Source organism: Syzygium oleosum, unplaced genomic scaffold, assembly GCF_021117445.2.
Source record: "Syzygium oleosum isolate NSW1041296 unplaced genomic scaffold, Sole_v2.1 Sole_v2.19, whole genome shotgun sequence".
NCBI lineage: Eukaryota > Viridiplantae > Streptophyta > Magnoliopsida > Myrtales > Myrtaceae > Syzygium > Syzygium oleosum.
In genome coordinates, this window is record NW_026607503.1 from 4,822,830 (window position 1) to 4,883,777 (window position 60,948).

Sequence of the window (60,948 nt, forward strand, 5' to 3'; positions counted from 1 at the left end):
GTAGAACTTGAAGAGGCTACTCAAAATTTCGATCCTTCTCGAGAACTTGGAGATGGAGGTTTTGGGACGGTTTATTACGGTAGGGGATGCACTGTTAGTCATTAATGTAATGAACCATGGGAACTACTAGCCCATTAATCAAAGTAGTAATGATTTGTTGCAGGTGAGCTTCGTGATGGGCGAGTAGTTGCAGTCAAGCGCCTTTACGAGAACAATTTGAGACGTGTTGAGCAGTTCATGAATGAAGTAGAGATCCTAACACGCCTGCACCACCAGAACCTAGTGAAGCTGTATGGATGCACCTCAAGACGGAGCCGGGAGCTGCTTCTTGTCTATGAATATATTCCTAATGGAACAGTGGCGGATCATCTCTATGGAACGCGAGCGAGTTCTAATTTGCTTCCTTGGCGTGTTAGGTTGAAAATAGCCATTGAGACTGCAGATGCACTCACTTACCTTCACGCATCCGATGTCATTCACCGTGATGTTAAGACTAATAACATTCTCCTAGAGAACAATTTCTGTGTAAAGGTGGCTGATTTTGGTCTTTCACGGTTATTCCCCACAGATGTCAGCCATATATCTACTGCTCCACAAGGAACTCCTGGTTATGTGGATCCAGAGTATTATCAGTGCTACCAACTTACAGACAAGAGTGATGTATATAGTTTCGGTGTTGTCTTATGTGAACTCTTATCATCAAAACCTGCAGTCGACACTAATAGGCATCGTCAAGACATTAATTTGGCCAACATGGCTGTCAACAGAATTCAAAATCGTACATTGCATGAACTGATTGATACTTCTTTGGGGTTTGAAACAGATTATGCAGTTAGGAGGATGATGACCTTCGTGGCAGAGTTAGCTTTTCGGTGTTTGCAGGACGAAAGAGATATGAGGCCAACTATGGAAGAAGTCTTGGACACTCTGAAAAGAATTGGGACTGCGCAGATAGAAGAGCAGAAAGCCGAGGTTATGGACGAAGTTCTAGACACCTTGAGAGGATTCCAGTATGAGAATGCAAGAGTGAAGAAAGCTGAGGTGATTGACATCAGGTCAGATGAAGTTGGGCTTCTAAAGAATATGCCTCCCTTGCTTTCCCCCGACTCGGTGGTCTCACCTAATTGGGGAAGCAACCCTACCACACCTAATTCCATTTAGCAATTGAGATTTCCTGTTCTGTTTATTTCATAAATCTTGAAGCAGGGAAAGTGATTTCATGTATGATGACCATAAGCTCTGTGGCCTTCTAGTCTGATGTTGTTTAAGCAGGTGGACAGGAGTTACTGAGAGCAATGTACATAGTAAAAGCGATCTGCAGTATTTATCTGTTTCTATGATATTTTGTGATGAATATACTTGCTGGCTGTTCTCTCTTGGAAATGTTAAGGAAACCAGCGCATGCAGTGCACTTATCATAAGTGGTAATCATCTGGTGTCACAGGAGCAATTCATTGCGAGATTGTCCAAAATGATGTCATTTTACAAGTTAATACTAGTGTTGGTGGATCTACCATGCAAGTATTTGGTGTTGCTGATGTATTAGGAAAAGTGTGATGGCGCAGTCTACACATGCGGAAGCCAAAACATCCTCCTTTGTTCAGTTTTCCGGTTGTTGTCGTTGTGTATGCATTTTAGACTGAAAAAGCAGAAGTAGCAGGAGAAAAAACTTCGTGGTTTCGTTCTGTATATCAACTTCAGTTGATATTCATTGGCAGGGCACATCTCTGGTCCCTCCCTCGTGGTATGGTAGCCGGGATTATAATTCGTCGTAAGCACGGATATTTTTCCAATTTAGTTGCAGCAAAGCCAGTAAAGTCTACTGTACACTAGCTGCTCGAACTTGGTTATATTCTGCTAATCCTATCAATCTGGAAAAATAGGATTGCCCAAGCAACATATGTTTGCCTCCCAAATTGTGACTTGGTCGCCGGAAGTGACTCAACTAAATTGGAATGTGGCTGCGGCAGAACATGATTCATAGGCTTCTTGTTTAGCTATACTTAGAGATGTATCGATTATTCGGTGATCGGTATTTTGTCCTCCGGAATCTCATCTAGGAATGTAACTACATCGGAAAACTTGCATTATCTTGCTAGGGAAACGATGTCGGTGTTCCTAGAACGAGTTTTCGTTTGATTCCCAGATGTTTATCAATAGGATGGATAATTTTGGTAAAACAACATTCATAACTTCTGATGTATGCTCTAAACTGTTATTAACCATACATTATATTTTTTGAATTCCACGTTTGCCTTTCTTGCTTTAGGGCCAATGAATGTGAAAGATGAACTGACCACCCTTTATATTTTGCTAAGAATTTAAGAGTTTAATATAAGGTATCATATCATCCACGAATTATAACAACCCCATTTATGAATAATAGTAAGTCTATTATCATATAAAATTTGTGGTTTGTTACATGACCAGTCTAAACTTATAAAATTTAATATTGATGACTTTTCTGGCAAACTTAGATATATATTTCAACACTCCCAGAATTATGCATATCAAACTTTTGAACCACATATATAGGGAAAAAACCACCAGAAACCCCAAACTTTGCCATCTGTGACACATTTACCCCGAACTTTTTTTTGTGACACCAAAAACCCCGAACTTTGCTTTTTGTGACACATTTACCCCAATATATTTAGTCCATGGGCATTTTCGTCTTTTTTGCTTTTTCTTTTTTTTTTTTCTTTTTTTTTCCTTTCCGGCGAGGGGGGCCCTCGCCGGCGTCGAGCGAGGGCGGCCCTCGCCGGCGTCGGCGAGGGTCGACCTCACCTGAGCCGGGCGAGGGCCGCCCTCGCCGCCTGTGCGAGGGTCGCCCTCGCCACGGGCGAGCGAGGGCGGCCTCGCCCGATCCGGCGAGGTCGACCTCGCGGCCGAGCGAGGGCGGCCCTCGCGATCCGGCGAGGGCGGCCCTCGCCGACGCCGGCGAGGGCGGCCCTCGCAGATCGGGCGAGGGCGACCTCGCTCGACGCCGGCGAGGGTCGCCTCGCCCGATCCGGGCGAGGGCCGCCGACGCCGGCGAGGGTCGACCTCGCCGGATCGGGCGAGGGCCGCCTCGCTCGCCCGAGCGAGGGCGGACCTCGCCGACGCCGGCGAGGGTCGCCTCGCTCGGGCGAGCGAGGGCGGCCTCGCCGGCTCAGCGAGGTCGACCTCGCCCGACGCCGGCGAGGGTCGACCTCGCCGAGCCGGGCGAGGGCCGCCCTCGCTCGCCCAGCGAGGGCGAACCTCGCCGACGCCGGCGAGGGCCGCCCTCGCCGGATCGGCGAGGGCCGCCCTCGCTCGGCGCCGGCGAGGGCCCCCTCGCCGGATCCAGCGATGGGCAGCCCTCGCCGGAAAGGAAAAAAAAAGAAAAAGCAAAAAAGACGAAAATGCCCATGGACTAAATACATTGGGGTAAATGTGTCACAAAAAGCAAAGTTCGGGATTTTTGGTGTCACAAAAAAAAGTTCGGGGTAAATGTGTCACAGATGGCAAAGTTTGGGGTTTTTGGTGGTTTTTTCCCATATTATAATTAAACAAATCTAACGGCCACTTCAACCTCAAGTTTCTCCAAAACAAAATTCAATGAAAAACATGGACAAATTTTAAACAATCTTATGACTACACATAATAATAAATGGACCACTGATCCAAAAAAAAAAAAGAATTATAGAAGGATGAAAGATAATCAAGCTAATTGGCCAGTAATCAATAAATTTCATATTGTTTAAAGGGCAAAAGCCACACAAAAAAAACCTTAAATTATGTTCACCGTGACACATTTACCATATAATTTTTTTTTACATGACACCAAAAATCTCAAACTTGTACATATGTGACACATTTACCCTCCTTCAAATTTCTATTAATGATAATTGTTAAAAATCTGCCTACGTAGACGCTAAAAAGCATTTGACAAAATCTTGACGAAGGGTAAATGTATCGCATAGGTACAAGTTTTAGGTTTTTTATCTCACAAGAAAAAATTTAGGGTAAATATGTGGGAATGGTCTAGGGTTTTTTATATCACAAAAAAAAATTCAAGGTAAATATGTCACAATGGACATAATTTGAGGTTTTTTGTGGCTTTTTCCCCTGTTTAAATTTACATTCACAAAAATTGCTAAGTACTCTACAAATCTCTCCTCTTTCGTTTTATAGACAATGAAAATCATATTTGAAAAATTGATCAAAAATCTATAAATACCATTTATGATTTATTAAATTCGTTTTTGTTTAACTATTTCCCTTCAATGCAATAAATTCCATGTAAATGACTTCTTGTCATTTGCTTTCATGCAAAATTATCTGACAACCACATAGTATTTTTTTTTTTTATGTCCTATCTTTAATTCTCCTCACTCTTTGACTTTTATTCTGCCTCTTGCAAGTCCGGGAGTGAACTCCGCATCTCTGATACTAGCGTCCCAACCCCTCCAATCCATTTACTAGCAGGACCGCATGCCTATTGACAACAACATAGTATTGACTAAACATTGATTAACGGGCGATTAGACCGTGGGCCGTCCACCTGCTTCCCCGGTCCAGCGTCCAGTCTTGAATGGAATTGTCTAAATACTTGCATTTCGGACCCACGGTAGCTTCTAACCTTTGGTGCTTCATTCCGGACATTTGCCAAATGATTTAGGATGTTTGAAATCTCTCTTCGTACATTCTAGACCAATTTCACTCGCTTCAGATATTTAAGGATCCAATTCATGTGGGAAAATTGTCCAACAAGTTTTAAATGTATTATACGGCGGCTAATTCAATCCTAAACTTTTTTCAATTTTGCTAATTTAGTCCTTATCTTTTGGACGATTTTACAATGTTATCCCTTCGACCAATTTTGACCAAAAATTGCTAACTGGCGATCCAGTCAACACCAACTTTTCAATATGGCACAATTGGCACTAACATTGTCAATTTTTTGCAATTTTTTTTCTTTTCCTTTTCTTTCTTTCTTTTTTCTTTCCATTTCTTTTCCTTTTCGCCTATGGCCAGTCTCAGCATAACCAGCAACCGACCATAGGCGAGGGCCGGGCTCGCCAATTTTGGGCAAAGGTGACCCTCCCCAGATCAGCCGAGTTCAATGCCGTTCTTTCACCGCAAGAACGCCTCCAATTTGGCAACGGCTCGCACACCAAGTGAGGACGACGGGGGTGGCGATAAGAAGGAGAGAGAAGCGAATTCGAAGAGGAAGCAAGGTCAAAGAGGGAGTGAGAGGCCGAGGAAGTGGACGAGTGTCGATAGATGCTGTTGGTTCGTGGGGTGCATATGCTCGATGTGGCGGTTCATGCTAATCCTATTTAACACGATGCTTGCTTCGTTCCCTCAATACATGACAACGGCAATCATCGGTGTATTGCCGGACCGGCCCCGAGGTCAAGGAAGGAGGGCTTGACGGCGAGGCATCCTGCGGTTTTGGTCACCCTCACCCAAATCTAGGCGAGCGTGGCCCTCACTAGTGGCCGATCATCAATCATCGTCAAAACCTGCCACTGGCAAAAGGAAAAGAAAAAGAAATGAAGGAAAAAAAAAGAAAATATTTAATATTTGCAAAAATCATCTGCGTCAGTGCGAGCCATCACCGACCATGCAACACAGAAGGCTAGCGCTGACTAGACTACCACATTAGCAATTTCCAGCCTAAATTTACCGGAATGACTCAATTAGAAAATCATCAAAAGGTTTAGAATTAAAAAGTTCAAGATAAAATTACCGTTGTATGAAAGGTTTAAGACTTTTTGGACTATTATCCCCGATTCAAGTCACTTTCAAAGCAACAGACGAAAACCTTAATCTCTCTATCGGCAACCCTCTCTCTCCCAAAAAACCCCCCCTTAATCTCTCTAGGCTTTGATTTCCCTTTTTTCCCTCTCACGATCTAATCTGGTAGTCTTTTTTTCATCTTGTTTGGTGTCTTTTTTTCGGTCGTTGTTGTTGCTTTTCTTCGCTCATCATAGTGAATAAATCAGCTTGCAGCTGAAGACTTCGTGAGAGCGTCGTCACCAGTCCAACCAATTGAGACATCCGAAAATTCCTACATTAATTAATAGTATGTATGAAATGTATGCAATAAATGTCACATGTGAAAATTCAAGTCAGATTCTAACGTGGTAATAGCATAAGGCTCGAATTATATTTTCTGCGTCCGTAGTTTTCCGAAAGTGATTCCATTAAGGTTAAATTAATGAATTTTTTTTTTGGATTTATTATCTAGAGTGGCGATGAAGCATGTAACGCCACGTTGGTTGTTAACAGAGACTGATACTCTTTGAGTTTACGTATCAGATGAGTGGTAGGTTGGAAATTTATTGAGTTGAGTCTATCCTAGCGTCCCATAATTTTTGTTGAACATTTTAATGGGTTCAAAATGTTTTTCTGTCTTATCAATGTTTAAATCGAATATTGATTTTCTTGTTTACATACTGATTTACTAGATATCTTAGCAAATTATCAAAATATCTACTTTGAAGGCGTAGAGCTAAGCCAAATGTCACCCTTTAATTTGTACCCCTCTATCTCATCCACCACCAAGTATTTTTAACCCAACTCATCATTACTTTCAACCCATGCTTATTTGATATTATCCTTTTGTAACTCATAAAATTCTTCCTAATATGTCCCTCTCTTGATAGTAAGAAGCCATTTCAAGTATCCAAGTTCTAAATACAAAGCTTCAACTCATTGTTGGAGAGAGAGAGAGAGAGAGTTTTTCATGTCACTTTCCCTTCTCTTTCAGTTTCCACTCCTTTGAAGCAAAGACCAACGTTCCACATTTGTGTATCACAAGCTTCTAAATCAATATTTCAAGTATTTACAAGGTGAATTTTTGGGCCTCCTCTTCATCTTATGAAATTGGTTTTGTTGTTTAACAAGTTGGGAGTTATTGATTTATGCTTTCGATTATCTTGCTATGAAATGCAGGACTTCATTGCCTTATTTTTTTTCAAATGTACAAGATTCGGATGAGCAAATTAAAAATATTAAGAACTCAATCAATCAAAGTTAAACGCTAATGACTCAATTGGCCAATGATTAAAATGCTTAATTTGACCAAGCTAAAATATTAAATACTCAATTGACAAACAGCCAAAATGGATAAAGAATGATTCTTCTCTTGTCCCCTGAATATACTATTATGACTTCTATTCTTTTTTTCCCCTTTTGCTTCATGTAAGCGACATGTTAGACTCCAGTTTGGCAATTACAAGGCCATTTTCTTGCAAATTCTTACTTTTATTTTCGATATTCGCCCCGTTATTTTTTAGGGGGGAAAAAATCTCTTGAAACTATGAAAAACCTCATACATAATTTTACATATAAATAATCATGTACTTTGGTATAAGTAACAAATACATACCTTTCAAGTGATTCGTGTTAAATAACGGTGAAATTGTGAAAGTCTCGAAATTATAAAAAGATAGAGATAAATAAAGATACAAAGGAACTGGATTTCACTCAAAATAAATCCATGCCGGCGTGTTTTTTCAAGTAGATTGATTGGGATATAATTGTAAGGCGATCATGGGGAAACATGATTCTAAGCGAATCGAAAATAGAACGGACGCATCACATCGAACGAAAACGTGGTATCAAGAGATTCGAACCATCTGCATGGACAGACCGAGTTAGATGCATTACGAGAAATTGATGAATTTCTCGTTGGGCAATAATCATCTTTTTTCTGGGACAGCATGATGCCATATTTCTGGACCAATTCCGCAAGTTTCTGCACGTTTTTCTTCTTGCTACAGTGCTGCTACAGCTACAGTGCCGAACAGTACATGAACAGCAATTTCCCGAAAAACTGAGCTAAATGTTTAGCGCCGAATTGACCGGACAGAAGAAGTTCATGACTGGATCGGCACGATTGCAATAAACTTTTTCCCGTGGCTTTCCCCGTCTGCGCAGGGCGAGCTCGATCGGTCAGAACCATCAGCATCGAACCGACCCAAAACCGGGCGATTCCCTGCAGAAACCAATGGAATCGCCCCCCCACAACCGAAAGCATTCAAGACGAGTGAGGAGGAAGCTAAACACAAGAGTTTCGACTTGGGGCATCTTCCTCTTGCATGTTAGCCAGGGAAGGCATCAAAAGGAATCGTTCCGGATCCAAAACGCACCGCTCTGGGCAATCGCCATCGGCGCAAGCATCTTCCTCGCGCGCGGGCCCCCAAGAGAAAAGGAGGAAAAAGAAAAAAGAAAAAAGGTATGGACATAAATTCCCGAAAATTCCCACGCCCCGCCACGTGTCACCGGAAAAAGCATGTGGAGAAACTCGCTAAAGGCTCCGCCCGTCCATTCCATTATCGCTTCGCTTTCTTCCCCTCCTCCTTCGTCGGAGCAAAACGCCGATCAGCTTCTGTACTGCGACGGCGGAGCATCTCCGAAGTGCCCATCGGAACGGCGCAGCTCGCTCTCTTGCAATTCGGGATCTCGCCCATCTCAGCCGGAGCGTCGATTCGGGTCGGGTTCGGATCTTTTTGGGCTTTCCGGAGCGAGGGGGCGGAGGGAGAGGGGGAAGGGGAGATGACGACGCTGCAGAAGTTCAAGCTGCTGGCGACGCAGTGCGCCGTCGTCGGGAGCCCGTCGCGCAGCCCCACCACGAGCCCGGTCGTCCACCTCCGCCGCCGCAGGACCCTCCGCATGCTCCTCAACCGGGCGGATCGCCGCCGGTTCCCCCGCCGCGAGGGCTCCCCGGAGCAGGACCCCGGTCGCCAGAGCCCCCCGGAGAACCCCGCCAGGTTCAGGGCCCGGCACAAGCTGCGGGACCTCTTCGTGTCGTCGTCCCCGCCGCCGCCGCCGCTCCCGCCGCTCGACGGCGCGGCGAGGCCGGAGAGGAGGCTCGAAGCGCGCGAGCGGTTGCTAGCCGAAGCGGGGACCGGGACCGGGACGGGCGGCGGCGGCGGGGGATTCGCGGCTCGGCGCGGCGGCGCGGGCGGCTCAATCAGGCCGTTGTCGGCGGCTTTCAGGTACAGATTGCTCAGGAGACCTTGGCGACCGGTGCTGGTAGCGATTCCCGAGTAGCAGCAATGTGATGTCAAAATTCAAAATTTTTCTCTCGATAAATAATATTAAAATTTAATTTTTCGAAGTATATTTTTGCTCCATTGTTTTTTCCTCGGCTCTTTCTTCATACATCTATGGTTATGGGCACTGGGCACCGTGTGTAAGCTTAGAAGAAAAGCTAGGGGCGCAGCTCCGGCGGCGCAACCGGTCGGAAACCGCCGAAGAGACGTCGGAGGGGAGCGTGACGTTCGCGAGCGCAGATCGCGCGCGGCGGCGCCAACGGAACGGGGAAAAAACCGCAATCGGCGCATTGAATTTGCTAACGGAAAGCAAAGTTAGGGACAGCTTTTAGTCAACTCCGACACTGTTCTTGCGTGTTGTTGTTGTTCTTGAGTGGGGTGGGGACAGGGGAAGAAGGGGGGGTGGGGGGGTCCCTCTTTGAAGGCGCCCATGGATCGTGCAAGACAGAAAGTCCAAGACAGGGACGGGGTTCGGATGATGATGGCTCCTTCATAAACAAATGTCTTGACGACGAAGATGACTACTGTCGCCCCGCCCTCATCTTGCAGCCCCTCCCATGCGCGACTGGGTTTCGATTAATTGGAGACTGCTTGGCTACTTTCACGTCTCCTCCACTGGATGCGCGGAATGATGTGGGTTTTGCTTAGCACTTAGGAGGGGACGACCCAGTTGCGAAATTGGGGGAGGCGAAGTCGTTTGCTTCAATGGGGGTTGTGCTGCGAAATTGTCTTTCTGGTTTGCAACTTAGTCTGAGAAGCTTCAATGCCGGTGGTCGAGCTCTGTGAATTATGGTCGAATGTACTCGAATGGGTCGGTCGAGTCAATGGAGGGACCAGCCGGGTTTTTTGACGGGGTCGAATTGACTCGAGAGGAGGGAGCGAAATCTCGCGACGAATGGGTGAACTTAGCTTGTGCATTTTGAATCGGTGCAGAGGGACGAGATGCAGGGGTCACATGAGAAAGATCTGTTGTGTAATGTGCTCTGCGGTTTGGTCCAGTCGTTCCAGGCATGATTAGTCATGAAGCAAAGTGGGCATCATGGCCCTGGATGTGCGGCGATTTAGGCAATGATTCTTGATCAAGGCATGGGACTGCGGTTGGTGATCACGCTTTCTTGAGACTTTGGAGTTGGGGGGTTAGTGTTCCTCGGAATGATTATCGCATGAGTGGTGCAAATTTCAGTGTTTTCGAGCATGCTTCTTCTTGTGCCAACAACATGTGAGAGAGGCTCTCTTGGCTGATTCATGACTGAGAAGAGTGGATAAGATGGGAGGACGACTGGTGAGAAAGCCCATTCGAGTTGTGTTGGGTCGAGGATTGAGCACTAGGCCGTCTGCAGATGTGGTTTTCCGGTTTCCTCAGTCCGCTTTCTTTGCCGGTTCCGAGGTTGAGAGTTGACACAGGCCGACTGTTGGTGCACTCGAAGGGTCGTTCGCAAGGACGCTTCTCCGTTTCTCCTCGCTCCATTGGGGTGTTTCCGAGATCCTAGATTACTGATCCAGTTGCACAAGGGTCAAGGGGTGTGTTTGTTTGAGTAAAAGAATTTTTCGCGAATTAGTTTTTCGAGACTTTCTCGCATTTGGTTCGTTGAAAATGATCGATTAACGGAAAATCATTTACTGCTAAAGAAAATATGAATGCTTCACTGTTAGAAGAATGAATTGCCTAATTTGAAAATGGGAAAAAAATTCTTGAAAAGTGATTTTCCATTTTCCTTTGTCATGGAGTTATCCTCGAAACAAACACACCCTTGGATACAGAAAAATATTCCAATTCAGCCTAGTCCAATTCGGTCCAGCTCTCGTTGGTTTACTAGGGTCTAGGTCCGGGATAATGACTACAAAATAAGCCTATGTTTAGAGGTGTCGAATGTCTGGGTAGAGTCGGGTTTGGATGGATTGGAAATGGGTTTAACACAAATTGACCCGTTTCACCCATGTTGACCCATTTTCATAGTCTATAAGTATAATAATTCATGTCCGACCCAATTTATATATTTCATTCGACTCAATAATCCATGTTTTAAAGGCATTAATTAAACCTACTTTTTTTCCTTTTTATAATTTTGCCATTTTGAGGAACACTAGCCATACTCTTTTCCACTTGCTCTCGGACTCTCACTATTTTATTGGGCCACGTGGTCACACATTGCAAGGAAAGTAGCCGTTTCTTTTGCGTGTGGTGGGGGGAACACATATCTTTTGTATTATCAGTTTCTTTTGCTCTTCCACTACCAAAATTAGAAATTTAAAAAAAGAAGAAGAGAAAATCAATCAATCAGTTGTAAACTTATTGTACAAATATTAATATAATCCTGAACTTTACAATTTGACAATTTAATTGTAAATCTTTGTGCGAAATTCCGATGTGGACTGGATCACCACATCAGCAATTTCCAACAAAAATGATCGAAAGGATTACATTTGAATTTCGCATGAAATTTTAGGACTGAATTGGTAAAATTGAAAAATTTATGACTGAAAAAGCTCTAGAAGTGGTATTATACTGACCACAGCCATTCGCACGTGGCCTTTTGAGGAAAAAGTGTCCAAAAAATCTTAAGTTTATTACACTTTTGTTAATTCAATCTTAAAATTTTCAATTTTGTCAATTGAGTCCTAAACATTTTCACATTTTATCAATTGAGTCCATCTGATCAATTTTAATAGGAAATCGTTAACATGGATGCCGGTAGGGCCACGTAGAATGACTAGCGCTAATGTGGATAAAAAAATTAAATTTTTTATTTTCTTTTTTCTATTTCTTTCTTTCTTTTCCTTTTTTTTTTTTCTATCAATCCGGTGAGGATCGCTAGCCGACCCTCATCGACCACAGGCGAGAGCCAGCAAGAATCGCCAACCCCTGGGCGAAGGCTACGACCGGCGAGGGCCTTACGGCCCTCACTCAGTGGCCGGCAAGGGTCAGCCGGCCCTCGTCGGGCTTGGAAGAAGAAAAAGAAAAAGAAAGAAAAACTAATTTAAAAAAATTGAAAAATATTAAAATATTATTAAAATTGTCCACATCACCGTCAGCTGTATCACGTAGGACGTCCGGCATCCACTTCAGCGATTTTTCACTATATTGACCGAATTGACTCAATTAGCAAAATGTGAAAAAGTTTAAGATTCAATTGATATAATTGAAAGATTTAAAACTGAATTGATAAAAACTAATATATTTAGGACTTTTTGAACAATTTTCCCGGCCTTTTGAAGTGGAGAGTGTCCATCAGGGAGCATGAGAGTAAAGTTCCCTTAGCGTTGCTTTTTTATTAACTGAGTTGAAAGTGGGTTCTTTCTAGACCCATTAAACCCCATCATTAATTGTACTTTTTCTTTATTAGACCCATTTCAACCTATATTTTAAATTTTAATTAATTTATATATAACTCAACTCATTAAATATGAGTTAATATATAAATTTGTAATTTATTTTGCCCATGTCTACCTATATTATAGGCCCATTTGGGTGAATGGGCTTATGCTAGGAAAGTCAAGTTCTAACCGGTTTGCTTTTTCCCTGCCCTCTCTTTAGGGTTCTCTCCTCTCCCTCATATCTTCACACAACCTTCTTCTTCAATCTCCATGGAGGGGTCCCCATCCCTTCTCCTTTTTCTTTGACTGATTTGGTTCTTTATTATCTTGTTCTTGTTTTCCTCCCATTTTGAGGAGTTTTTATATTTTAATATAGTCTAAATCTAGAAGTTTCTCTCTCCCTGATCTAGTCTAGATTTGGGGTTTTTTTTTTTTCATATATGATTTTGAGGTTTCGTTTTCCTCGAGTTTCGTTGGTTTATAGGTCCAGTTTTGAAGAAGATCACAGAAGTTACGTAAAGGTTTCGCTCTCACAAGTGTTAGATCTGTGCGTATTTAACCTTGTTACTTTACACGGCGATGGTGTCAGGACACTGAAGCTAGGCACACACCACTGAAAGGCAAAACAATAGCAACAGATGAAGATCTCGATTTGTGCTTATTACTGAAGATGAATTTGGTGATCGACCACCGACTTTGGCTTGAAAAAGTTTCAGATCTACTACTTTTGAGGATGTGACTCATAACCTTATTTTGATGATTCATCTTCTTATCTAAAACTTGTTTTGTTGTCTTGGTTTGTAGTTGAATTGCGTATCTCTATTGTACATCCATGGAAATGAATAAAATATTTCTTTAACTAAAAAAAGTTCTCCTTAATTTCTCTTGAAGTAAGGGTAGTCGTAGCATATTATGGCCGAGTGAAAAGAATTTATGCGAGCGGCTTTATGCATCATATATCTCAAAAAGTTGGTAGTTATAATCCTCATATAAAAAGTAAAAGAAGTTGCTCATGTAAAATATGCTTCATTGGTATACACTATTTTTGAAAAAATGATACTACAAGTGTCATAACTTTTATACGACACTTACTTTAGTGCTAAAACTTTTTAAACGATCACTTGAGTGTCATTCTGGCGATTCCTCCTACGTGACTTTTTAAATTAATTTTTTACTTCGACATGGCTTTTTAAAATGAAATTGAAGTCTAGCGTGGAAAATTCTTCATCCGATGTGACATAAGTAACCAAAACGATGATATTTAATCTAAAGCCGGGGGGGAAAACTCTCTCTCTCTCACTCATCATATATTCATCATCTACACTCATTTCATCAATCTTTGACCATGGCAATGTGTTCGCATCAATTGTTGCACTTCCCACGGTTGTTACTAAAGCCCTAATTTTATTCATATTATATTTTGATATATTTTCAATTTCTTATTTATTAAATTTTTATTGGGTTAATATCACAAAAAATCTCAAACTAGTACACTTATGACAAATTTACTCCGAACTACTCTAAACTAGTACAATTGTGATAAATTTACCTCAAATTAATTTTTTAATCACCAAAAACTCCAAATCAGTATATTTTTGATAAATTTGCCGCTAAAATGGCAAGCCTTAAGAGAGAAGAAGGTGGTGATGCGGGTCGGTTGTGTGGGTACCACTTACAGAGGTAAGCTTGAAGTGCTGAAGCAAATGCCAATGATGCCATTTGTTAATAATGGTTCCTTTGCCACGAATCTAGGGGCCAGGCCTGCAATCATGTTATATTGACCTTCCTCTTAGGCTTTGTCGACACAATCGTGAACCGCTTCTCCTGTTTCTTCTGCTCTCCACTGCAAATTTGATAAGAGTGATTTTGTCTCGATTTGAGAATTGGGGTTAGGGTTCCTTGAGAATGTACTGAATTTTGCCCCCTTCTCATTAATTTGGGGCGAACCGATTTCTAAATGACGTCTGTGCAGAGGCTCACTTGCTCACTTCATCTCGCCGAGCAGCCTCGTTGGGCTTTATACAATAAATTAATAGCACATCGGATCTTTCGGCCATTCAGATCACCGATGACAGTAGAGTGATTCGATTTTATTTTTACTCAACCGGCATTGAAGTAAGCGACTGTACGAAAATTACGGCACTTACGATATCTTTTTTTTTTTTCCCGGTTTTTCCATTATAGATAAACCCTAATCACTCGCCCTTGTGTTGATCATCCCAGCCATTTCCCAATTTATAGATGCAAACGAAGTGGGACCAAATTCCACTAAACACCAATTTGACCCAAGTGGTGAGGCTCTGGCCCTCTTTCTTGATGGGGTTGGGGGGGATGTTCGTCCTTTCCTTTTTATGTGTACCCTTTTTGCTCTTCAAGATAAGAGGCTTTTGATTTAATTTTTTTTTCCATTTCGGCTTTTCGTAAAAGGAGAAGATACTTCTCAATTATGGAGGAGTTAGTGTGCTTCTCTTTCTTTCTTTCTCTCTTTTGTTTTTTTCTCTCCGTGCCCGTGGCCCTTCCGGGGCTCCACTCCCAATTTCTCATGTATCTTTATCTTCTGCTCTCTGGAAGTTCTTTATCTCGGTAATTCGAAATTCGGATAATGATCGAGACAAAGCCTTTTTAAGGACTTACTTGGATGCGACGAAAGGAGTTAGTGCGCTTCTCTTTCTTTCTCTCTTTTGTGTGTGCTTTTTTATCTCATGGGACGGACTCCCTGGTTCTGGACTCACAATGATTCTTTACTCCCCATGTGGACTGCACTTTGGCCATGACACCTGCAAATGTCGTGCTCTTGCCAGTGTCGCCGCCCCCTGCATTACGCCTATCTTTCGAAGGATGCATCCATCGATGGATGATATCAAAACCCTTTCAAGTATTTTTTTCTTGACTATGATTGTTGTGAACATATAATATATATATTTGTATATGTATGTATGTATGTATGAATATCAATTTATTCATTTCGATCCGTTTTCTCTGATTATGAATGGTATGAATCTCGTGATCAAACCTTATCACAAGGCGTTAGCTTAGAGGATAAGAGGAATATTTGCTCCTATCCACGGTCTTAGATTCACATCTTGTTGCCATGTTGGTAGAACTTCGGATGTAAAATCTTAAGTACTCTAGGCCGATGAAGGAAAGTGCATCCTTAAAGTCGCATAGGGAGATAGGCTAATTAAGGTGTACGAAAACTGATCGAGATACCACTTGACCGCTATACGATGAAAAAATAAGTAGTGTAAACTTTTAATAACTCTAAAAAATGACTAAACGATAGACGGTTCAGTAGGAGAAATATGAATTCGTCACCACCGTAGTAGTACAATTAACGAAAAAGTTGAAAATTTCTAAAATTCTTTCCAACCAGTGTTTTGGTTTTTTACTTAATCTAGTGGTACTTATTAGAGCTTAAGTCATGTTATAAATGCAACATATTGAGAATCATCATTTATATAAAACTCAATGACATGATATATGAATGGCCATAATATATTCTTCTATCCTTTTTCAATAAGTCATATGAGAGTTTATCGGAATATATACCAACCGAAGATTCAAGAGTTGTCAAAGCTAGACACGGAGGTCTCCAAGACACGGCGAACCAAAAGGGGATCCCGATCCATCGGACCGCGGAACCAGACCTACATTTCACCCGGCCGCCTCGCTTCCCTTCGATCCGAGATCTCGTTCCCCAGCTCAGGCATCAAAACCGTGAGCGCGATCGCGGGCGAATTCGCTCGCACCCGCCCGCTCTCGCGCGAGCGCTACTGTCTTTCGCCTCGATTCGAAACCCCGGAAATTGCATTAAACAAAGCCAATTGCACCACCTTCCCCCCCGCAAAGTCCAAATCTTTCCGTGGGAAGCTCTCTCTTTTTCCAAAGCTACTCCCCCCCACCAGCATTTAGCCGTGACGTGTTTTGGCATGTCGAGACAAAGAGAAAGCGAATATGCAACACATCTTTTCTTTTACATAAAGCGGGACGTTTAACTACCAAAAAGCACCTTTTTGACAATCGCGTCCCCCTTTCCAATCCCCTTCGTTTCGTTTGTTTGTCTCCCAAGAACGATGAATGATCACACGTCCTCCGCTGTTGAAAACGGAGGGGAGAGGGATCACGCGCGCGCGGGGGCCGGCCAACAAGTGCTCTCTTCGTTTCTTTCTTCCTTTCGAACACCTACTTGCGTAGGAGACGCTAAGTAGGGATGTCAGAACCGAACTGAAAAATCGAATCGAGAACCGAATCAAATCGAAAATTTAGTGCATTTCGGTTCGATTTCGATTCGGATCATCAAAATAAATCAATTTTTCTTTTCGGTTCGGTTCGGATCGGTTTGGATCGAACCGAACTAAAATAAACACTTCGGTTTATGGCTATTTTGCCCCCTCTCTCCCCTTCTCTCTCCTCTCTCCTCTCTCTCTCTCTGCTTAATGAACTTGAAACCGAAAACTGATCCGAACCAAACCGAACCAAATCGATTTTTCGGTTCGGTTCCAATTCGGTTCGGTTCAAATTCGGTTCGGTTCAAGGGGGCACCCTTAATGGTTCGGTTCGGTTTGGTTTTCTTGAAAAACCGAATCGAACCGAACCATTTACACCCCTAACGCTAAGATCCATCCATAAAATTGATATACCACGGATCCTGAATTTGTTCGACCGGAAAATTTCTGTTTTTACTTTCAATGTAACCGAACGTAACCGAAACAAAATTCCCTTTTTTTTTTTTTTTTTTCGGTTAATGCGCATTGATCGGAATTCGTGGTGATGAGGAGGATACAGACGGTGGAGTGGTGTCGATATAACCGGTAATGTATTCGGGTTTTACTTAGAAATTGGTTGATTGCATAATAATAATAATAATAAATTTAAGGAACAAAAGGTTAAATGCATGGCAATTGACATCATAAATCGATGTGTAACCGGCAAATCTACCGAAAAGTGTGAGATATAGTTAATTAAACTTAAGTAAAAGTTAAATATATAGTCCCCTGGATATCTTGTTCCCATGCCAAATCCCTTTGGTTTGTTTCATGAAAACTAAATAACTAAAAAATATATATTTTATAAATATGCTCGCTAGTATCGCTTGAAATAATTAGTTAATAAAAGATATTTTCGCTATCGATAACATTTTATGTGTGGACATTTTTGTGGGCGTCGAAAATAAATAGTTATTTTAAAGACACGATACGTTTTTTCGCGAAATAAATAAATATGTCAATTTATCGGTATGCCTAGTCTTTTTTTTTTTTTGGGAGGCATATGTTAAATTGGAATATACTAGAACCTGAAATCCGCCGTCACGCGACCACTCCAAAACACCCCTCTCTCTCTCCTTCTCTTTTAACGTTCGACCAAACCTTCGCACCTCCTCGGCCCGCCGTACTTGACCTCACGCGCCGCCCTCTCCTCCGCCGCCGCCGCCCTCCCCGGAGAAACGGGAAAGCTCATCCGACAGGTTTCGACCCCGACGCGCCGGCCCCCCTCCCCCGCCCCCCGACGCGCCGCCGACGTCGTGTCCACGCGCCGCCCCTCGCGCTCTCCGCCGATCTGCCTGAGAGATTCTCCTCTCGAGATCTGCTGCAGAGGGCGTCTCCTTGGGGTTGCATGAATCGGTCGCCTTGTCTGATGAGAAGGAGATGGGCGGGGTCACGTCGTCCATTGCAGCCAAGTTCGCCTTCTTCCCCCCGCAGCCGCCGTCCTACACCGTCGTCGCCGCCGAGGACGACGGCTGGCGGGGGAGGCTGCGGATACCGGAGCTGGCCGTCGGGGACGCCGCCGTCGACGTGATGAGGCTGAGGACGCGGCGGGGGAACGAGATCGTGGCCGTGCACGTGGCGCACCCCAGGGCTTCCTCGACCGTGCTGTACTCCCACGGGAATGCTGCGGATTTGGGGCAAATGATGGAGCTTTTCGTCGAACTGAGTAAGCGCTTGAGGGTCAATATCATGGGGTGAGTTCAAATTGGACGGGATTCAGTTCTCTGTAGAGAATTTGGAGCGTTCGGAGCTCACTCACTGATCTTTGCTTAGCTTGATGCTTAGCTCATAGAAGAAGCTGTGTGGTTGTGTCACTTCTTGTTGTAAGAATTTGCTATTTTACCTGCTGATCAAGTGAATTTAATGGCCTTTCCAATTAACCTTGTTTGATTTTTGAACTCATTCTGAATACTGAATTATAAAGACCAAGGTTCCCAGTTTTTTTTTGTTTTTGCGGTGCGCTGGATCTTTTGGTTCTTAAAGTGATGAAAAACCAATGGCAAACTTCCTATTGTGGGGTCATTTGTTGGTGTAGCTGTTTGCTTCTTGAACTAGTGCTCCATTAAGTTTCTGTAAGGGAGGTCTCTTTGCATTATCTTTTCCCCTGAGGCACAAGAAAACCAATTTTGGGTTTGGGTATTACTGTGGAGAACGTTATTCCTAAACTGAAGATGGAGGGCTGGATGGATTGGAGGATGCTGATTCTCTCCTGCCTGACCCGTGTGAATGATCTGAGGGATTGCTCCAATATTGATGTCCCCAGATCATTGGGAGGGGAAAATCTAATTTGTGACCCTTATTCATTGTGGCGTGTTGGCGTGGTGTCATCCATCATAACAAGTGAGGGCATTTGATTGGATGGCTAGCATCACGTCAGCATGCCACACAGTCTTAGTATTACATCCTAGTATTTCTTCCTTAATTAGTGACACCACAGGATAAATTAAAAACTCCTTTACTTATGTACTGGTCTTTGCTCTCGATGTATTATCCACTGTGATCAGCCAATGATAGATATAAAGGGTTGCTCACTGTTCCTCTGTTGCATGTTTCAGGTACGATTATTCTGGTTATGGGCAATCTACCGGAAAGGTTGGTGCGTGGTCTCTTTATAGCTTTAAGTAATTGCAGAAGAGTATTTTGTTTTAGTAATTCTTCAATTTCTACTTATTCAAGAAACTTATGCTTGAGCTTCCTGCACGACTCCTTTAAGATCAGTTGTAGTCGCAATTCTGAATATACACTCTGTATTTCAAGTCATTTGGTGAGCTCCATGTTTCATAGTAACTGCCATAGCATCACCATGTTCCTCAAAAGTAACAAAAATGCTGTCAAACACAAACACTTGTAATATATTTAGCATTATCATTGAAACAGATATCCAAATGTTGCAAGATAAATACAGAGTTTGGTTGCTGTATGACGAAAGATCTGTGGAAAGATTTACCTGCTAAACATCCATATTGTATTGATGACATTAGCTAACCTGGCATTTATTGATGGCACAAGATGGGATTATTGTGCTACAAAACAATTTTCATTAAATGCATAACAAATCTGCAGTTGTTTCGTAGCAGTTCACAATGCATCCTACGCCCTCAATGAACACCCCCCCTTCCTAAAACCGAAATGATGCCGAAGCAAATGTTATCTCATTTGGTAGGATCGAGTATATTAATCTTTTTTCATCACTGCACCTGATTCCGAATCATGTTTAGTATAACAATGAAGTGCTCCGTGTCTTTCCTTGTTATCTCCTTCAAATTTTGTTTTGGGTCTATCCGCAGTTGTTTTCACTTATAATGTCCAATTTTCATTTTGATAAACCTTAGTTATCTTGGCTAGCCCAACTTCGTTAAAATAGATTCAATTATATTTTCATCTCTTGTCAAGTGCCGACACATCCAAAGATGCATTGTCCTATATAATGCTCATCTGTGCTTGTCTTAGTGTTTGACCATCTAATATTCCATAACATAAAGTGTCGCTGATCTTATTACAGTCCTATAGAGTTTTCCCTTTAGTTTTGGTGAAATTCTGTGGTCGCACATGGGACCACATGAACAATCTAGCTTAAACTATAAGAGGAGATGCTCCATCAACTTCCCAATCCTTTTTCAAAATGGTTCCAAGATATGAAAGAGTGCACTCTTCTATACTCCCTGATCTCCGATTCTAACCATTATCTTGTTTGAACCTCTCCGTCCCCCTGACCAAAAATGACCCCTGCCAGCACGGCTGCCATAAGAGACCCATTCACGAAAAAAACTAGAGAGCAACAATTTCTTCTAACAAGAAAAACAGCAACTTTAGAAGGGAGGGAGAATGAACGAGATAGACCTTGGAATACCTGGGTCCAAAATTGCAGACTACACTGTGATAAATCTCATAATCACTGTGACTTTTACTGGCTCATAGGTATAATTTGCATCTACATTTTTCTTTTACTCTAAGTGCATTACTTTATCGATAATAACGTTCTGAGCACATGCTACTCTAATTTTTGTAATGTGCTGTTAGTCATCACTTGTTTTGCAAAATATAATCTCTATCTGCAGAGAGTAAACGTGCTATTAGAACAAGCAGATAATATTCTTCAAGTATAGTTAACTCTGTTCCATGATTTACATAAAAAGCTATCAGGCCACAAAATAATGAAAGTCCAATTCCGTGTTTTTCCTTATCAGCCAACTGAATATAACACGTACGCCGACATCGATGCGGCATATAAGTGCCTTAAGGAACAGTATGGAGTTCAAGACGAAAAGTTAATCTTATATGGCCAGTCTGTTGGCAGTGGACCTACTGTCGACCTCGCATCACGTGTTCCAAATTTGAGGGGTGTTGTATTACATAGTCCTATTCTTTCAGGACTCAGAGTGTTGTACCCTGTCAAGAGGACGTACTGGTTTGATATCTACAAGGTAATGTTTCTATACTGATAGTTTTCAGTTTGTTTTTCTTCCCCGATACAGGTTACTGAACTTTGTTTTTCACAGAATCTTGACAAAATAGGACTGGTGAATTGTCCGGTTTTTGTAATTCATGTAAGTCAACTTCCCTTTAAATACTGCAATCTTGTTGTCACCTCTCTCTCTCTCTCTCTCTCTCTCTCTCTCTCTCTCTCTCTCTGCATGTGGAGAGAAAAAGGTTTTGGTTTGTAAACAAGGAAAATGCAAACGTAGGAATAATTCAATATCCAAATTATAGTACAAAAACCAACTTTTTGATTATCATGAGTAAGAGATTACACCAACTGAATAATGATCCAGGGACAGATACCTGAATATTTGTTTGACATTGCTTTTTAGAAGTTATGACCCCGCAATTTTAGACACCTGAAATTTGGCCATTTAGAATTTGAAAGAGCCCAAATTCCAATAGAGAATGTGTCCGAAGATCACAATTTAAACAAGTGTGAGCACTTGAAATTGGTTGAAGATCCTCTATCTATCATGTTCCCATTCTAACAATTTTAACTGCTAATTACTTAATCATAAATGTCAAAAGATATATATTGTATTCACATGGTAATAGTGTGGTAATGACAATAGGAACACCATACTGAGACATGGATTTGAAATCAATCAATTAGAAACAAAATAAAAAAATGCTACCCACCATAGTATTTCTTCCAAGCTTAAAATAAGGTTGACAAAAATGTGTGTTTTTGTGTCATGTTTGTGTTGGTTATTCGTGTCATTTCATGTTATTACGTAAATGTCCCAATTTGACTACAATGTGCTTTTCAAAGAAAATGGATTAAAACATGTGAACGTATCAATATTGAGCGAAGTCGTGTTGAGTTTGGATTTCTCTATAGTAAATTTGTGTCATGTTCGATATGTTCTCATGTTGTTTCAGAAGTTGCCACTACTTAAAAGCTAAGGAATTAAAAGGGAATTTAAAAGAATCAATAAGTAACGTTCATTTGGGAAAACATTACTTTCTTTTCTTTTTCAATGTGTAACTCCTATGAAAATGTTAGCACTATCAAGTGATTATAAAATGCTTTGATGTAATGAGAACTTATCAATGACAATCTCCTTCTACAATGACATGAAAATCCCTGTTTGATTAATGATATATCACTTGTCAGTAAAGTTAAATCTGATCGTTATAACATCATTTAAGATGATTGCAAACAAATTACAACAAGGTAATTTGCTCTTATATTGTTGACCCCACTGGTGAAAACTCCAGGCTGTCCCTGTGATTATCTTTAGTTTAATTCTTATAGGAACAACACTGTTTTCTCCATTCAGAAAAGATTGTTAAGCAAACTAAATTCTAGAGGAAAGAATCCACAAAAAATGCTTGAGATTTGGGAGAAACAGTTAGAAGTAACAACTTCACACTGGTAGTTTCTTTCCATCCCCTGACAAGCATTGCAATAATTCAACCTACGAACTGGTTGGGGGAACTCTTCAGCGTACTTTGTTTGGAATTTGTTCTTACTATTGCATGAAAAAATGGGAACTTTGCTTCGCGGGATTATAATTCTTGGGCCTTGTTACATGTGAAATGTTCTGTGTTGTTATTTTACTCTTTCTGGTTTTTCTCGTGTTTCTCTTTAGCCATGATGGTGGTGTTGTTTCAAGCCACAACTCCGCCATGATTGGAGGCTATTTTTGAAGAGTAATTTTCTGATGATCTCTTTCTTCTTCTTCTTCTCCTTCTTCAGGGAACTGCAGATGAAGTAGTTGACTGTTCGCATGGGAAACAGCTATCGGAGCTTTGTAAGATTAAGTATGAACCTCTGTGGATAAGTGGGGGTGGACATTGCAATCTCGAGCTTTACCCGGAATACATTAAGCATCTAAAAATGTTTGTATTGAGCTTGAACAAAGCAAAAGTCACGACAAACAATACAAAGGAGAGCAATGGAGACTCTGAAGCCCAAAAGAAATCATCAGATACTGGAGCTTCGGATACTTTTGAGTTGGCTCCAGATCTTCCTGAAGTTTCCAGGAACAGCTTAGATAGTCGGCTGGAGAAGTCTAAGAAATCAGTAAAGCCTGAACAATCTCGTATGAGCACCGATCGTCTTGACTGGTTTAGGAGAAAAAGGGGCTTAATTTGGTGAAAATACAGCCAGCCATTTAACTCCCACCAGAACAGGTTTTTGGTTTTCATATTTACTCACCCAAGAAGGTATATATTCTTTATTTGCTCTGTAACAGTGTATCAATCTTAGATGGAAACAAAACACTGAAGTGTGATTTGAGCTAAGCTGTAATTTGTATGTGTGCATTGTAGAAGTTCAATTGAACATAATAAATCCTTTGTACTCCTGTGGAGGTAGTGCATAGTTGAAACTCAAAGGGAATGATTTCGTAATTAGACGGATCATCTTCTTCTATATACACTTGCCCATCTTTGTTCTTGTTTGTTTAAATGCACTCCTGTCTCAGAATCTTATCAGTTCATGCAGATTTTGTGCAGAGCAACCACTTTGGGAGGTAAGTCTCTCTTTATCTACTTTTGAAGCAATACCTGTCCTTAGAGATCCCACCATGTTTACTTAACTTTTTGGGTCAGAATGGAAGGACGCACATACTTGACCATTGGCAATATCTCGATGAGGATAGGGTATTTTATGCATCTGTGATACGGGTGATGGAGCAATCTCTTTTCAATAAAATGATTCTGCATCATCCACTTGTGCTTGGATTATGAGATAGTTTCTGGGTTAATTGGCTTGTCCAGCCATGTCTAATTAGATACATAAGGTTCTCTCTCCTTTGAGAAAATACAGGGAGGATCTATCTGAAATGCAACTGTGTTGACACCTAAATATTTGCCCAAAGGTCATTTTCATATTTTTTTTTCAAAAAAAAATTGGAACTTATTTTCCTTTAAAAAAATATTTTATTCATTACATGTTGCATTCTTGCATTTTGCATTACTAGGGTTTTTAGTAGAAGTTTCAAAATTTTGGTTAGATGGTTTAAAATTTAATCCCAGCAAGAAAAGGAGAAGCAAAAAAGTAAATATTGTCTTTCATTTGGCACATCACATGTGCATTTTTGCATTTAGAGATTCTTTAGGTCATTTTTTAGATCCTTTTAATTGAGTGGAGTTGATATTGAGATTTGCTTGTTGGAGCTTTACAATCAGGAGAGAATTTATGATCAATTTGGTCTTGGATAATTTTTGTACTAGTTCCACATGTGCATAGAATTAAATTCAGCATTTACATATGGCGTTACTATTTTCATTTCGCATTTAGCTCGGGTTTAAGCACTCATAATAGTTCATGCATATTGTTGTTCACGGGTCCTGCCCCGGGCCAAAATAAGAAGGCAATGCCGGCTATCTACTCTAAGTACTATTTACTCTATGTTGTTCGAATTTGTCGCAACCCGCCAGATTTTCCAATGGGAAGGGGGAAGATGAAAATAGGTGTCAACAGAATTGTTTTAGCATGTATGCACTTTAGATTAGGGCATATTTATATATTGAGAATCACAACGAAGTTGAAAACACCAAAATTTGTAGAGGGGAAGTGGGAGTCGAGGCTCTCCCCAAGTCATATTAGGCCAAACTTACGCCGCTTTGTCTTTTGAGTTATCACATATTCATGTATCAATAAATGATACACATTAATTTGTACTCAGAAGTACAAGTGCTTACATACTTCCTACATTGTGATCAACTCTATCGGTCACACTACCAGTAAAATGAGTGCAACTCGTATTATTTTTCGAAACAAAATGACAGAAAAGGGTAGAATGTAAGAAAGATGCGTATGGGAAGGTTTCAATATGTTCCATGCTTGAACAAGTTGTCTGTTTAAGATGGGAAAGAAACCTTTCTGGTTTTGGAATTTGGTAGATTCGCTCTTTTGGTTCTTAGCATTTTGTCCTCGTTGTGATTCGCATTCACGGCGTTCATCTTTTTTGCTGAAAAGGGCAGGTGGGATTGTAAGCACCGGTTTCTGTGGAAGGTGGAAACTTTCTACAATCTGAACCGGTCCTTACTCAAGAGGGCGTACTCGAAACAGCTAATTCCTTGTCCTTTGAAGATATTCTGGCCCAGATTGCTTCTGAGCCAGAGTACTTTTTGTCTAACATCGACCATTGTAGTTTTCTGAGTTGGTTAATTTTACTAGTAGTGAGATTCACAATGGGGTCTACTTAAGAAAACATTGACCCCGAGTGATGCGATTGGTTTTTCCCCCACCACCACAATGGTCGAACGAGTCTCCCTTCGTTCCATTTTGCCCCGTCCTAGGCCCGACTTCGGCCTTTGAAGGATCTACATACTCCTTCCTATCATTTATCAGCATGCTTTAGAGAACTCCCTCAAAGCAATCGCGCCTGCGTAATCTCCGGAAGTCACCTCCTCGAGCACGGACCTATGTGTCCAGATGATCGTACCGCGCGCGCGCAAAACGACAGGATCACTGCATTCGATTGGATTAGCTTCGCGATCGAATGCTCAAAGAGTGGGAACAGTCAGAAAGAAAGGACGAAAAGGAGGACTTGGCACATAGCAATGGATGACGCTGGCCCCGGTCCTTTCGGGTGCGCTGTTTGGTTGAGAGTCGAGCAAACAAATTTGACTCCCTTTGATCACGTTAACGACAAATGACGTGAGGACGGCGTTGAGCATTAGAAGCATTAGAAGCATTCCTTGACAAGTCCAAGTGGGCGGCTCTTGCTGCGGAAGGTTTTCTTGGCCCCATTTTGCTTGTGACTGTTGATACGAAGAAGATGCTCGCTTCCATTGAAGACGGTACACGGCTTCACCTCCCCGACACGGCTTAATCGGTTGAAGAATCAACTCAACTACCCCCGATTACCAATAGAAGACTCCCCAACAAGGAGATCCATTTCTTTCCAAGTTAACCATTAAGTCTTCTCTCTCGAAAGTAGGTTGACTCCTCCAAGGCTGAAGTCAACTGACAAACTCAGCAATGCTTAACCCTTATCTTCTCGTCGTTGCCGCCGCCTTCTTCTTCTTAACATTTCCTGCATCTTCCGCTTCCGTCGATCAGCAGTATGTCGACTGTGGGCGCCAGTTCAGCTGCGGGAACATCCAGAACGCGAGCTATCCTTTCTGGGGTAGTCCTCTGCCCTTCTACTGCGGGCTACCGGAATTCAAGCTCCTCTGCGAGGACGAAGTCACGACCATAGAAATCGCGTCGCAGAAGTATCGGGTCCTCGAGATCGACCACGACAATCACGTCCTGAAGCTCTCGAGATCAGACTTTTACGATAATATATGCCCCCCAAAGATCGTCAACACCACCATGAGCTACCTTTTCATATATACTAGCCAATTTGGTAACCTCACGCTGTTCTACAACTGCTCGTCCATGAACACATCTATTGCCTCCGGCAAATTCAGTTGTTATGGAAACGATGCATACAATGAGAGCAACTATTACACAATCGGTCCTGCTTTGAGTGGTGGAGGATTCGGTTCTTGCCATGCCAGTGAGACTATTCCGGTTCTTCCGACAGCATCAGAAATCCTGATGGAGAATAAGACATCCTCGCTTGGTGAAGTGATCAGAGAAGGATTCAAGGTCCAGTGGGTCGTGGATGACACGGCGTGCACTGAATGCCGGAGCTCCGGCGGACGATGTGGATACAACACGAGCTTTTTCCATCCCATCTGCTTCTGTCCCGATCGGCCTTATCTATTAAGATGTCCCTCCGGATCAGGTAACAGCTGCATTTCCTTGACGACATAAATCATCGTTGTCTGCGCTAAGATGCAGTTCAGACATGGTTTTTTCTGGGATGCGAAATGACAACGTCCCACAATTTTTATTGTTCAGGATCCAAGTTGAGCTTGGAAGCTGGGGTTCTCATAGGTAATACCTCGATTGAACTGAATTATTTCTTTGTTTTGGTATTAAACTGAACTGATCTGTCTATGGCTTTCTGATATACCTCTTCACCTAATCCACGAAAGCTGAGCTTTTACAGCCTCATATTGGAAATATTCGTGTTGTCTACTTTTCGACCCCGAACTTATGGATTCTGCATTTTAAGGTGCGATAATGCTTGGACTCGGAAGTATAGTCGGGACGATATTCCTCGTCCATCGCTTGATGAGAAAATCGATGTCGGATAGTGTAATTTTCTTCTGGAAGAAGAAATCATCGGGCACCAACAGAGTGGAGGCGTTCCTAGAGAAATGTGGAGGCTTCGCCCCGAGAAGGTACAGTTACAAAGATGTCCAGAAAATGACCAACTCCCTCAGAGATAAGCTAGGTCAGGGAGGCTATGGCAGTGTGTACAAAGGAGAACTACCCGATGGCTCTCTAGTGGCAGTGAAGATATTGTCCGAGTCTAAAGGCGATGGGGAAGAATTTCTCAATGAAGTCGCCAGCATCAGCCGAACTTCGCACGTAAACATCGTTACTCTACTCGGGTTCTGTTCCGAGGGGTCAAAACGGGCTCTTGTTTACGAGTTCATGCCTAATGGATCACTGGAAAAGTATATATTTGCAGAGGGTCAGGCAATGGATGTTGATCGACTAGAGTGGGAGAAAATCTACCAAATTGCCATTGGTGTCGCCCATGGCCTGGAGTACCTGCACAGAGGATGCAACTCGAGAATACTTCATCTTGACATCAAGCCGCAAAACATCCTTCTTGACCAAGATTACTGCCCTAAAATCTCTGATTTTGGTCTTTCAAAGCTGAGCAACAGGAAAGAGAGCGCTATGTCTATGATGGGCGCCCGAGGAACCGTGGGGTACATAGCTCCAGAAGTCTTCTCGAGAAATTTTGGAGTAGTTTCAGACAAGTCCGATGTCTACAGCTTTGGGATGATGATCCTAGAAATGGTGGGTGGAAGAAGAAACATCGAGGCTGGACTTACAAACAGCAGCGAAGTTTATTTTCCGCACTGGGTGCACAGCCAAATGATGTTGAAGGAGGATCTGAAACTGCAATGGAATGTGAATGAAACAGGAAAAGAAGCAGCGAAAAAGATGATCCAGGTAGGTCTATGGTGTATCCAGACGTGTCCGGGGAACCGGCCATCGATGGATAGGGTGGTCAATATGTTAGAGAGAAGGCATGAAGCTCTCCAAGTGCCACCTAAACCCTTTCCTTCTTCTCCTCCTGCACCGCACATCAATCCTGCAACATCTGCTTCTCTTCATTCATCGCAAGGCAGTACAAACCTTCCTTCACATTATTCACAAGACTAGGAAGGCAATCAATTGCAGATAAGCTAACCATTGTTCAAAACTTCTGTTTCAGTGATATACATAAAGTGGCCGGTTCAGCTAGAAGATAATCATATTCTTCATTCTTAGGAAGATTAAGAACACTTGATGTAAAAGGTTGGCACCTTATTGATGATTCATGTGCTGGTGCGTAAGAAGACTGCAATATTATTATACCACATAAAACTGCATCTGCAGCTTCAGTCCGCGCTCTCTTTGTGAAATCAATTTAGAGAGATTTTGACAGCTTAAGTAGAGTCCCAATTACGTTGCGTACATTCACAAAGAAGCATTGCTTCTGAACCAGAATAACGAACCAACCCCACTTGATCAAAAGAAGCTTTGTTTTATTGATTCATCCCCATCACATCTAAATTCGACCGTTAAATACTTGATACGAGTTTAAGGCCCCTTTCGAGACAGAGAAGTCAAAATACCTGAACATATAGGCAAGCCCGTATTGCTCACTAGAACTTAAGCCACTCAAGATCTACTTTCTCTACATTTCTGTCATTCGCTCTGACGATGGACATCGAGTCTATAACCCATTGATGACTATTGAGAGCGAGATAATTTGTAGTATAAATCTTCTCTTCTACTTTAAAAGTATTTCCTAGTCCAGGATACCGGACCATCTTAACAGGCAACATCATTTACAAGCAAGTGCCACAATTAGGAAGCAACGCAAATGAAAATTCAAGTACCCAAGTCAAACAAGAATTTAGACAACAATTGGCACAAAGCCCTTCATAATTCACATCACCTTCTTGGATCCATCATCTATGGGGTCTTGGAGTGTTCCAAACATCCAGTCCATCCAGATGGTGTAGTGGCCATAATTATGGCGATATGTGGTATGGTGGATAGTGTGATAACCAGCACCCATTACAGGCCAAAGCTTACCATGGATGCAGTCATGGATATTTGCTGTCCATATCGCCTCTAGAAATAGGAGAGCGATGTGCGTTGTAAAATGGGTTGGCACAAGGAATAGTGCCATAACATGTGGCACTGCCTGCAGTATCCCATCTAGAGGATGAAATGCCAAGCCTAAAATAAAGAAACAACTTATGATTAGTCTTGTACTTTATGCATACATGAAAATACGAACAAAAGAGAGAGGGATTGTATTATTCACAGGGTGAGGGCATGGAGAAAAACATACCATAAGCATTCAAGGTGAGACAAGGAACAAGAAAAATGCAGTACATGAAGAAATGGAAAGGAGAAGGCGAACATTAGCAGTAACTGGTAACACATTTAATTGCCACTAACAGATAAGTAAACAATATTGGGAAAAGATAACACGAAACAGCTCTGATAAATAAGCCGTCAATAAAATCATTTTTTCAGATTGCCAATAACATCATGTCCATGATCTGCAGATGCCTTACTGTGCCTAACTTGATACCTTGAGAAATATGGCTGCTAAGTAGGAATTACGCTGGGAAGAGTAATTGCCTGGGTGTAATTTTTGTTTGCAGCTAGATTTTACGTGAAACTCAACATAATTCATACATCATGGGTTGCTCCTTAAATGTCATCCAACTTTGTTTCAGCAAACTAAAGGCCTAGATAGGAGGTTTATGGCCCAACTTCTGTTTCTACCGTCTAATTGTGATCTGACTTATTTTCAGCATCAAAAACCAACTAGCGAAAGTCAACATAGAAGTTAAAAGAAACACCAGGGCCAGCAGCTTGGGCTGGGGTTGTCTTTCGAGTAAACACGAAAAAGGAAAGTATTAGAATTATCATTCCGAATGGTGTTATACAAGAACATATAGTCCACCTTTTGTTAGTTTTTTTTGAAGTCAAAGATATAACAATTCTTAAAGCTACAGATTCGAAACATATGCAGATCATAGCTAATGCAAAATGTCAAACCGAAATAAAACCGGAGAACTGCACCTAAAACTTAAGAGTCATCGCAAGCAACTTGACCCAAGATTCGAAACATATGCAGATCATAGCTAATGCAAATGTCAAACCGAAATAAAACCCGAAAACTACACCTAAAACTCAAGAGTCATCGCAAGCAACTTGACCCCCTCTCTCTAACAAGATCGTAGGTCCTATGAGCTCAAAGCAGTACTTTTGTCTTGTGATATCATTACAAAAACCAGGGTGATGATATACATTTGAACAACTTATCACCCTATCCTGCTTTCAAAGTGTTTTGCATAGCAGGAAAAGTCTGCAACTTGTCCTTTAATATCAAGAGCTACGGAAGGAGAAGGATTTAGCAACATCTATCTAGAGAGCACTTCAATTAAATAAGAGTGGCAAGAAGGGGCCACATGCTGACACAAAAGAGGAGTGAGTAGAATATACAATATGCCGTACCCACGAAAGAAAAGGAGATCTTCGATAACATCTTCTAAACATCTCTCTACCCAAACCTAATAACACTTGTTTTATAGGTTCAGTTACATTGTAGAATCTAAAGATCCAAGGACACTGTATGCTAAGTTTTCAGATTGCATCAATCAATACAAATTAAAGGAGCACGGGTACAAAACCAAATACTGTTACAAGATCATGCAGTAGCCAGGTGTAGCACTCAAATTAAGCAGCAGCAGAACATAATCGAAACTCTTGGATTTGGACTTTCAGCAATAAAAGTAAGCAAATGTACAATCATTTGCATAATTCTATTGATTGAACAAAAATAAAGTCTACCAACAAAGGGCATGTTACTGCACTTAGCAGACTGAGAACTCACCAGCAAAAGGAGAAAGTGTGTTCTGCTTATTGTAGATGTGATGTGTTGCGTGGAGATGCTTGTAAAGAGGTTTAATGTCATGCAGCTCCCTGTGCATCCAATATATCCCAAACTCCACCAGTACAAGATAAATTGACATGTACACAAGGTATGCAAGCCAACCAACATCGCTTATTCTTGAATAGCATTTCGTCCATCCATTTTCAACCATGTATTCAGAAAGTGATGGAAGAGCAGAGTACCATGGCATTGCCTTCATCGCAACATATATTTGCAACAGCATTGCCTTCTTCGTAGGAATCTCATCTGCAGCAAGAGAATTTGACAGATTGAAAAAAAATACACAACAGTCTAGCAACCAGATATCATTACTGAGTTTAAATAGACAAGAAATATCGTAGGCTAGCCCAACTACAAGTGCATATAACATAATCTCGCACTGGAAATAATGTATAACGTTCTCTCCGAGAAAAATCTTATCAGCAAGGAAGCAGTCACATAGTATTTTAAGCCCTACAGAGAATGTTGATGACTGCCATTTGCTTGACAAAAAATAGTCGACAGGGATCCAACTAGCAGACTTCTTTGATGAACAGCTGAACATAATCACAGCTTTTAAAGCAAGAAACAAGTCAAAGTGTCTTCTCCATGAATAAAAGCATGCATTAATAAGCTGATTTCATAACCTGTTAAATGCGACCCAGTTAAGCTGAGCCTAAGAATGGTTTAATGTCAAGATCCAGAGGGCACAAAATTATAGATACCGATGCTTGCTGAATTAGCAGCACTCCCCATTTGAATTGATGATGTAGATGACCTAGAAGTTACTTGGATGGTTTATGGCAGCCAGGGAATTCCAAAAGGAAAAAAAAATAATGAAATATCTGCAGGACACATCTCACAGATCATGAAGGAAGGAAGAAACTGCATTGCACAACATCTAAAAACTAAACGAAATATTCTGAAGAAAATGCATCAAAGCACAGAATTTGTTAAACAACGGTCCAGCCATCTAAATATCTGGTAAAAAGAGAAAACCTTTCAAGGTGATGGAAGTAAGTGAAAAATCAAAACTTTTAGAAAGCATAAAGCGGCTGTCAACAGCACTTACAGCAGATTAGATTCTAAGATGTTCTGCATCAACCATTTAACATGGAACAAATTAAATCATTGAGCCACTTCGAAGGAAACATATAACCCACTCTACAAGATAAATTGAGATCGAAGAAACTAATCTAAATCAAATCCAAAATAGAGAAAGGGAACAGTGTTTCTAGGAATCAGCCAATGGAAGGAAAAACAAATACAAATTATTTGAGTTATACTGCGTCATTCACAGAATAGCACACATCAACATCACATCTCTGTAGCAAATTCAATCCATCAATCTGACAATCACACCCACCCTATTTATGCTTATGAATACTGACCATAAAAATAGTAGAGGCTCATCATGCCATGAGGAGAATCAGGAAAAGAAGAAAACTTTAAAGAGAAACCCAGAGAGAGAGAGAAAAAGGATAAACCAAGAAGAGAAAAGAGAAGCTACCCTTAGGGACGTAAACATTGCGCTTGAGGTAATAGATGTAGGAGCACCACAAGAAGCCGGAGAGGAAGTAAACAAGGGATCCGCCGATGAAGTTGCGGATCCAGGTCTGGAGGAACCGGGGCATCGGCTCCCACGCCGACGCCGGCAGGAGGCTGCCCAGGACAATGCGGTTGTACAGGGATGTCTCCGCCGTGAACAGGCCCAGGTAATCGGCGTCCATCGCGCCGGCGAGGCTGGTCGGGTGGGGGATCGGAGGGAACGTCGCCGGAGATCGGGAGCCGGAAGCGCGGCGCGTCAGTTGTGGGGGGGCAGGAGGGAGCGGCGACCCAGGTCTCGAATTGCAGTGAGGAATAGTGGGTGGGCAGTGAACTTGACTTGTAAGGCACGATGACGAAGAAAAGCTCGGTTGATTAGATGGAAAAGGCGAGGAAGACGACGAGACAGAGAGACGAAGACACGGGGGGACAGGGACAGAGAGACGCAGACACGGGGAGGAATATCTTTGGTTGGCTTGGCCAGGATGTTGACAAATGGAGTTGGGTGTGTGGCCACACACTTCTTCAAAAGATCTCTCTCTCTCTCTCACTGCAAAGTGCATTCTCTCCTCGGAGCCAGCGCAGATAATTCTCTGGCTTCCATTCTTAAAAAAAGAAAAGGAGGATCGACGAATCGGGCCTGCACCACCGATTCAAGAAGACCGATCCGATTCCTGATACTAAAAAAATAAGGGGAGCCGAGTCCGATTCCAGAAACTGGAAATCGGCCTTTATCGATCCGGATCCGACCGGTTTTGTCCAAAACAGAAAAATTAAATCTACTGATAGGGAGAAAATTCCAAATAAAGATCCGATGTTGTTTCATTTGGCCACGGCGTACCAGTTTAAAATTTTTGGGGTGTTGAGCCTTAAAATTACCACGGGAATAAAATGATACTTTTTTTCAAAGCAATTTGCATTGGTAACACAAAGTAAAATCAACTCTATCTCCAACGACTTACATCAATAACTTTGTCGGGGTACAACCTAAGTCATCCCGAAGAGGAACTAATGGGAATAACAACATGCACTAGCACTATTTCGGTAATACGAAGCGCGTGTTTTTAACGGTAAGGAAGAGACGTCATAGTTAATTGTAATGATAGGATTCAAACATTGAAATGATAAAAAAAAAAAGTACACCTATTACTTAAAAGATGGTTGCACGATAACCTTAACATTTTCTTTCTCTAACTCTCAAGTTAGCAAATCAATATATGATTTTATATACTTAAAATATTTCCGCGCAAAGCACGGGTCTTCATATTAGCATCACCTTACTTGAGGGCAAATAAAAGGAGATAAGTGTACTTGAAGCTCTAAAAATAGTCAAATTGATGCAATCAAGTCATTCTGTTAACTCCGCCCAACTTGGTTAAGGGGAAATACTAATTTGATTTTTTTTACTTTTTTATATTTCCTACGTGGCATTGACCTTACTAAAACATGAAATATAAGACTAAAATGACATTATTTTGATCCAAATCCTAATTTTTTTAGCCAAAATATTAATTTAGTTAAATTAATAAAAATAAAAAGTTGAATTTTCTTTAGAAAAAGGGAAAAGGAAAGCCAAGGGCGGAAAGCCCTCGCCGCTGCCAGTGCCGCCGCCACACCATCACTGTAAATGGCTGGCAGGGGTCGCCCGGCCCTCGCCAGCCATCGCTGAGCCCCGCTGGCCCTTCCCAGCGATGGTGGGGCGACGGTAAGGGACTACTGCTTTGGTTTTTTTTTCTTTTTTTAAAAAAATAGCTTTTATTGTTTAATCTAATTTAATTAAGATTTTGGTTTATTAAATTAGGATTTTGATCAAAAAGACGTTATTTTAGTATTATGTTTCATGTTTAAATAAGGTCAATGCCACGTGGGAGAGTGAAAATAATAAAAATGGCAATATCATCATTTTCCGTTGGCCTAGTTTGACGGAGTTAGAGGAACGACCCGATTGAACCAATTTAATTAGGGCAAAAGTACACCACAAGTGCCATAACTTGTGTACGGCGATCACTTTGATGCCATAACTTTTTTTCGGATCACTTTAGTGCCAAGTTGGAGGAAAAGAGATCACTTTAGTGCCAATTTGGCCGGAAATCCGACGTGGCATTTTTTATTAATTTTTTAAGCCGACGTGGCTTGCGCGGAGGCTGAGTCATCGTGTACAGTCAGCATTTTTTATTTTAAATAATTTTTTTCAGCATGTATAATCAGCATTTTTAATTTTAAATATTTTTTTTCCTTTTTTTTTTCTTCTTTCCTTTTTCTTTTCTTTTCTTTTTTTTCTTTTCTCCCCTCGCCGGCCGGCCACCGGCGAAGCCCGGGAAGGGCTGGGCGAGGGCGACCTTGCCCATGGCCGGCGAGGGGCGGCAGACCCTCGCCGACGACAGGCGAGGCCGACTCTCGTCGGCCCAAGTGAGGCCGCCCTTCGCCGGCCCAGGCGAGGGCTACCCTCGCCCGACGCCGGCGAGGGTCGCCCGACGCCAACGAGGGTCGCCCTTGCCCGACGCCGGTGAGGGTCGCCCTCGCCAAATCCGGCGAGGGCGACCCTCGCCGGCGTCGAGCGAGGGTCGCCCACGCCCAACTCATGCGAGGGCGACCCTCGCCCGACCAGCGAGGCGGCCCTCGCCGGCGTCGGGCGAGGGCGACCCTCGCCCGCCGTGCGAGGGCTTCCTTCACCCGACGCCGGCGAGGGCCGGCCTCGCCTGTCGCCGGCGAGGGTCGGCCGCCCCTCGCCGGCCATGGGCAAGGCCGCCCTCTCCCAGCCCTTCCCGGGCTTCGCTGGTGGCCGGCCGGCCACCGGCAACCGGCCGGCGAGGGGAGAAAAGAAAAAGGAAAGAAGAAAAAAAAAGGAAAAAATTTATTTAAATTAAAAATGCTGACTGTACACGCTGAAAAAAATTATTTAAAATAAAAAATGCTGACTGTACACGCTGACTCAGTCTCCGGCGAGCCACGTCGGCGTCAAAAATTAATAAAAAATGCCACGTCGGATTTCCGGCCAAATTGGCACTAAAGTGATCTTTTTTCCTCCGACTTGATACCAAAGTGATCCGAAAAAAAGTTATGGCACCAAAGTGATCGCCGTACACAAGTTATGGCACTTGTGGTGTACTTTTTTCATTTAATTAGTTTTAGGACTTAATTGTAACTTTTGAAAATTTTAGGACTCGATCGCATTTTCGTGATAATTTTTGAAATTTTCGACTCACTTATCCCTCAAAAAAAAGTGCAACCATGTTTGGACCATTCACCGGAACCTAGGCTCGCCTTATGCTTGGTTCACAAGATAATTGGAGTATGTTTAAAGTTTCACAAACTCGAGATTGATCTCATTAAGATTCGTTTGCTAGTCATTAGAAAGGACGTGTAGCTCCCCGCCCATTTTTCATGGCCAACAACATCATCTTGATGCATCGAGATGTGGGGGACTTTTGACTGATTCTTGGCATTTTTGGCTTTCTAGCCCACAGAATCGAAATTTTGCCCGACTCAATAACAACAGCTTCTGCATGTAAAACGAAGTTTGGCACGTGAACTTGAAGTGAATTGTTCATATGGCCCATGGATTGCCTTTAGGAAAATAATACAAATGACACTGAACTTTGACCCAATATATAATGACTTCTATGACCATTTAATTTGTTTAGCACAGCATACAATATCGTTCTTGAACTTTTAAGTTGTTCAATATGGTCCGTGAATTTTTTATACATGTTCAATCTCGTCCGTAAACTCTATAAAAATGTTTAGTGCAATCACTCCATTACTTCAAGTTAATGGAATTTGCTCATTTGACTTTCAACCCGATACGTTTGACAACGTTACATGTGAATTATTCACGTAAGATTATAATAATCCATGTTATCAAATAATATGGATAATCATTTTTCCAAATTGAACGTATTAAAACGATTATTATATCCTAATTTGAGTTGAATATCTTACGTGGATAATCCATATGTAATGTTATTTTTTTGTCCACCTTTCAGACTTACCGGATTAGAAGTCAAATGAGCAAATTCCGTTAACTTAAATTAATGGAATGATAACATTATATATCTAGGGACTAGATTAAATATGTATCAAAAGTTTATGAAGCACATTAAATAAATTAAAAGTTCATGGACGATATTACATATCGAACCAAAGTTTATGGACCATTTGTATAATTATCACATCGTTTTTCACGAATAAAAAGGACAGAGAGATACGATTGACCTGGCGCATTGAGTGTCCCCATAAGAGTCTCGCGCTTATAAGGAACGCTTGAATTCAATTACAAGTACCCGACACCGTCTGATACACCAATGTGTCCCATTTTGTCGAGGCGATCTCGCCGGCAATTCCATCAACGTGCCTATAGGATCAAAGGGACCAACTAGAGATTCGCTCGCGATGTAATTCGAATTTGCAATCACCGCTGGAGGGAGCACGTGCGGTGGCGTAGCCCATAGATTTCAAGGGACCAAAAACCTGGTGCCCAGGTCAGGTGTTAACTGGCCACGAGTGTCAGGTGGCGAAACCGTGGACAGCTAGTTGTGCGGGGCTCGGATGAGTTAAATTGCAATTTCTGATCCTTGATGCAACACGACAACTGCACATTTCGCAAGCTCAAGAATCTCGCTCACATGATCTCAGATGGGACTCGAACTGCATCGTTTCTCGATCACATGATCACAAGTCAGACTTTACACGCGAGATGACAATAAATTCTAGATTAATCATCAGTTTTGCAAAGCAAGTTATGATTTCATGAGATGATTAATTACGTGAAAGCTCGTCAGAGCACACGAGATCGTGTTTAGTTTTTACTGGGCTTTTGTTTTTTGTTCATACTAACTTGTGATTAAGACGTAAGATGGCTCGATGTGTATTGAGTGCAAATAATAATGGGAGAGTCCGTCCAAGCGCCCCCACCCAAATAATTCTCGACGAAATTAGGGATGGAAGGACCTTTGGGGGCTTGCACCATGTACGGTCCCATCTCCATTTTATAACCGTTGGATTCACGTCACGTGACGATTTAGATCAATTAGGGAAAAGACGCCTTAACAGCATTCAACGTTGTTTCTTCCCTTTGTCTTAACCGCGAGACCACCCGACCTTGCCATCTCCGAGGAACCAATCACCGGACTTTACGCATGACCGCTAATGAGCCGATCAAGCTACTCCGTCCTTATCTCTCTCTTTCCAAGAAAAAACCCTCGAATATACTTTTTTTTAGGTGTCATTCATTTGTATCTGCTCGTAGTTGGTGCAATGCATGTGAATGAAAAGTAATGTTTAATAATAAAATTCAACTAGTAATAAGGAATTAAGTCATGAATTCTTCCTAAGATAAAAGGAAGAGTTAGCATATAGCCGTCACATCTCCACCTAATTTCTTTTGTAACGGTAAGAATGTGGTGTTGTTCGCCATCTCTCTATATATTTTTACAATACAAGGTATCCGAATCATTGTACATCAAGTAAGATATCACTCACGGGATATTGGGTGTGACACCTGAGGACAAAACTCGACTATTTTGTCATTTGGTGCAGTGATGAATAACTCCAATGTGGCTCGTCGGCATTCCCAGTCAGCATTTATAGTCCATAATACGTTGTCTACATGTTTTGCCCCAAATATAAACCCTAATTGGACAATCAAGTCTTTTCTCAATTTCTTCGAACTCCAATCGGTTTCCCCCAAAATTAAGAGCTAATTCTTGCAAATGGAGAGCAAGAGCAGGATAAGCGGCTCAAATTCGTTTCAATGAAGTAAAGAAGAAGATGATTATTATTGTTATTTTAGGCTCAGATATCCAAGAAGAACATCTTGGACTTGGTTGAATCCCGGGAGAAGATTCCATAGATGCGCAAGATATAAAGAAGGCTTGAAGTATAAATATTTCAAATGGATTGATGCGAAATTTTCAGATCAAGCAACAGAGATAATCTTGGAGCTACTTGACAGACGACATCAACCTCCACCTACATTAGCGGACGAGTTACACAATGCAGACTCAGTGCAAGAAATATGAAGGCTTTAGCATCTCTAGCTAACCATTTAAAGAATTCAAAGATGAAAAGTGAAAGAAAGTTCTATCGAGTGTTGACTGTGTTGATGTCTTGTTTAGCATATTTTATGCTCAGATGTAAACTAAGTGATGGGAAGAAGTTTCTCGAACTATCATAGTTGAAGATCAACGGAATATGTACTTGTATTGGGGTAATGAATTCTAGTTACCTATGCGTGTTTTCCTAAATGTCATAATTTGAGGGTCATTAGATTCTAGTAGGCTGTGATTTCCAAGTTTCGATTTAAATTCCAATTTCATTTTCGATTGCAAAAGTTTAATTTCGGTTTCGCGCTTTAATTTTCTTTATTTTCAGTCAGCAGTGGCTTCGACAATTTATAAGGAGTAGGGCAAATACCCCTAGACAAATTGCAGATATTTCGATTATTAGCATAAATATTCTAAGCGTCGGTTACTTTGACCCCACTAATTTCTATATTTTGACCCCAATAAACTATCTGTTTGAAGAACAATATTAACCTCACGAAAACTTTAAAAACCCAAGATACAATGAAAAAGGTCAAACTTAAAAACCTACTCGATAAATTCAGGTACGACAAAAATAAATATAATTAAACTTGAAATTGAGTTCTCAAAATTAAATTTTTGCATGATTGTGATTTTGGTTCCCATTAGCATTGAATTATGTTACAATACATTCGATTGAGCTAAATTTGAAGGTTATTTTTAGTTACATCTTGTTAATGAGTACTTCGAGACATTTATTAAGCAATCTTTTTTTGTCGAATTTATTAAGCAATCACACATACAAAAAAATTACGGATTTCAATGTACTACATTCGTATCATGTATAATCAATGCATTAAATTGAAACATTTCTTATCATTATATTTAACCAGTGTCCCATAGTCAATCCTTCATAAATAACAAGACTCAAGCTTTGGGCTATTTTATCTCAATAATGTAATTGTGTAATGTGATCTAGTTCAATCACATGCAAGAGTTAAGACCTGACTTGTTTTGCAAAATTTTGTTTAGTGACTCTTATGTGCATATAATATGCTGTCATTGTGCGCGCGCTAAGTTTAAAGGACGTCCATGAGTTAGTTTTAGACAATTTGTATGGTTAGGTAACTAGTATGTTGTAACTTAGCTCAATCGTGAAATATATTCAACAAAAATGAAGATTGTGGATCAAATTTATATTTAAGTTTAAAAATTAAAAAATAAGTTAAAAAATCAAATTTATATATTCAACAAAAATGAAGATTGTGGATAATGTTGTTAACATAAATGCAGTACGATGTTTGAGAATGAATTCTGTGGTGGATGTTTTCACGCGCGAAAGATTTTTTTTTTTCTAAGAATTGCTCTTGGCCACATGTTTGTGCACAGACAGCTAGAGAAGAAAAAATCTCCAAGTTGTTGGCTGTGCTATAAATCTTGGAGAAGAGACACCGCGAAGGAGTTCAACCAGACTATCGTCTAAGTTTGGAGGAGACGATTTTCAAATTTCGTAGTCTAAAGATGCATCGTGATCGCGTGAGCATAACTATCAAGGATGATGAAATCTGGGAGCAGAGAAGGGCCAGATTGAAAGCACTAGAGTCAGTTCACGAACCACACACCCAAGTGGAATTCAATTATCGTGTGTATCCACTGCTACACGCAGCCACGAAAGAAGGCAACATCGACAAGTTCATCGAAGCCCTTGAAAAGTATTCTGCCGAAGAAAGGGTCTCTTTGTCCGAGATTATCCATATACAGGGCCCTTCAAGGAACTCGTTGCTCCATGTCGCAGCAGGTATCGAGAACTCCGACATCCTCCAAGTGCTCCTCGAGGTCATCCAGGACAAGCAGCTTGCCGCCCAGGCGAACGACAGAGGGGACACCCCGCTTCACGTCGCGGCAAGAGCGGGTAGCATACGCATGGCCGAGCTCCTCCTCGACTGCGGCAGTTTTTTGGACAAAGCGAACGAGGCGGGGAACAAGGCGTTGCATGAGGCTGTGAAGAACGGTGACTACGTGTTGACCGATCTGCTCCTGCGTCGTCAAGGGTCAACATCGGTGATTGAGAAGAACGAGGAGAACAAGTGTCCACTGTACTTGGCAGTCGAGATGGGGGACTTGAAGATTCTCTTGCGTTTGCTGCAAGCGGTGGATGGGAATGAAGTTCCTTTGTCCGGGATTGAAGGCATGTCGCCGGTTCTCGGAGCCGTGATGCACCAAAAGTTAGGTCAGTAATTGTACTTATGGCTCTCGCTTGCGTAAATTTATTAGTCGGACCACTTACATGCGTGTCCACTTTGGATCCATACGAGCCGTTGAACCTGTAAGTCACGTTCATAAAGCAGCTGACCTCACATGTTTTGTTCTTCTCCTAGAATGGTTTAACCTTTTTCTAAAGTCTGCATCAATTATTGAAGATTTCCCATAATTTTTGGACTTGGGACCTGGCAGGAATTACCCCTTGAAGAATGTCATCATGCTAGCATTTCAGTAGTCGATACTCATAGTATAAGCCAATTTCCAAGGACCTTTTGTGAATCAGGGAGAGACTCCTGTCCTGAGCGTGAATGTTGGAGATGAATGTCTCTATGCTTTGAAGCATTCTCCAATGTTTATACTGAAATTATCCCCCAAAAGTTTAGATTTCAATTATGTATTCCATGTAATATCGCATTTTTGTTTCATCTTAAGAAAAATCTAATAATTAGAGGGCAAAGTTACCAAGCCCTTCGTCATGAGCGTGAATGTTGGAGATGAATGTCTCTATGCTTTGAAGTATTCTCCAATGTTTATACTGAAATTATCCCCCAAAAGTTTAGATTTCAATTATGAATTCATGTAATATCACATTTTTGTTTCATCTTACGAAAAAGATAATAATTACAGGGTAAAGTTACCAAACCCTTTGTCATGAGCATAACACAAAGTCATTCATTTCTTGCTCTCTAATGATATAGATATGCTGATAGAGATGTCAGAGCAGAAGAAAGAGCTATTTGATTTAAGAGATGCTGAAGGTGGTACTCCCCTCCATCTAGCAGCACACGAGAATTACGTCAATGGAGTCAATTTCTTGGTCAACAAGTTTCCTTGGAGCGCCTTTGAGCGTGACGAAGAGGGCTATCTTCCGATCCATGTCGCGTGTAAAATGGGTCATCTTGAAACAATCAAGGAGCTGCTTCGACGATGGGCAGATCCAGAAGAGTTGCTTACTTTAATGGAACTGCAAAATATACTTCATGTTGCCGCAAAGTACGGAAGGGCTTCCGTAGTGAAATGGATAATCGGCAATCCTGAGCTTGAGAAGCTTATAAATGCGAAAGACAAGGAAGGAAATACGCCTTTACATGTGGCCACATTGCAATGGCAACCCAAGGTTCTGCTCTCTCTCACCCGGGACGACAAAGTTGATCTTAAGCTTGTGAACAACGGCAACTTGACGGCTCTCGACATTGTAGATGAGCAACTGAAAGAAATCGATGCTCCACTTCGCAAGGTAATGATCTCTACAAAACGGATCAACAAGTTATCTACTTTGGTTTTTCACTGTTGTTTTCGCTACTTCTTTTCTGGGAGAGACGAAAGGAATTAAAGTTTATTTTGACCCGTTGAACTCCGCCAGGAAGTTACCAAGTGGATTTAAGTTTCTACGGTAAGCTCAGAAAATATTGCATTCACTTGACAAGGTCTCAAATTTTTTATTCCTAAATCTTTGATTGACAGTCCATCTTCATGGATAATAACGGTCTTTTTTTAACTATTACGCTTAACCAGAGCTTTACACGGACAATCTTAGTATCTGCTGGAACACCCAGAAGCAAAGACAAAGCAATTTGCCAGCCGAAAGGCTTAGGCCCGGCTACAGAGCCTCAAATTGTGGATAGAATAATGGACGAGGCCAAAACCCGTATGGTCATGGAAAAAGTAAAGGACGAGGCCAATACCCGTATGATCGTGGCAACACTCATAGCTGCTATGACATTCGCTGCTGGCTTTTCTGTTCCTGGAGGAGATAATGGTTCTGAACCAGATGCTGAAATCGCTCGGCTGTTGAACAGACCCATGTACGATATCTTCGTGATCTGCAACTCTGTCGCCATGTACAGCTCCATAATTGCAGTTGTGATCCTTCTTTGGACACAGATCAATGATCCGGGTGCGATGCTTCATGCCCTTGGGAAGACAAGGCTACCGCTGCTCATAGCTCTTGCCACAATGTCCTTGGCTTTCATGGCGGGAGTCTACTTGACCGTAAGCAAACACACTTGGATCGCGGTTGTCGCCTTGATCATTGGGATCACCGCCCTCTTCATTATCTTGGGTCTTTACATTGCGTTGTTCATCCCACTTGGGTACAATTGTCGTCTTGTCCAGCTCTTCGCCGACTTCATCATTAGAGCGGGTATATCAATTTCAATGACTGAAGGATGGGCAGACAATAACTCGGGGCAGCGTGAGTACCATCTCAAACACTCTGGGATAGTGCCAAGAATGGATATAATAAAGAGAAATGACGTTATAAAAACTGGTGACTCTGAGCAATTAAGTTTGGCAGAAAGCGAGGATTGAAAAACTTCTTAAGACGCGAATGAAAATATAAGTAGCTCCTTGCCAAAACTGGATGTGTTTCGCCTTGATAGGAATGTAATGTGACCCTATTGATTATTCTCGGCTTTGGTGTTGGATTTCACGTCCTTTGTCAGTAAACATTAATGTCATTTTCCGTAGATATTTTCCTTTTGTGAAAATAATTCTCTGGATATCACATGCTAGACTGCAAAAACATGAGTCTCGTGAATAGTATAAGGTGCAATAACAAATTACAATTCCATTTCAAATTTTCCTCTTTTTGAGAAGAGGAAAACATTTTCCCCATCTCCTTCTTTCACCATTCATTTTTTTTCTTTTTTTTTTCTTTTTTTTTCCTTCTTCTTCTTCCACAGCCGGTCGCCGGCCACGATGACGACCGGTGACTGTGACATCACCGATTTCGGGCCTAGGAAGCCGATGGCTAGTGATGAATGGATAAGCAAATGCTGATTTGCTGCAATTTTTGCTACAATGACTGGTTTAGTTCTCAAGTGGTAACAAGTTTACAAGTGATCATTTGCGTGCCTAAATTTAAAAAGTGATCATATAAATGCCAAAGTTTTTTAAAAGTGATCACTTGAGTATTGTTGTTGTTAAATAGTGAATGCTTGTGATGTTCAACCATTTAAAAAGTGATATGCTGTTTTTGGAAAAAGAACACTAGAAATGTTATTGCCCTGTTTTGTACAGGAAATGTTGATTTATTGCAATTTTTGCTACAGTGACTGGTTTAATTCTCGAGTGATAACAAGTTTACAAGTGATCATTTGCGTGCCTAATTTTAAAAAGTGATCATACAAATGCCAAAGTTTTTTAAAAGTGATCACTTGAATACTGTCGTTGTTAAATAGTGAATGCTTGTGGTTTTCAACCTTTTAAAAAGTGATATGTTGTTTTTGAGAAAAGAACACTAGAAGTGCCAAAAGCTGTGTACGGTGCTCACTTTAATGCCAAAATTTTTTTTCAGATCACTTAAGTGCCACTTTTAAAAAAAAAACGATCACTTAAGTGCTAACTCTGATTTGGGTCACCAGAAATCTGACGTTACCATATTTTATTAATTTCTAAGTCCTACGTGGCATCGCCCGCATTGACGATGAAAATTTTTAATAATAATTTAATAATTTTTTGACTTTTTAAATATTTTTTCTGATTTTTTTTCTTTTTTTCCTTCTTTTCTTTTTTTCTTTTCTTTCTTCTTCTTCTACCTTTGGCTGGTGATCGGACATAGGTCACCGGCCAAAGGTAGAAGAAGAGGAAAGAAAAGAAAAAAATAAAAAATATATTTAAAAAATCGAAATATATACATAGAAATGCCACATAGACTGATTTTTTTTTTAAAAAAACCCAACTCATATTAAAATTTTAATTATAAAAGCCAAGTATTAATTTGGTCGGAATTTCTCGCCGTTGGCACTTAAGTGATTGTTTTTTCTCCGATTTGGCATTTAAGTGATTCGACGAAAATTTTTGGCACTAAAGTGAGCGCCGTACACAACTTTTGGCACTTCTAATATTCTTTTTCCTATTGCTTTCACTTTGTGAAACACTTCCATTATCAGCATTCGAAGAAGCATGAGGCACATATTGCATACAAACTTTGAAACAAAAAAAAATCAACACTACACCAGTAAGGATTGATTTCAAATAGTTTAACGCAATCTTGTGCTTGCATCAGCTACACAAATAAGTGATGGTGCAAGCACAAGACTGCACCAAGTTGCTTGCACTAGAAGCACAAACAAGTGCTGGTGCATTCTTGTGCTTGCCCTAGCAGCACAAGACCTACAAAACTTATATTCAAATGATCATTCCAGATTTAAAGTCTATAAACAGCCCATAACCATATTATCTTATCCATTTGCTGAGAGCCTCTCTTATTTATTATGGTGTCTCACTTTCAAAAACATATCTAGATGGTCTTCTTCTAACCTAACAACCCATAACCATATTGTCTTATCCTTTTGCTGAGAGCCTCTCTTATTTGTTGTGGTGCCTCACTTTCAAAAACATATCCAAATGGTCTTCTTCTAACTAAGAAAGACATAGCAAGTTTAAATTTTGCCAACGTATGGACATATAACACCACTAACACAAATTGTACAACTTACTCAAGATTTTCTCCTCGTTTGTGCACCTAGCGCAGCACTTGGCCCTACAGCTAGCCCTATATTAGACCCTTCAGCTTGCCCTGCATCAAGCCCTGGAGTTGTTGCAGTTGCACCTTCAGCTGGTATTGGAGATGAACTTGCCCTGATTATTGCATTTTGTGATATGTTGTTGCTGTTACTTCTACAATTGACAACTAGCTTTATTGTGCCCTTCCTTATACTAATACGAGCACTTAATTTTTCCACCAGTCCTGCTCATTCTATTACTTGTCATCTCAAACTACTGCATTCTCCTTTTCCTTTTTGGCCTGCTTACTTGCTTCTTTAGTGGCAAAGGGTGAGGGATATCATGATTTGTTGGGTCTCAGAATTTGCGATTTCTAACGGGAAGCAAAATATGTGCTTCTTTTGTACCAATCTTCCAGGTAATCGTTAGGATTTTGTTGTCAGGCTCAACATGAATACTTTCTCCTCTCCAGGGACAACATACTTATCAACATTATTCATGATCTCATATCTATCATCCCCATTCTAAATTGGATGAAAGAACCTACTAGCAACTAAATTGTCATCCAATCCTTTGGCGATCTTACGATCACACTATCTAGTCCACTTTCTGGTCTTTTCTCTCTGTCTTTGCAATCTAGTCATGACTATCACTCTTATATCTTCAAGCATGCCGATGATTGGTTTGCACCTGACTTCTATGATTCTGTCATTAAATGCTTCATTAAAGTTGTTGTCAATAATATCATGCGTGAATTCTTCAGTGTATAAGGCTCCACACCAATGCTTTGGTTCAGTCTGGAATAGTGCTTTAAAACCTTTCCTTATCAACTCAAACAACCATCATTTGTGAATTCTGAAATAAGGCATGTTGGTGCTCATTGCTATGAGCCAAAATTGCTTATGCAGTTTATCCCCTTTATACTTCTTTGCTCAATTTGCATATATGTGCTTCGCACACATTCTATGTTCAGTATATTGCATCAACTCAATTAATGCAGGAACAAGTCTCTGCAATAATTCAAACCAATAAATATTTCCAAGCTATAATATGTAATTAATATTAAAAAGCCAACAGTTGACAATGGCATTACCTTTTGTTGGTCGCTCATGAATGCCCAACCTAACCCATTAGTTATCTCAAGGTCAGTCATTATATTTTTGAGGAACTAGAATCAAGTGTCATTGTTCTCTACCTTCACATCAGCCTAAGCTATTGGAAATATTTGGTTAATAACTCTCATTTGCATAAACCATTTAATAAACATCCATCCAACTCTATCAATCTTCTATAGCTAACCAAAAATCCCCTTTTGCATGCATCAAAGCAAACATACATCTTATCAAACTTAGTTTCACAATCAGGCGGTGGCTTCTCTACAACCTCTATATATACTTTACTGGATGGGTTTTGAAGCCTACATTCCCCAGCATAATCCCGAATCTTGCATATTCTTCCTTGTACCTACTCATTAGTGTACTCATCACCTTGTATTTAGCTCTTTTGCATTGATTTCTATACATAATAACCCATACATGCTCCTTCACTAATTGTTTCAACTAAGGACTTTTGATCTCAAGTATGACCTTAATAGTGTTGAGAAAGTGCTTGGCTAACCATATATTAGCTACCCTTTTGTTATCAAATACAATGACACGAGTATGTTTCTCCTAGAAGGATCTTATTTGAAATGAGCCGCTTTTCCTACTCAGTGCATCATATGTCTTCTATGAAAAATTTTGTTGTAAATAATCTCACAAATTTCTTGGTATTTCTAATGAATTCACACTCATTTATTAAGCAATTGAGTACTTGACAATAACTTCCTTTAATTGTTTTGCATTATCAAATTTCATGGATACGCACAACACATACATGCAATAGTCGAATCATTAGAAGGATACTTATTTTTTCTTCTCTGCACAGCTACTTCTTCTTCATTCTCATTCTCATTGTCTGAACTATCACTCTCATCACCATCGTCATTTTCTTCATATTCAATTTCATTACCATAAGCAATTAGAGCTCCTCGGTCCCTCTTTACTGGTTAAGATTTATGCGATTCCCCAAGTGCTACAAATTTATTTTTCTGAAGTTCCCTCTAGTTTTGCCTTTACTGTGCAAGTTCATCGTCACTTGGGCAATTTGCATTTGGCAAAGCTTCATCATCTAATTCACTTGATGGAGTAACTTTCCAATCCAACCCAATCAATTCTTCATTACCTATGTCTTCACCAAAGACTTTGGGACATATCCCCGTTTATTGAACTCTCTCTAACACACGAGTTGTATGCATTGCCTCCGTCTCTTATTCTACTTCATCTAAAATATATCCATCCCCAGCCCGAGTACTCAGTTCAATACCATCTCCTACTTCTCTTACTTGAGCGCTCTCATCATCTTCATCATCTCCGTAATACCCAATATATACTTAAGCTTCCTCACCATGAAGATAATAGTAAAAAATGTCCATAATACCATTATCATCATGGAAGTATCTCAAATCATCCTTCAAGCTTTTACTAGGAACTCTATAATGCAATTCTTTAATTTTGCATCATAACTGTTGCACTATATCCCCCACAAAATCAATATATGATAGCCTACTTACATTAACAAGGATAGTACCGATATTTCCACTAACATATTCCTACTCATCATTGCCAATAACAAATTCCCCACCAAGTGTCACCCATGCCGATGTTGCACCCGAGATATAAAAAAAAAAATTTAGGTTTTCTGACCGTAAAGCATAAAGGACGACAACTTCACATGAGGTCTGTACAATCTCACCAAATTGAATAATTAATGATTCAGCGGTTTTCGCTTAGTGGATAGAAAACAACAACACATCTCACCAAACACAATAAATCACTCACCTTTACCTCTTGCGAGATTCCTCCTCTAGCATCGAGCCCCAATTTTTTCCCTCTAAGAACTGAGTCCTAATTTTTCCCTCCAACCACAAAACCCTAGTTTTTTTCCCACACCAATTGAGGAAGTGAGAGAGGATGACGATGTTCGAGTGAGTGACTGTGTGAGAGCGAGAGAGACAGCGAGCGAGCGATGGCGACCAGTGACTTTGATTCGTCAACAATAGTGAGAGGGAGAGAGAATAAAACGCAAGTGTTGAACAAACGAAACAAATTTGTCTATATTGAGAGAAGGTCCGTGCAATGTCATTTAGGCAAGCCAGCCACCTTGGAAGTCCACATTGGACTCGTTTTTAATATAAAAAACTATTTCAAATTAAACATTTTATTATAAAAGCCCTGTGATATTTTTGGCCGAAGGCACTAAGCGATTGTTTTTTTTTCTTTAGATTTGACACTTAAGTGATTTGGCGAAAAGCTTTGGCACTAAAGTGAACGCCGTACGAAAGTTATGACACTTGTAGTGCCTTTTTTCCCATTTACATAGATTGCCATTTGTCGGAAGAGGCTCTCTTTTGTTATTCTTTACTAAAAAAGTTTCTAAGTTATAAAGGCTTCGGAGTTCTTTTTTTTTTGGCCAAGAGGCTTGGGAGCTAAAAAATCCGAAATTTATCGAGCAAGAACAAAAAAAAGACAAAAAACTTTCCCCAAATGAATAAGCACATCAATAGGCTGTCGGATCTAAGCCCAATGCTTAATCACTCAGCCTTAGAATTCCTTTCCCTTTTTATGTCAAAGTGTGGTGGATGGTCCAAATTTAGTTTTAATCAAATGAAGTTCTGCTTTTTCATTAGAAATACAAACGAGACGGGTTTGGAACGCTAGCTTGGCGTCATCTTGAACTCGTCTCTTTAACTTCCAAACCCATTCCTTTCAGGCTTGTAATTGCATATCTCCAATTAGAATCTCTACAGAGCCACGATCCAAGAAACTGCAGAATCTTGAGATTAAACAGTTTGTGAAAATCTAAGAATTGACTGCAATCCCAAAGAAAATTGGTGGTTGTCGCAAAAAAATAAATATTAATTATAATTACTTTTAGATTTTAGAATTTTTTAATAAATTGAACGAGCGACTTTCCATCCTTTTAAAGCAGTTTTATAAGTGGCCTATCGGATTTGAGTTTCGAGTTATCCATCGGATGAATTCCCAAGCAATGCCGAAACCTCATGACTTTTTCAAATGTGATTTCAAGCATGCCAATTAGCCTATGTTGTCTCTCCTGCTCGGCCAACTCAATCAATATCGGTGCTGTTTTCTGTTTTTTTCTTTGGGGGTTGGCAAAAGCACTTTCATTCATAAAACTTCAATAGGACAGCATAGATTTCTAGTCCTAGAACGTAAAATTTCCAATAAAGGACTGGGTAGTGTGTTTTTGCCCTGGGCTTTTTGCTAGCCAATCTCCTACTTGATTTGTCTCTCGCGAGTTGAATATCACTTGAATGTTCGTGGACCGAAAGAGTCTCTCTCGACAGTCTTTTATAACAGGTCACGCAGCCTACGGGCTTGGATCGGAGCTCGTGATCGGGAGAGAAATCGATACACTATCAGTCTCGATGGTTAGGCGCAGATAAGAGTTCAAGCACAGATCCTCTCTCGCCTGCAGAAACACCAAGGCATCTCGCACTGCCAGGGCTTTAGCTTCAAGCGGTGATGAGGCGTGAACAAGATGTGCAAAGATTACTCGGCCACAGGAGTCGCGGCGTACACCCGCCACTGCGCCCTCTCTTTCCCCTTCCAATAATGGTCCGGGACCATTGGTCCCTATCTCCGGCGGGCACCACTTAAAAGGCAAAGTTTGCTGCTCTGAAGAGAGCGAGAAATTGGCGCTACTTTCAAGGGTCCCTATTGTACAGATACCTCGACGATTCCCACTCGTTCGCATCTCGAAGCTTAGGAGCCAGTGTATGATTGGTTTATGAAGGTTGGGACGGAAAGGGACGAGAACCCGATCAAACCTTTCTTGCTTCCATCCCTGCTTTCGATGTGAATTACTCGAGCTGGTAGGACGCGGGACACTTCCACTGGGTGTGTGCAAAAGAGACGGAAACCGCCTGGGACCACCCAAAACCAGACCGGAACCGGTGATTCCTAAGGGAACCAAACCGGTTCTTGGTTCTAGATGTGGAACCGCCCGCCCACCCGCTCACATAGACCGGACCGGTAATATAATAATAAATATATAATATAATATATTTATTTAATTTTTATTTAAAAAAATCCTAGATCCCTAAATTAAACCTAACTCGTTCGACGCCCATAACCTCACATTGAGTCAAGAAACACTTTCTTTCGCTTTTGCCTCACGCTCACTCTCACTCTCTCACTCTTCTCGGTTGATGCTCACCTCACCGTTTCCGACTCTCCACCTTCGTCTTCATCTCCATCTTTCCGTCTCCGTCCTCGGCTAGTGGGACTGGTTCCATGGACCCACCCGAGAACCGGACCGGACAGGCGGTCCAGTTCCCAGATGGATCCATGGAATCAACGGGCGGTTCCCTATTTCAATTTTTAGAAACCGATCCTTAGTGGGCAGTTCCTGGTTCTAGGGTGGAATCGTCCACCCGGACTATACTCACCCTTAACTCCCACTGCTTTGGGGGTAAGTCGTGCATGGACCTGGATCCATGGATCCCAACATAACGTGGTTATTGTTGGATTCATATGACGAATCGCCGCGATGGATCCGGGTCCAGGCAAGAATTTTGCTCGTCGCTTCTCTCTAGAGTCAGGGGAATTGGTCTACGACGCCCGCCAGTCAAGCTTAACCCAACAGTACTCAAGGCCCAAGCCCGATCCAAACATGGGCTGAATTGTGACCGTGGGCATACTTCTACAAACATCTACTGGCGCGGAGAGAGAGAGAGAGAGGGAGGGAGGGAGGGAGGGGAGGGGAGGGAGATGGAGGAAGAAGACGTGCGAAGAGAAGCGGCGATAGCGTCAAGTCCCTCTCTACGACCAAATTTCAAGTCCCCTGGGGTCACCAAGGACCAGCTCTCCAAGTTCCAAGTATGCCCATGATCCCTTTTTCTCAATCGATACCAATCGGTCGAGTCGCGTTCGTTCTCATTCATACCTGTTTCTGGGTTCTGGGTAATCGTCTCAGAATTGATGTTCTCATTAAGGAAAGGAGTTTGTATCTATCTGGGTTGTATGGATTGCTTGTTCTCGTTCATGTTTTCGTTCTTGATCGATTATTTTTTCGCACCTTAGGCTTGTATAGACTGGGAAATTGTTTCACGCCATTGTCTAATATCTATGCGTTTGGCTGAAGTTCCTAACTTGCCTGAATGACATGACTTCACCTTCAGACTCTGCTATCTGATCCTTCAAACGTGTATGTCAAGGAAAGTGCCTGCTTGGTTTACATTGCGAGCCCGTTTGTTAATGGCTTCTCTGTTTTAGACAAAGGTTAGTTAAGGGTGGCGTAAGAGCTGATGTTCACGGTCTCCATTCGTGAGCCAGTTTCTTGCTGACGAACATGTATGATGTCCATCCTGAGATTGTCTCTTCATGGCATAGTTTGTTTGGGACAAACAGTCGGCATAACGAGCTGATTGTTCCAACAAGTCTGAATTAACTTCTGTGGATATCCATTGGATGCTGGCCGAAAGTCTAGCAGCACTGCGAACTGACCATGTGTTTTCGTTTGCTATTTAACTGTTTACTGTTTTAAAAGCATAAGATGGAAAAATCTTTATAATTAATGAATTAGAAATGGTTTTTGTGTCTTGAGTCGCTAACTTGTAAAAGAGGCTGCAGACCTTGTTGGCTATCAAATTACGTCTGTTAGTGGCCTTAAATTTACTATATCAGGCAAGAATCAGGAAAGACAACTTTAGGATATGGGTGCCTTTATGTCGCACTGATCAGTCAATCACACAGTAATATTTCTGAGATTTGGCTCTTATGGTCTTATAGTTCATTAGTAGTTCTTGAGATACGATTGGCCTTCCTTTCTTTGGTGTATTAGTTCGTATTATGGTCTGATTGATGTGGCTTTGTTAAGCACCTAAAATCACTCCGCCTCTGGAATTCATGTTCTGACGATAAATGGCTGACAAAGGAAGTTCTGATATATGATGTAATTAACTTCGCATTAATTTACTAGAGAGGAATGTGAGAAGACTGATAACTGTGATGAAGGTCCAGCTGTGTCAATTAAAACAAGTATCTCATTGATAGGAGATCTTCTGGTGTCTTTCAAATCGTTTCATTTAAATCTCTTTCCTCCGTAAGTTTTTTAGTCCAACTCTTTTATTGAGGTCATGCGCGTACTACCTATGTCAATATCAATGGATACGACACGGGTCTGTTGTGCGCTTTGTGCTGTTCATTAGAAGAAAACTGAAACAACTTGGTCCTTATCAAAACTCCCCTAATAAGTAGTAAGGGATGATTTTTGGGGTTGAGCCTTCAATCATACATTGGTTTACAACTCTCTTACATCTGAATTAAGATGTTTATACCTACTACAGGCCATGTCTATTTCCTTTACTTCTCAATAGTTCACATGTTGCTTCATCAAATTGGGTGCTCTGTACATGCCTCCACGCCTGGAGGCTCAATGTTCTAATGCTAATTATTATGAAGTAGCCCCAATTGTGTCAGTAAATTTTCCAAGTATTCAAGTGATGGCATTTGACTGAACTTTATTTATATGTCACTTCCGTCATGTGGGAATTAGGACGTGACAAAATCTATTAAACATATGAAGCTAAACCTGAAAGATAAAGATAACAGTTAAAGTCACCACGGATACTACTTAGTTATGATATTCTTTTTGGTTCCATGTTCTAGCCTACCAGTTTGTATATTCTTGTCCGAATCCAGTGCCCTACATTTAGAGATATAGATAACTCAAGACCAATGTGACATAAGCATTCCGTGCCACCATACCCATGTCCAAGTCTAGTAACATAGCATTGTAATCTTTTGCTTCTCTCTTTCTTCTGCTAAACTTAATAGATGATTTTTCCCTAGTATCATTCCCTTTATAAATTCACCAGTTACCTTTCCATATTATTTGGCCAAAGAAAAGGCACCTTATTCTCTTTTCAACTGGCAGGAGCTGCATAAGAAGCGCATGCAAATAAAGAAAAAGTCAGAGCAAAAGAGATGGAAAGGTCTCCTTTGCGGCTTTAGTGACTTTAATCCATATTGCAGAGCTTATTATTTACCTAACATTTGTGGTATCGCAGATGAGATCCGGAAATTCCAGAAAAAGCCAAATAGCAAAAATAGGATTGACGAAGATACATCCATTGAAGATTCCAGTCTGTCCAACTCTAGTCTCAATAGCAAAGAAGATTCTTCAGTAGAGCAGCAAGATATGCAACAGCAGATTACATTGATGAAACCGCAGAAGTTACATTGGGGGTACTACCCACTTTCTTGCATATTATTCGATGAATTAACGCTGCTTTGATACTGAAATTCGGGAAATTGAGTTATTTTTGTCGGCGAAAAGAGCAGTTGGTTATGCTCAGCTGATTTGGAAATGAAATTACTATCCTGTGAAACGAGTACTTGCAATTATCCTGACATTACATGTAGCTTCTCTTTTCGATTTTTCTGTTAATGCGTCATTTTAAAACACATGCGCGTCACGAATTTATGGCCTTAATAATTTTTTAGATCTTGCCTCTGCAATGTGATCTATATAGTAAATGTACATTTACCATGTTTGCCGAATACCCATGTTATTAAGGCGTTCTTTGTTTCCAAGAGTTGATCTTAGCTTTTCTGCTCTTGATAGGCTTGACGTGAAGGAGAGATGGGAAAGGAAATCCAACATGTAGAGTTATTCTTCAGGCAGAATGCAGATGGAAGCGAGCATCTGCCAAAGCATTAAAGTCGGTCGCATGGTCGATCGAGCGCAAGGCCATTCAAAATCAGTCGAGTCACCCTTCTTTACATGTCGTGAGGACATCGGGATCACCAACTGACTGCCGTGAGATCTCTCTCGCGAGTGTCCAAGTACTTGTTTGCGCTGAGCTTGAGAAAGTTTAGTCCGAGTATTTCTCGAGCAATTCTCCGATCCGGCACTTGAAAAGGATAGCTATTTACAAACTGTACATTGCTGGCATTTAATTGTTGTCACCGTTCTAAGTTTGCTAATGTCTATTTCTTACCAAAATTTGACTTGTAATGTGACTCATATTCTCATAGGAAAATGGATGAAATGGAAGAAGGCACGGAATTTCTGTTTTCTCTTTCAATCGCCAATGCTATTTTGTTGCTCGATTTTTGCATATTTAAAATATAATTTTTATGTAAAATAGTTCATTGTAATTTTCTGTTTGATGGATATTCAAAGTCTGAGTTTACTTTCGCTGTTTCATAACCAACATGACTAATAATTGAAATACCAACGATCTTTTAGCAAATGATGCACATAATATCAAAATTAATATAAAATTTTATTGGTTAATTATTTAAAAAATTGGAAATCCAAAATAATAAGTAAATTGCTCCATAATAAATCAATCATACTCAATATATCAAATACAAGTTAAATTATTATAAAACCAGCATTAATTTATGAATAAGAAGGCTTTAGGAGAAGATGGTAGCTTGCCCTGTAGAATTTGCTTTGCACGTTGGTTGACATGCTCAAATGGTTTTAAATGGGATTGCACTTGCCCAGTTTGGCAATATTGAAGAAAAGTTAGGGACATAATGGTCCATGTGAAAATGCAATTAAGCTCATCGAATTATCGAGCCTGTTTAATCGTTTTTTGTAATGGGGAAAGTCTTTGGAAATATATAAAGGACTTTAGGTTAAAAGGATTTTTCGAAATGCAAATAGTATTTGGTAAATTATAATTTAAAAGTATATAAACAACTTTGATTTAAATGGTGTTTGGAAAAATGACACTTTGTAAAGCACTTTTGCTATTTTTTTTCGCTAATGATTATTTGTTTTTTTAGCCAAAAAAAATAAGCAAAAGTGCTAATGATTTTCCAAGTGATAGTCGCCTAAGTCGCGTGACCTGAGGCAAGGTTGGACGGTGCCGGTCCGGCTTGCCGACAACTAGATCTATCTTCACTGTCTCCTCGCCGACTGGTCTCGCACAACTCTCAAACGAGCTATCTATGTAGAGAAGATGACCAATTCTTACAAGGGCAAATTTGAAAAACGAAAGTATTGGTAAGGGTAGTTGTGGAAGAAAAAAAATTATTTAACCTTAGGAAATGGCCTTTCAAAAATACTGAAAGCCCGTGAGAGCATGCTTTGGGCTTTCAGCTTTGCCAAGGCAAACATTTGGCCGAAAGGATCCCATACAAAGAATTTGCCAAGTACCCCAAGTTTTTCCCAAGGGTTTTAGAAGACCAAATCCCGGGGAAAAGTGCCAAAAAAGTCCTAAACCTTTTGCATTGGTGCCAATTTAATCATAAACCTTTTTTTTGTGCTAATTCAGTCATAAATCTTTTGCATTGGTGCTAATTTAGTCCTAAACCTTTTTTTGGTGCCAATAGAGTCCTAAATCTTTTGCATTGGTGCCAATTCTGTCCTAAACCTTTTGTCTTTGTGCCAATTCAGTCCTTCCGGTCAATTTTGGCCGGATTTTGCTGACGTAGACGCCGACCGGAAGGCGGCCAGTCACCGGCGCTGACGTGGACAACTTTAATAATATTTTAATATTTTTTTGAATTTTTTTTCTTTTTTTTCTTTTCTTTTCTTTTTTTCTCTCCCCTCCCTCCAGCCGGTTGTCGGCGCCGGCCACTGGCGAGGCTCGCCCTCACTGGCCACTGGCAAGGGCGGCCTCGCCATGGCTGGGCGAGGATCCGGCGAGGTCGAGCCTCGCCGGCGGCTGGGCGAGGCACGACCTCGCCGGATCTGGCGAGGTCGGGCCTCGCCCAGCGCAAGGCCGCCCTCGTCAGTGGCTAGCGTGGGCAAGCCTTGCCGGCGCCGGCCTCTGGCCACCGGCCGGTCGCCGGTTCGGCCACCGGCTAGAGGGAGGGGAGAGAAAAGAAAAAAATTAATAAAAATTCAAAAAATATATTAAAATATTATTAAAGTTGTCCACGTCAGCGCCGGTGACCGGCCGCCCGCCGATCGGCGTCCACGTCAGCAAAATCCGACCAAAATTGACCAGAAAAACTGAATTGGCACAAAGATAAAAGGTTTAGGACTGAATCGGCACCAATGCAAAAGGTTTAGGACTTAATTGGCATCAAAAAAAGGTTTATGACTAAATTGACACTAATGCAAAAGGTTTAGGACTGAATTGGCACCAAAAAAAAGTTTAGGACTAAATTGGCATCAATGCAAAAGGTTTAAGACTTTTTTGGTACTTTTCTCCCAAAACCCGTTAGGAAAACTAAACCAAACGCGGTGAAAGTAAGCCCGGCCTACTTATGGTTTTTTTAACATTAAACTATTAATATTCCATTGTTTAGAAGTGTAGTTAATTTGTGGTAGATGAATTTAATCAATTAAGTTGTTGCATAAATCGATTTAGTGGCCAAGATGCACAAATTAATTTTAATTTTCCTGATAAAAAAATTTACCTAAATCATTTTTCTTTACATTATCCCTGCATTACGTGAAAAAGACAAGGATGTCTCAGTGCTCAAATCTCTGTCCCTTAGCAGTGGCAGCGCAACCAAAACTACTCAAGAAGAGGCTCGAGCACCTTCAATCCAATCCTCAAACCGTCGTCACCGGCTCGCCTGTGCGTCGTCGAGTCTCCTCTTTCAGCGAAAGGTCTGTTTTTTTCCCTTTTCGTTTTGCAGTCTTCTCTTCTAAGCACGTTTCTCTGCGTTCCTTCAATGGCCTACGTGACTTGGAATGCAGATTTTCGACTTGAATTGGACAGGGGAAAGTGACCCAGTATGTTAAAACGAGGGGGTTCTCGTTTACCTTCGAACTGTTTATCGAAGGTTTCGGTCTTGCTCAGCCTAGTTACTTTTGTGGTCGATGAGAATTGTGGGATTAGTAGCAAAATGTTGTTGGGTTCTTGCTTAATCATATTGGGGAATGATGACTGAGCTCTAGGGGCGAAAAAATTCTGAATTTTGGGCGGCTGAGAATGGTTTTGTTTTAAATTTTTCCAACACACGATCTTAATCAAGTAATTGGGTGCTGTTCTCTGAATATAGGTCGATGGTGTATGCATTGTCTGCCTCCAGTACGAGCATTTGCTTTCGAAAGGAGCCTCGCTCTGGTCGCTTTCGGAGAAAACATTTTGTTTCCATAAGGGCCTGCGCATCTGCTTTGTCGCCGGATAATATCAATGGGTTGAAAGTCGAGTATACGCCTTGGCTCGTAGCTGGTTTGGGGAATCCGGGGAATAAGTACTATGGTACTAGGCACAATGTACGAGTTGACATCAGATTCTCCTCGAGTTTTAATGTCGTTATATCCATTCTACTTGGTTATTTACATGCAAGGTTCTCGCTTAGGTCGGTTTTGAAATGATCGATCGGATATCTGAAGAGGAGGGTGTCGCAATGAACATTATTCAGTCAAAATGTTTGATTGGCATAGGTACTCTTCGACTGTGTTAACGCACTGTTTTTTCCTAGCTTCTTGTTTCATTATTTGAAATGGAATTAGGGCTTATTTCAGTTTTTGTGTCCAGTGATAGTTGATCTTCTTGCGTGATAAATGCAGGTTCCATTGGAGAGGTACCAGTTCTGTTAGCGAAGCCTCAGACTTACATGAACTTCTGTGGAGAATCAGTTAGTTTTCCCATTCTGTTCTTTCAATCACTGAAGTGGCTGTTCTGTTGGATCGATATATAATCACGTGAACAATTTTATGAACATTTGAATGAAGAAGCCAAGGTTTTAATAGAGAAGAGTCATTATCTCCATGTGAGACTTGTTGAATTTTGATCAAAAGGCTGCTGAAGTTTTCTTTTCATAATTGTAGGATGATGAGCCAGAAACTTTAAGTAATGAGATTGCTCATGGCCTTTGAATTATAGTTACGAAACTTCATGTATATGGATCTCCTCTTTTGTCTGACCTTTTTATCTTGTTGGGAGATTTATTCCTGTGGTACCAATAGTTAGGTCATAAGAAATGACCTAGAGATGTACTGAGTTAACCATTGCTGCTTATCTGCAAGTTAGTTACTAATTTCAATGTTAAGGAAAAGATGTCCTTGTGCTATAACCATATCTACATCTGGTTCTCGTCTCTAAATCTCGTTTTGAGGTCAGTGCGCCTCATATTGAAGAATTTCTAACAGAGAAATGTCGCTTCTTTTTGGTTCGGAGAGAAATGCCAGTTAAGTGCCTGGGAATTTGAAGTTTGTGTGAACAGGATGTGGTCAGTTTGGCAGTGTCTCCTAGAAGCACTGGTTTTTGTTTCTTTGAGTGAATGAGGCAAACTAGTAGTGCAATTTGTCAGCAGTGTGAAAAAGTATTACGGGTTGAGGGGTTTTTGTTTATCGAAATTTCTCTACCCATAGACCACTGTGTAACATCTTAAGCTGAAAATCACGTAAAAAGCCCAGGAGTATTGAGTGTTTAAGAGTAGATTTCTTCTTATTAATAGTTGAAAATCTTTTTACCACTTCACGTAAGACTTGCGATATTACAGATCATCCACTTTCTCATCCTCAATGCACTTGTTGAAACATATGACCTCTGTATGCTGGAGATCATGGACTCACCAGTCACCCCAATAGCCAGCAAAGTCCTCAGTCATCACCTTGTTAGACCGAAAGTTGTCCTGGTTATGCTACATGGGCTCGGGATGCTCTGTAGCCTACAATCCGAGAGCTTGTGGCTTGATATCATTTAACCATTGTAGATAAAAATGACATACATTAAGCTTCAAAAAGAGTACTCGAGTGTTCATTACCTTTCATATGATTGTTCGTAGTTACTTGTCTTTGGATCAGTAAACTTTCTCCCCTTTTTTATCATCTTTCATTTTCTTCTGGAATTTTCTTTCGGAAGGGAACAGAAACACGGGAGGGGGAAAGTGGGTGCCACATGATTTCTTCTCTTTCTTTCCACCTGGTTTCTTTCCCCTAATTCAAGTCACTGTTGATTGTGTACTCTTCCCTGGTGGCGATTGATGTTTGCAACTTTTTTTCTAGATACATGCTTAGTGTTTCTATTTCTAACTCTTTTCTCCTTTATCATTGTTAATCCGGAAGGTTGGGGCACTGGCGGCATATTATCAAGTTCCCTTGCGTCATATCTTACTGGTATGTACATGTATATGCCTACTCTTATGCAGGTCTGGAAGAACTAAGGTGCATCTTTTCCATGTTTTCTTGTGAAGGTATATGATGAGATGAGCTTGCCGAATGGTGTCTTAAGGCTACAACCAAAAGCAGGGCATGGCTATCATAGCGGGTATACAGTCTGCATACCCTGATATTCAAAATGCACTACAGTCTTGATATTTCCCCAGCCTGCATTTTCAGAGTTCCGTCAAGCTGCTCAACTTTTTGATTCTCTCATCTTGCAGAGTAAAAAGTGTGACGGCCCACTTGGATGGCCGCCGCGAATTTCCTAGGTTGTGCATAGGTTGGTTTAGTGCACCGTGTTTAGATCCATCTCTCGATTCTTCTCTTCAGTCTTCTTTTGTTTATCATACAGTGCCATTTCATGTCGGGTGTTTGCAGGCATCGGAAATCCACCTGGCGCCATGGACATGAAAGCTTTTCTTTTGCAGAAATTCAGTTCCCTCGAGCGACAACAGGTACGCTACTTCTTTCTGACGGCCAGTGTGCTCGGATAGGAGAACTTCTATTCCTGAGGCGAGGTTGGGCAATCGCTAGCGGTTTCGTGACTGTCATTGGTTATCTACACAGATCGGTGTAGCACTTGAGCAGGGAGTCGAGGCTGTGCGGAACCTGGTGCTTAATGGGTTTGATCAAAGCATTGAAAGATTTAACTTAGGACAGAAATACAAGTTCCACAAGGTTTAAATGGTTGTATGCGACTTATTTTTGACCCCTTAGTTGATTACTTACTTATGTGTCAATTACTTAGGATGGATCTAAAATGGAAATTCAGAGGGTCTTCATCCTTCATTTTATCCCATCCGAGCGAAATGCGCTAATGACCAAGCGTAATCAAAGAGGGTCCAAAGAGCTCTCTCGATTGATACGGCTCAACCTACTCGAACACGCTGTTTTCCGAGTGGTCCTCAGAGAAGGCGATTGGTATCTCGCTCACGGCAGCTGTGGGAACAAACCCTGAATCTTTCGTCGTCTCGATCGCCTGATAATGAATGAAGACAGGCGGTCTCCATCCTTTCCTCATGAGAGTCCATTTCCGATCTCTGAACTAAGCCTCCCTCTTTTTTCTTTTGCATGTTCTTTTGGTACCGCAACGCTAGAGAGATGAGCCGGGGCATGACCGATAAGCATACAAATCGGCACTTGTGACCAAAGTAACATCCTTCGCGATTCTGTCCAATTCCAACCATTAGTCGTCCACGTGTCAGCCCACGTGGCGGTCACTGCGCTGATGTGCACTGTAACTGGCGTATCTTCTCTCTGAAAACGACGCCGTTTCATTATCGGATTAATCGATAGATTTCTTCGAGCTCAATGAAATATGGCCAGAATGAAAGGTCGAATCCTCCGATTAGTCATCGCGCCAAAATTTCTCCGTGATAAAACCATGTAATGCCGAGTCCAAACTCTTGATTTGATTCGAGCGAAAGCTAACTTGTTCGAACCCTAAATCACA

General features: G+C 41.2%; 8 protein-coding genes across 10 annotated transcripts in view; 7 read left to right on the forward strand and 1 right to left on the reverse strand.

Annotated features, from left to right (window-relative positions):
- Nucleotides 1-1,340, forward strand: part of LOC115674014 (LEAF RUST 10 DISEASE-RESISTANCE LOCUS RECEPTOR-LIKE PROTEIN KINASE-like 1.4) — a 4,355-nt gene extending 3,015 nt beyond the window's left edge. The window contains exons 3-4 of the mRNA XM_030596310.2: nt 1-79; nt 164-1,340. The exon at nt 1-79 is cut by the window's left edge and continues 242 nt beyond it. Coding sequence (XP_030452170.1) covers nt 1-79; nt 164-1,161 — 1,077 coding nt within the window. The 3' untranslated portion in view covers nt 1,162-1,340. The remainder of the gene's footprint in view (nt 80-163) is intronic.
- A 7,015-nt stretch (nt 1,341-8,355) lies between these two features.
- Nucleotides 8,356-9,094, forward strand: LOC130140467 (uncharacterized). The gene has a single exon (XM_056319875.1). It carries the CDS (start codon nt 8,530-8,532, stop codon nt 9,025-9,027), a length of 498 nt encoding a protein of 165 aa, XP_056175850.1. The 5' UTR covers nt 8,356-8,529; the 3' UTR covers nt 9,028-9,094.
- An 8,549-nt stretch (nt 9,095-17,643) lies between these two features.
- LOC115673991 (uncharacterized) lies at nt 17,644-23,473 on the forward strand. Its single transcript, XM_030596263.2, has 5 exons — nt 17,644-18,303; nt 19,165-19,201; nt 20,797-21,033; nt 21,109-21,156; nt 22,794-23,473. Exons 1-5 carry the CDS (start codon nt 17,990-17,992, stop codon nt 23,193-23,195), a joined length of 1,038 nt encoding a protein of 345 aa, XP_030452123.1. The 5' UTR covers nt 17,644-17,989; the 3' UTR covers nt 23,196-23,473.
- A 1,270-nt stretch (nt 23,474-24,743) lies between these two features.
- Nucleotides 24,744-28,528, forward strand: LOC115673989 (LEAF RUST 10 DISEASE-RESISTANCE LOCUS RECEPTOR-LIKE PROTEIN KINASE-like 2.4). The gene is made up of 3 exons (XM_030596261.2): nt 24,744-26,784; nt 26,901-26,936; nt 27,118-28,528. The coding sequence occupies exons 1-3, from the start codon at nt 26,031-26,033 to the stop codon at nt 28,284-28,286; spliced, it is 1,959 nt and encodes a 652-aa protein (XP_030452121.1). The 5' UTR covers nt 24,744-26,030; the 3' UTR covers nt 28,287-28,528.
- Nucleotides 28,529-28,877: 349 nt separating this feature from the next.
- Nucleotides 28,878-33,028, reverse strand: LOC115673990 (delta(7)-sterol-C5(6)-desaturase-like). The gene is made up of 3 exons (XM_030596262.2): nt 32,576-33,028; nt 31,027-31,332; nt 28,878-29,354 (listed from the first exon to the last, which is right to left on the reverse strand). Exons 1-3 carry the CDS (start codon nt 32,793-32,795, stop codon nt 29,059-29,061), a joined length of 822 nt encoding a protein of 273 aa, XP_030452122.1. The 5' UTR covers nt 32,796-33,028; the 3' UTR covers nt 28,878-29,058.
- Nucleotides 33,029-40,101: 7,073 nt separating this feature from the next.
- Nucleotides 40,102-43,205, forward strand: LOC115673952 (protein ACCELERATED CELL DEATH 6-like). Its single transcript, XM_030596216.2, has 3 exons — nt 40,102-40,863; nt 41,594-42,132; nt 42,411-43,205. Exons 1-3 carry the CDS (start codon nt 40,155-40,157, stop codon nt 43,203-43,205), a joined length of 2,043 nt encoding a protein of 680 aa, XP_030452076.1. The 5' UTR covers nt 40,102-40,154.
- Nucleotides 43,206-51,155: 7,950 nt separating this feature from the next.
- On the forward strand, nt 51,156-54,490 carry LOC115673914 (uncharacterized). The gene is made up of 4 exons (XM_030596181.2): nt 51,156-51,286; nt 53,346-53,403; nt 53,479-53,656; nt 54,036-54,490. Exons 1-4 carry the CDS (start codon nt 51,179-51,181, stop codon nt 54,076-54,078), a joined length of 387 nt encoding a protein of 128 aa, XP_030452041.1. The 5' UTR covers nt 51,156-51,178; the 3' UTR covers nt 54,079-54,490.
- A 2,316-nt stretch (nt 54,491-56,806) lies between these two features.
- On the forward strand, nt 56,807-60,280 carry LOC115673913 (chloroplastic group IIB intron splicing facilitator CRS2-B, chloroplastic). Of its 3 annotated transcripts, none has more exons than XM_030596177.2 (9): nt 56,807-56,990; nt 57,386-57,602; nt 57,689-57,773; nt 57,900-57,967; nt 59,400-59,450; nt 59,528-59,601; nt 59,717-59,775; nt 59,874-59,950; nt 60,063-60,280. In XM_030596177.2, exons 1-9 carry the CDS (start codon nt 56,845-56,847, stop codon nt 60,177-60,179), a joined length of 894 nt encoding a protein of 297 aa, XP_030452037.2. In that variant the 5' UTR covers nt 56,807-56,844; the 3' UTR covers nt 60,180-60,280. The 3 variants fall into 3 exon arrangements, with proteins under 3 accessions (XP_030452037.2, XP_056175817.1, XP_056175818.1); XM_056319842.1 differs by having other exon boundaries at nt 59,717-59,764; nt 59,848-59,950; XM_056319843.1 differs by having other exon boundaries at nt 59,717-59,764.
- Nucleotides 60,281-60,948: the final 668 nt, after the last annotated feature.

What these genes read in the sequence shown, in the direction of transcription:
- LOC130140467 (XM_056319875.1), top strand. Translation starts at nt 8,530, where the DNA reads ATGACGACGCTGCAGAAGTTCAAGCTGCTGGCGACGCAGTGCGCCGTC.
- LOC115673991 (XM_030596263.2), top strand. Translation starts at nt 17,990, where the DNA reads ATGGGCGGGGTCACGTCGTCCATTGCAGCCAAGTTCGCCTTCTTCCCC. An exon ending in ATGGGCAATCTACCGGAAAG is followed by an intron (nt 19,202 to 20,796) that starts GTTGGTGCGTGG and finishes TTTCCTTATCAG; the next exon opens with CCAACTGAATATAACACGTA. An exon ending in ACTGGTTTGATATCTACAAG is followed by an intron (nt 21,034 to 21,108) that starts GTAATGTTTCTA and finishes TGTTTTTCACAG; the next exon opens with AATCTTGACAAAATAGGACT.
- LOC115673989 (XM_030596261.2), top strand. Translation starts at nt 26,031, where the DNA reads ATGCTTAACCCTTATCTTCTCGTCGTTGCCGCCGCCTTCTTCTTCTTA. An exon ending in AAGATGTCCCTCCGGATCAG is followed by an intron (nt 26,785 to 26,900) that starts GTAACAGCTGCA and finishes TTTATTGTTCAG; the next exon opens with GATCCAAGTTGAGCTTGGAA. An exon ending in GGAAGCTGGGGTTCTCATAG is followed by an intron (nt 26,937 to 27,117) that starts GTAATACCTCGA and finishes CTGCATTTTAAG; the next exon opens with GTGCGATAATGCTTGGACTC.
- LOC115673990 (XM_030596262.2), bottom strand. Translation starts at nt 32,795, where the DNA reads ATGGACGCCGATTACCTGGGCCTGTTCACGGCGGAGACATCCCTGTAC. An exon ending in CAATGTTTACGTCCCTAAGG is followed by an intron (nt 31,333 to 32,575) that starts GTAGCTTCTCTT and finishes CTCTTGCTGCAG; the next exon opens with ATGAGATTCCTACGAAGAAG. An exon ending in CACACTTTCTCCTTTTGCTG is followed by an intron (nt 29,355 to 31,026) that starts GTGAGTTCTCAG and finishes TCTTTATTTTAG; the next exon opens with GCTTGGCATTTCATCCTCTA.
- LOC115673952 (XM_030596216.2), top strand. Translation starts at nt 40,155, where the DNA reads ATGCATCGTGATCGCGTGAGCATAACTATCAAGGATGATGAAATCTGG. An exon ending in CGTGATGCACCAAAAGTTAG is followed by an intron (nt 40,864 to 41,593) that starts GTCAGTAATTGT and finishes CTAATGATATAG; the next exon opens with ATATGCTGATAGAGATGTCA. An exon ending in TCGATGCTCCACTTCGCAAG is followed by an intron (nt 42,133 to 42,410) that starts GTAATGATCTCT and finishes ACGCTTAACCAG; the next exon opens with AGCTTTACACGGACAATCTT.
- LOC115673914 (XM_030596181.2), top strand. Translation starts at nt 51,179, where the DNA reads ATGGAGGAAGAAGACGTGCGAAGAGAAGCGGCGATAGCGTCAAGTCCC. An exon ending in ACCAGCTCTCCAAGTTCCAA is followed by an intron (nt 51,287 to 53,345) that starts GTATGCCCATGA and finishes TTCAACTGGCAG; the next exon opens with GAGCTGCATAAGAAGCGCAT. An exon ending in CCGCAGAAGTTACATTGGGG is followed by an intron (nt 53,657 to 54,035) that starts GTACTACCCACT and finishes TGCTCTTGATAG; the next exon opens with GCTTGACGTGAAGGAGAGAT.
- LOC115673913 (XM_056319842.1), top strand. Translation starts at nt 56,845, where the DNA reads ATGTCTCAGTGCTCAAATCTCTGTCCCTTAGCAGTGGCAGCGCAACCA. An exon ending in ACTATGGTACTAGGCACAAT is followed by an intron (nt 57,603 to 57,688) that starts GTACGAGTTGAC and finishes GTTCTCGCTTAG; the next exon opens with GTCGGTTTTGAAATGATCGA. An exon ending in CCTTGCGTCATATCTTACTG is followed by an intron (nt 59,451 to 59,527) that starts GTATGTACATGT and finishes TTTCTTGTGAAG; the next exon opens with GTATATGATGAGATGAGCTT.